This window comes from Gastrolobium bilobum, unplaced genomic scaffold (assembly GCF_033153095.1).
Source record: "Gastrolobium bilobum isolate Gb01-03AN ecotype WA unplaced genomic scaffold, APGP_CSIRO_Gbil_v1 utg20910, whole genome shotgun sequence".
Classification (NCBI taxonomy): Eukaryota; Viridiplantae; Streptophyta; class Magnoliopsida; order Fabales; family Fabaceae; genus Gastrolobium; species Gastrolobium bilobum.
This window is the reverse complement of record NW_026895854.1, coordinates 857-72,011: the sequence shown is the minus strand read 5'-3', so window position 1 is coordinate 72,011 and position 71,155 is coordinate 857. Positions and strand designations below refer to the sequence as shown.

Below are 71,155 nucleotides of genomic sequence, written 5' to 3'. Positions count from 1 at the left end.
TTTTCTGCTGCTTCTTTTTTTTCTTCGTCATTTCCTTTATAAATCTTCGAGAACATGAAACAAAATGAAAACAAGCTGTCATTTTTGTAAGTATTAGTTAAAACAGAAAATGGAAACAGAAAACATGTCCACAAACCAAATGCACTCTAATATTTTAATAACTTTGAGCTTATGCCTCCCAAGCTATGTTGCATGATACAGATACAAGCTTTTGATATGATATGATACCATATCTAAATATGATAAGAAAATAAATTAAATTAAGATGCGGGGTATGTCATTACACATAAATAAAATATTTATATTTATATATGTAAAAATAAAATAAAATTCATCCACCTAAGACCACTCCAACTTAAGTCCCTGGTTGTCTGTCCTCTCCCGCTCTAACCCCAGCACCTTCCTCACTCTGCTATGTTTCAGAATGAGATATGTATATGATACTGATAATCAACTACGTCACCAAGTTTGACATATACTTGCATCATAGCTCCCAAGGGTAAAGGAATGAAGGCTCTATTTTCACACCATTTATTTTTACATAAAGTATTCAACAGTGATGTAAATGGGCCAGGCTAGGCCGGGCTTTGGCTTTCATGGGTTAAACCTATGTAAAAAAATATTCAGCTTATCTGACTTATTGGCCTACTAAAAATTTTATTTATAGCCTGACTTATTTTTAAAAATTAAAAAGCTTGATATGGCTTATAGGCCTTGTAGACCTCCCAGCAAAGAAAATAATTAGCTTTAACAGCCAATACAGGTTCTCATTTTCTATAGTCTCTTATTAAAAAAACATAATGGAGATGCCATTTAGCCAAATAACTAAACTTTAATTCATCGAAATGCTCTTATTAAAAAAAATTGGAGTCCCATTTAGCCAAATAAATGGTGATGCATAATGGAGAAATTCAATTATTCAATTTAAAAAACAAAACTACAAGGCAGTGCACAAAAGAAGACACTTAGAAGCAAAATATGACCATATTTGTGAAGAAACAGCTCAAAATATTGAGGCACAAGAGCAATGGTTGCTGCAGATTCAGGTATCTATTTATGGACACCTGTCTAAGAAGAGAAACATGTCCCAACTATCTAGTAGATTTGTTTTTCATTTTTTAGACTACGATTTCTCATACTGTGGTTATTCATTCACATGGAACTATTCTCTTGAGAATCTTGATTGATGTGATTTTGGTAATTGTTTGACATTGTTTGCAGGCTCAAAATGATGGTTTCTATGTTATCTTCGACCTTGAAGAATACAAAGATAGTTCTTGTTTGTTTAGTAGTTCTCATGATTGAATCTGATTTTTATACTTTATCATCATGTTGACAAGGTTAAGTTTGTTGTCAGATTATGTTTAATAATGTACATAAAATTTCAAGATTAACCAGCAAAAGAAAGTTTTCTCAATTATTACATTGATTAAGATAAATTTTCAATTCTTAATTTTCATTGGCAGTTATTGGTATAACTTATTCATTTTATACAGAATACTCGAAAAATATCAAAATGATAAATAATCAAAATTATACAAATTATCAAAATATTTTCGTATATCAAATACTCCATTTTATTCATTTTATATATTAAATTATCAAAATATTTTCATAATTATATAAATCTATTAGGAAAAAAATTTATTTAAATTTTTTAAAGTAATAGGATTGATATTATTTAAACAAATAATAAATATTTATTTAAAATTTAAAATATAATATAAAATTAAATTAGTAAAGAAAGTGCAAATTATATGTATATATATATATATATATATATACATATATATATATATATATATATATATATGTGAAATTTTCATGTGATTTTTATGAACATTTTCATATGATCTATATGTACATTATTTCATGTGATGTTAATGAAAATTTATTTCATGTGATGTTAATAAAAATTTATTTCATGTGATCTTTGTGAATAATTTTTTATCTTTTATATTTATATTTGGTTTGAGCCTATAAACTTTAGTTTCCAACGCCTTACAGATTGTATTAGGTTTTTTTATAATAAGTCAGGGCAGACCAATAAATCAAGTATTTAATAGTCTAATAAGCCAGTGTAGGCTCTAAATATTTTACATAGACTTAAGCTATCAAAGCCGAAGTCAGACCTAACTTGGCCCATTTATACCCCTAGTCGTAACATGTGAAGAACATCAACGTAGAGGGACAATAAACTTCACAATTAGAAAGAAACATGGAACAATAACCTACAAAAAAAAAAAGAAACATGGAACAATCAGCGACAAATGTCTAAAATTATTTAAATGACATTGGATCCACATAAATTATTTCATCAGTGTTTAGATATTTTAAAAATACAAAAAAAACAAAGAAGTTGTTAATGAATATGTACAAGAAATTTTCATACATCATATATTTATGGGTTCACTTTTTCTGAAGTCATTGTAGATAAGTTATCTGCAGTAAGCCCAATACGACGTCGTTTTGGAACGGAAATCATAGTGTTTTTATAATTTTAATTTATTTCAGGGTTATTATAGTCTTTATAATTATAATTTTTTAATTTTTCAATCCCAAAAGACATCGTTTTGGAAGTAAATGCCGTTATGCAGATAACTTATTTGCAATAACTACAGAAATATTTTCCTGTATATTTATATTTATATATATATATATATATCTTCATTGGTTTTTCTCTTTAGCAATTTTCACTGATTAATCGCCAAAATTCTCATTCCTATTGTGAAATCAAATACAAATAACACCAAGAAACGATTCAATTCCATTACCAATAGCAACGGTAGCTCTGCATTAAAATATATTTTTTAAAAGGTAAATGTAAAACAGCATTCCATTTTAAAAAATAAAATAAAAAAACAAACCAAAATGGCATAATTTTATTAAAATGACACAAAGTTATATCGTTTAAAATGACAAATACTTTTTTAAAGGTTAAGATTTGGTGTCAAATTTTAAAATTTGACACCAATGTCAAAAGATCCTATATATATAGGACCACTCTCACCACCCTCCGCCATGATGATTAACTACCGTAGTTTATCATCACAATTGCCATTAACCACCACCACCCGCTGCTACTAGCTCCAAAACTATCACCACCACCACCACTCTAACCTACCATTATTGCACCAATCAGTATCATTAGTCACGTCCCATCAATATTGACTACTAAAAAAAACTTAAATTTTTAAAAATTTACGTAGTAAAGATATAATTTTTTTATTTTGAAATATTTTATAAATTATTTATATATTTTGGCATGGGAAGATTATTTTGACTTTGGTGCAAGAATAAAAAAAATCTTATTTTTCATCTTAATCATTTATTTTTTTATGTATTTGACATATATATATTATGTTATTGAATTGCTTTTGCAGTGAAAAAAATAAAAGAAGAAAAGACCTCAACTGGATATGTATTGACAAAAATGATTTCATAACTAAATATTATGCTATTATTCTGACAGTATTTATATATCATTATTATTAATAGAGGTGGCAAAGCGGGCTGCCCACCCCGCCCCGCTCCTGCCCGCCAAAAAGCGGGCTGGCCCGCCCCGCTCCGCCATTGAAGGTGGGCTAGATATCTCTGCCCGCCCCGCCAAGCCCGTCACATTTTATACTAAAATTTAAAAAAAAAAAAATCAGCCCGGGCGGGCTGGCGGGCAACGGGTTTAGAAAACTCAGCCCGCCCCGCCCCGTTTGATGGGCTGGGTGGGCTCGGCCCATTTTGCCAGCTCTAATTATTAACTACATTTGTGAAAAAGCCCTTCAACCCTGGGCCAGCCCATTAGACCCCACAAAAAAACCTTATTAAATTTAGTCCTCTATGTTATAGGGCCATTTTTGTCCCAACCCATTGAAACCCTCTCATTTTGAGGGCTATGTTGGGGTTGGGCCGAGGCCACAAATTTTTTCCATCAATTTACACTTTTTTGTTTTCGTTCTCATCTAATCTTACACACACCTTCGACTCCACCTGGCTCCGCCGTCCACGGAAGTTCCGGCCACCACCTTTCGCTCCCTCACTCTCTCCCTTTCTCTTTCTTAACAGGTCCCTTCTCAATCTCTCGCTCTCTCTCTCTCTTTCTCATGCATAATGCCCACTCAATCTGTTCTGTTGGTGAATTTTTTTTTTTTAATGCAAAATTTGGTGAATTTTTTTGCAATTTCAATTTTTCATCAGCTTGTGAAAATATATATTTATTATTACATTTTGGGTATCGATCCTTTATCTTTGATGCATTGAATTGCACCTTGATGCCCGCCATATGTTTGAGGAAAATAAAAAATACGAGGCAGTAATTTAGGGAAGAATGTGAACCAATTTTCTGCTGCATCATTGTGTGTGAAAGGTCAAGTCAAGAAGTGTGATTTAATGTGCCTTATTGTCCAATTTATGTTTTTTTTCCTTGTGTTTTGCAGACTACAGTTAATCACAAGCCTTTCTTGAACAATTTGATTGGGAAACCTGTTATTGTGAAACTAAAGTGGGGAATGGAGTACAACTGTACAAGGGTATGGTCCCATATTATGGCGTAATTTTTCTACCGTTAAATATCACAGTAATATGTTTCATTTCGGTGTTTATATATTAGGTAATCAAATACTGCATGAATTTTTTATTCATCTGTTAATTGTGTTTTTTTTTTTTCCAGGTTATCTTGTCTCAGTTGATTCCTATATGAACTTGCAGGTGAATTTCTGAATTAAATCTTAGGTTTTTCCCCCCGAATAATAATTATTTTTTGGGGATCTTTGCTTAGTAGCTAAAAATATTTTTTATATTTGTGAATCTCTGTGTAGCTGGCCAACACTGAGGAGTATATCGAGGGACAATTTACTGGAAATTTAGGAGAAATTTTAATCAAGTAACTTCCATCTCAACTATTTTATTTGCTAGTGGTTTTCTTGTTTTGCTAAGCACATGTATATGATGTAGATATTTTTGTTGATTGTATTGAATCTTATCTCTATGATTTTGTTGACCCTTCATTGTATTGATATGGACATCAAGAAGGGTAACATCAGAAGCCAATGTGCATCAGGAAGTTCAACCAAAGGGGATTTGAGGTCACTGTTGCATCTCTCAGTATTGGGCACATTTGATAAATATCTCGGTTCATTAAGTAGTAATGAAAGGGGATTTGAGATGTGAAAGAGTATAAACAGTTTTCTGTTTTCTGTTATTCAGTTGTAACTAATTCCATATTTAGTGGGTTGTTATAGCACAGCTATATATACTGTAATTTACCATTTATCTGTAACTGAGTTTTCATATTTTCTGATAATAAAATCAGATACCAATTTCTTATTCCTTCTTCTCCTTCATTTCTCTTTCTTGCACTCTGGTCTGATACCTTTCATGGTATCAGAGCTAGATCTTGATCCATGGAGAATCACGACCTTCCGCACGCTTCAACAGTCTTTGCTGCACACTGCAGCACAACCTTCCCTGCACACATTTTCAAACCCGGTATCAATTAAGCTTGATGAAGAAAATTTTCTTCCCTGCAAACAACAAGCTTCAGCCACGATCAGAGGTTTCAAACTACAGAAATTCATATCAGCAGATGCAGAATCTGCAAGAACCGAATATGGAGCTGATCTTTGGGAGCAACAAGATCAATTGCTGGTTTCTTGGTTATTAGCTTCGATGTCTGACTCTCTTCATACAAGAGCAGTTGGATGTAACACTTCGCGTGAAATTTGGCAGAAACTTGAAGAGTTCTTTGCTTCTCAAACTCGAGCAAGGATTAAACAATTAAAGGTACAACTTAAAAGCACAAAGAAAGATGGTTCGATTTCAAAGTATCTTCTTCAACTAAAGAAGATTGTAGATTCACTAGCAGCAACTGGAGCTCCTGTGTCTACTGAAGACCACATTGATGCCATACTCGACGGTCTAGGTGAGGATTATGATCCTTTTATAATTTCAGTTTCTTCAAGAACTGATGCCTATACTGTTAGCGAAATAGAATCTTTACTCATGGCACAAGAAGAACGCATTGAGAAACACAGAAAAACAGAAATCTGTTCTGTTCAAGCAAACATGGCACAAATGCAGATCAAGAAACCACAACAATACAATTCTATAAGAGGAACTTTCTTTAATAGAGGACGTGGTCAATACTACAGAGGAGGCAGAAACTTCAAGCAAACATGGCACAAATGCAGATCAAGAAACCACAACAATACAATTCTATAAGAGGAACTTTCTTTAATAGAGGACGTGGTCAATACTACAGAGGAGGCAGAAACTTCAGAGGTGGAAGATTTAATCACAGTTATCAAGGTTCCAACAATTTCCACAGCTCAAACAGACCCCAATGCCAGGTTTGTGGAAAGTTTGGACATATAGCGTGGGAATGCCACCATCGCTTTACTGAGAGCCTTCCAAATCCATACACTCAGAATCAAACGAATACTTCTTTTCAAAAACCTCAAGCTCATGTGGCTGTAGCTGATTCCAATGAACCCTCTCATCGTGATGATGCTTCTGACTATTGCTCACTGTTCGATCCAACTTGGTATCCTGACTCAGGAGCAACCAACCACTTCACACCAGATTCATCTAATCTGATTACAAGGACAGCATACAGGGGCAATGAATCTGTCAAGATAGGTAATGGCACAGGTATGAAAATACAGCTTGTTGGTCACTCAATTCTTAAATCTCCTTCTCACTCCTTTACCTTATCAAATCTTTTACATGTCCCTGGCTTATCCAAAAATTTGTTAAGTGTCTCTCAATTTGCTAGAGAACACAATGTCTTCTTTGAGTTTCATTCTAACAACTGCTTTGTTAAATCTCAGGTCACCAAGGAGATACTTCTCCAAGGGACACTTAAAAATGGCCTATATGCCTTTGAAGGTGCCAAAGTGATCAAAAAACCTCTTCTTGCTGCACTTAATACAGAAACTTCTTGTAATTCTGTCAATACTAGTCATAATTCTCTTTGTAATTCATTCATAGGCCTATGACACAATCGACTAGGACATGCTTCACTTAAAACTGTAAAAGTTGTCCTCTCTCATTGTAAAATTCCCTTTCAAAATAAAGTTGACATCGCACCTTGTTGTGCCTGTTGTATGGGTAAGATGCATCAATTGCCCTTTACTATGTCATCTACAATCTATTCACAGCCTCTTGAATTGGTTTTTTCTGATATATGGGGTCCAGCACCTATGGATAGCACATATGGTTCAAGATATTATATATGCTTTGTTGATGCTTTCAGTCGTTTCACTTGGATTTATCCCTTAAAATCCAGGTCTCAAACCTTTTCTGTCTTCCTACAATTCAAAAACATGGTCGAATTACAGTTAAATGCAAAAATTAAAGCTGTACAAACCGACAATGGGAAGGAATATCTAAAACTCACCTCCCTTTTACAGAATCATGGCATATTACATAGACTGACTTGTCCCTATGTCCACCAGCAGAATGGTACTCCTGAGAGGAAACATAGACATATTGTGGATACTGGCCTTACACTATTGGCAGCATCTGGTATTCCTCTCAAACATTGGGAAGATGCCTTCCTTTCTGCTACTTTTGTCATAAACATGCTGCCTTCACCCACATTAGGAAATAAATCTCCTTTTCAAATTCTTTTCAACAAATTTCCTAATTATTCTTCCTTGACAGCTTTTGGATGTGCTTGTTATCCTTACCTTCGACCATACAACAAAAATAAGTTCCAGTATAGGTCCGAACCTTGTACCTTTCTTGGTTACAGTGTGAATCACAAAGGCTATAAGTGCCTCACTGCATCTGGTCGAATCATTTTATATGTACATGTCATATTTGATGAAAAACTCTTTCCATTTAAGACTCCTAAACTTTCTCCACTCCCATCAGCATCTAAGCCTTCTTGTGTTCCCCTTACACCTTATATACCTACTGTATCTCAACCATTGAGTGATAATAATCCTGTAATTTCTACTTGTCCCATTAACACTACTACTGCTTCTTTGCCTGTTATTACTACTGATGTTTGCAGGTCTCCTGTTACTGATTTGCACTTCTCACCACTGAATGATGGTAATTCTGGCAGTCCTCATACTGATTCTCCACCTGTTTGCTCTCCTACTTCCCAAGTACTTCCTCATAATGATCATCCCATGGTCACTCGAGCCAAGGCTGGGGTTTTCAAACCAAAGGCCTTTTCTGTTTCTTTGGAACCTACTACTGCAAATCAGGCTATGTCTCAACCACATTGGTTACAAGCCATGAAGGATGAATATCAAGCCCTTCTTCGTAACAACACTTGGCGTCTAGTCTCTCTTCCACCAGGCAGGTCACCCATCGGATGCAAATGGGTTTTTAAAACCAAGTACAATCCTGATGGTAGTGTTTCCAAATACAAAGCTCGCCTTGTTGCTAAAGGCTTCCATCAACAGGAAGGATTCGATTATGCAGAGACGTTTAGCCCAGTTGTTAAACCCACTACCATAAGAGTTGTCCTCTCATTAGCTCTTTCACGCAGCTGGCCCATCCATCAACTTGATGTGAACAACGCGTTCCTCAATGGTGATTTAACCGAGGAAGTATACATGCAACAACCACCTGGATTTAGTGTTGGTGATAAAAATATGGTGTGTCATCTGACCAAAGCTCTCTACGGTCTCAAACAAGTACCTCGTGCTTGGTTTGACAAACTAAGTTCCACTCTCCTTCGACTTTGCTTTGCTTCTGCTAAATGTGACAATTCACTGTTTGTATCATTCACACCTTCTGCCACAACTTATATACTGGTATATGCCGATGATATCTTAATCACAGGTTCAAATTCTGCTGCTATCTCTTCTCTTATTACAACCTTGAACTCAGCCTTTGCACTTAAAGACTTAGGCAAGCTCCATTACTTCTTGGGAATTGAAGCTCACACCTCACCTACTGGTGTTTTACACTTGACACAGTCCAAATATATTTCTGACCTTCTAAAGAAAGCAAATATGTCAGATGCTAAGCCTATGCCCTCTCCTATGATCTTTGGTCAAAAACTTTCCTCTACAGTTGGTTCCACTTTTCATGATCCAGTCCTCTATAGATCAGTTGTTGGGGCACTCCAGTATGCTACCATTACTCGTCCTGACATTACCTTCTCAGTTAACAAGGTATGCCAATTTATGCACAATCCTCTTGATACACATTGGAAGACTGTCAAACGGATACTTAGATACCTGAGTGGTACTCCATCCTTTGGTCTCTCCATCAAACCATCTTCCAACTGTCATCTCTCTGCATTCTGTGATTCTGATTGGGGTTCAGACCCAGATGATCGTTGTTCCACCTCTGGCTTTTGTGTCTATCTTGGAGGAAATCTAGTCTCTTGGTCATCCAAAAAGCAACCCGTGGTTAGCCGCTCCAGTACAGAGGCAGAATACAGATGCCTTGCCTCTACCATCACTGAAGTTATGTGGCTTCGCTCTTTATTGTCTGAACTTCGTGTACCCTTGCCTAAGGTTCCTACCATCTATTGTGACAATTTAAGTGTTGTTCTTCTCACAGCCAATCCATTATTTCACTCTCGAACAAAGCATTTTGAACTTGATCTTCACTTTGTTCGTGAGAAAGTGCTTCACAAGATTGTCTCTGTTTCTCATGTTCCTGCCACCCACCAGATAGCAGATGGCCTTACCAAAGCCATATCTAACAGCTCATTCTCAGAATTCAGGACCAAGCTTCGTGTCTCTGACTCATCGACCACTGTGCTTGAGGGGGGATGAAAGAGTATAAACAGTTTTCTGTTTTCTGTTATTCAGTTGTAACTAATTCCATATTTAGTGGGTTGTTATAGCACAACTATATATACTGTAATGTACCATTTATCTGTAACTGAGTTTTCATATTTTCTGATAATAAAATCAGATACCAATTTCTTATTCCTTCTTCTCCTTCATTTCTCTTTCTTGCACTCTGGTTTGATACCTTTCAAGATGCATTATATAGAATCTTGGTTGGTAAACCAAAGGACCTTAGGGTAAATTCAACCGATCTGTAGTTTTTTTTTATTATTATTATTACTTTGAATATATGATTTGATTTGGATACTATCTCTATTTGGATACCATCTCTGTCTCAGGACCAAAGTGGTATAGCTCATTTATTGGTTCTGAGTGACTTATCGACTGATCTGTGTGGGAATGGTTTTGCAGACCTTAGACAACTTTATGTACCAAGTGCCTTTTTGGATTCTAGTTTGATTAATGTTAATCTTGTGAGTACTCTGCGTCTATGATTTAAGTAAATTCCTATAAACTTGCATTATTTAAATTAACATTAAGAATCTATCCTAAATTGAATCTAGTTGTATAATTGAATTAAAATAGAATCTGTAACTTGTTACTGCTTCTGGTTTGATTTTGAAACCTAGTCTATTAGTGTTATATTGATATAATATTTTACGTGACATTATATTTTACAAATATTTGATTTGGACTGATCAGTGTAAAAGAAAAAAATGGTTTTTTATCATTTTTCTAGCCTAATTCTGATAGTGTCTCAAGTAAACCTTGAGTTGACCTGTTCTTGATCCATGTTTCTGTGTAAGAAAAGCAAAATTAGTTTCTCTGAGAGCTTTGGTCCAACAATAATACCTTGGATCTTCCCATTGATTTTATGTTTACAATTTTGAATTTTGCTTCCAAAGTTTGATGCTTTTTGCATTATTATGGAACCCCATCATGCATTTGTAGGGGAGTTTTATATCTGATTGTTGGACAATTTAGGTGCTATGCTTATTTAGGTGCTGTATGAGTTGGAGAATTCTAGAAGTTGGGTTGCGCTACATGTTGCTGATAATTGTTGTTTTCATTATCGTAGAGTAAGTTTTGATTTACTTGTTTAAACCCAATTTTGAATCATTGTACTTTCCACGAATTATAAACCTTTTTGAGTTGGAAGACATTGTTTCGTATGTCTTTTGATGAGCTTTGGATTCTGCACCCTTTACAATCATAATTTCTATCATATTGCAGCGGCTATTGCTGAAGATTATGGAGGACTAAAATTGTGTGGAAGAGATTTTATATTGTCTAAAAGATTACAAAAGAAGAAATAGACAAAAGGATCAACTTAGATGGGGAAAACGAGATCTATATTGACTAATGGACTTAACATTATTGTACCATCTTGATCATTTTTGTCACCTTGAATAACAATTACTACTTACTATCAGTACACATAAGTTTTGTTCTTTTCACTTTGTGACACTTGTGGTTTGACAGGATGAACTTGAGAGTATCATTTTCTTGTCTTATGATATCAGATTTTGTCACCTTTAGGGTTTGCATATACTAATCTCTTGATGTATTTGATATTGAAAAATTACAAAAAGCTTAATAAAAATCAAGTATAGGTTTTTTTTTAACAAAAAAAAATACACATTAAATTTTTAGAAGGTCCATGGGCTGGTCCTAACCCATAGGACTATTGGCCCATGCGAGCCAATATCATTGTGGGTTTTTTGACTCTAACTCACACGAGCTAGGGTTAAATAGACTGAGCTGATCTATTTTGACAGCTCTAATTATATATCTATAAAGTCGTCCCCCCCAAAAAAAACAAAGTTCAAAACCATTGCATTCATTTTGAATGAATAAATAAGTGGTGGGTTTTTGCATCAAATTATATTTTTTTAATCATTATCTATTTTTGTTTCTTTCAAGACTTAATGAAGTGATATATAAATTGATTGGTGATGTGTTTTAAGATGGAATGGAAAAAAAATTATTACTTGTGGAAAGCTAGACCCATTGTCCCTCATAGGTTCCAGATGATCCATTTTTATCCTTTCCCCCTATATCTCAATGTATTTATTTTGTTATCTCTCTCTGTTTTTATCTTACTTATTTTCCCTTTTATTTTTCTTCTCTTATTTCTTTTTTTTTAATCTCTCTATTTTTTTAAAAAAATTTAATGTATTTTTATTTTTACTTTCTTATTATTTTTCTTTTACGTTATTTTCTCCTTTATGTATTTTTATTTTCATTTTTTATTTTATTCTTCTTAATTATTTATTGTTACATTTTCATTTTAGTGTTATTTATATTTTTTTAATTTTAATTTTATCCTTTTTTTTCCTTATTCTTTTTTATTTCAATTATCTATCACCAACCAAAAATAGTTTAGGATAAAAGTGATGTTGATATTGTTGATATTATTGATATATCCAATTTAGTGGTAAACTTGACTAATAGTAAGTATAATTATCCCCTTAAATATAACTTACATGTAGCACGATCAACTTACATTTGTATAACAATAATAAGTCTTACACAAATTTTAATCTTTAACTTTTGTGTATCTAACCACCGTTATAATATTTTTAGAATTAATAATTAATCAATAAATATTACCTAATAAATTATAATCTCAAATTCACAAAAATCAACATTTAAGATATGATGTAAAACTTATACCAGTATAAGTTGATTCTGCCTCAATTTACTTATAACATAAAACATAAATATTATTTTTGAATATGTTTGTATAAGTTTTTATTTTAAGTAACACATAACTTTATGTGATTTAAATACAATATGCAGATTTTTCATTTACAATAAATATTTATACATCTTATATCGGTAATTATGTGTTTACGTATAATTTTTTCTTTATAACTTAAATATTAATATGTCTTAATGTAAAATTTTCGTTCCAAGTAAATGCAAATTTTATTTTTGTGATTTATATATTAATATAATTTAATAGAAATATTTACCTTTACAATTTACATATTGAAATGATTTTATATAAAAAATTCATATATATATATATATATATATATATATATATATATATATATATATATATATATATATATATGTAAATATTTACTTCAATATTTAATCAAAGAATTTGCAACTTTTAAATTTTTTAAATGTGGCTATCTTTAATTCCTTAATAGAAATTAAAAGAGTACATGATAATATTAAGTATGGTTTTTTTTTTTTTAACATTTAATGGAAGATAAATTTTCATATTTGAACGATTACAAAATTATATATAAATTTTTCGTCAAAAATTTACGAAAACTGTATTAAAAATTATTTTATTTAAAAAAAATATCAATAGGTTATTCTATTGTAATTATTCCACAGGTTATCCTACCCATAACAATACAGCATTACTCGGGCAATGGTTTTTTTTTCATTAACACTACGAGAAAAGCATCTTATATTTATTCAGGCTAACTTTCTGCCCCGATTAAAATCAGAAGTATTGTTAATTGTCCAAATACAATTATTATTACTATTATTATTTTAATGTTACTATTATTAGTGTAAAATTGTTGTCTAGTAAATATATAATTACTAGTATTAATTGTTACTTGTAACAATATTGTAATACTGTATTTTTCATTTTAACCTCTAATCGTTTATTTTTCAAAATCATTAACAGTAATTACTCATTTAAAAATATAAAAGTAAATAAAAAAATTAAGTATAACTAAGTTAAATATAAATATACTCATTAATTTCTTCCACACAAGGCACAGACCTATCTAAAGAGGAAAAATGAAAAAACAAATCAAACGTAGGACGGTACTGAACCATGCGTCTGAAAAAATCAATTAACATGGAACAATTATAAGTTTTAGCATTGATGCATCCAGCATTCTCAACCATGAAAGTAAAAATGTACATCCTCTTGCCTCTTCCCCTTATTAAATAACACAACCGAAGAAAAGGGGGCAGTTGGCCACAGACCTTGGTTCCATCTCACAGTCGGCAACAACATGAAATTGAAAGGAATAATAACCTTACACATTTTCATACCCAAAAAAATGGAAAATTTTGTCGTTTGGCATAGCCAAGAAGAGTTCCTAAATTATTAAATTTAGCAATTATAAAAGAAGGATTAAGATGAGAACAAGACTGTATGTGATTAAGATGCAGCTGATTCCTTAGCAATCTTCTCCGCCTTTGCAATGACCTCTTCAATACCGCCAACCATGTAAAATGACTGCTCTGAGAGGTCATCGTATTTGCCATCCAACACACCCTGTCAGTTACATAATAACAGGAATCATCAGTCATGCATTAGTTCAAAAAAAGAATCAAGTTAAAAATGTTATGGATTGGAGTATGACAGAAACAGATGCAGCCATCCTAAAAAATTGAAACAAAACTTAAGACGGCCAAAATAACTACTTTTAATTTCAATAATGACGTGCAAGCAAAGTGAAAATTAACCCTAAGAATAAGCCAAAATTATTGAAAACAAAGTTCTAAGTAAATAAGAAAAATATGGAATCCAGACAGCTTAAATCAATTGGCACAGATTAGATAGTAAAGTGCATGAAGTCGCCCCCTATTAGCAGCCTTTTATTTTATATGAAATTAAACATTTCAGAAAATCTCGGGGGAGGGGGGAGACACAATTTCACTTTCCAGGTGCAGCTTATTGGAAATTAATTTTGATATCTTAATGTAATAAATTGAATATTAATTTCACTTTAGTACATACCTGGTGCAGCTTATCGGAAATTAATATTCAATTTAAATTAACATATCAAAATTGATTCTAATAGGCCAAATGAGATTAAAACAACCAAAGTCTTTGCCCACTAGACGAGGCAAAAAGAGATTATATGACCCAAAAATAGTACATACCTGGAAGCTGTTAATGTTCTCCTTCAACTCAACATATTTTCCTGGGGCACCAGTGAAGACTTCAGCCACATGGAAAGGCTGGCTTAAGAATCGTTGAATTTTACGGGCACGGGCAACAGTCAATTTGTCGTCTTCACTGAGCTCATCCATTCCCAAAATAGCAATGATATCTTGAAGATTCTTGTAATTTTGAAGAACTTTCTGTACACCACGAGCAGTTTCATAGTGGTCCTCACCCAAAATAAGTGGGGAAAGCATACGAGATGTGGAATCCAAGGGGTCAACAGCAGGGTAGATACCAAGCTCGGAGATCTATTCAATATCATCAAAATCAAATTCTCTAGCTAATGATAACAAAAAAATCAGTGCAATAACAACTTTAAATAACACAATCAAACCTGTCGTGATAACACAGTTGTAGCATCCAAGTGAGCAAAGGTGGTAGCAGGAGCAGGATCTGTCAAGTCATCAGCAGGCACATAGATAGCTTGGACAGAGGTAATGGAACCCTTCCTGGTTGTTGTAATACGCTCTTGAAGACCTCCAAGATCAGTAGACAAGGTTGGTTGGTAACCAACAGCAGATGGAATACGACCAAGCAAAGCAGACACCTCTGAGTTAGCCTGCATGATACATCATAATGTAAAATGAACAATAATAACAGGAACAACGTCCTGAACAGAAGAAAAGTTATCCAGGATAATTTTTCCAAAGGGCCCATACTTGGGTAAAGCGGAAAATGTTGTCCACAAAAAGAAGCACATCTTGCCCTTCAGCATCACGGAAGTGTTCAGCAACAGTAAGTCCAGTAAGACCAACACGAGCACGAGCACCAGGGGGCTCATTCATTTGACCATATACAAGAGCACATTTGCTGTCACTCTGATTCCATGAAACAAACATAGTTGACAAATTTGTAAAATTAAAATATTATGAAGAATATTGAAAATGTATCCCAAACAGCATTCTGTTCACCTGCTTATCACCAAGCTTAATGACACCACTTTCAATCATTTCTCTGTACAAGTCATTACCCTCTCGGGTTCGTTCTCCAACACCAGCAAACACGGAGAAACCACCTAATCAATGGAAACAGTCAGTATAGAGTATAGAAAGGTAAAAGAACATCTAACCAAGAATAAATTAAGTGCATCAAGCACATACCGTGAGCCTTTGCAACATTGTTAATAAGTTCCATAATAAGTACAGTTTTTCCTACACCTGCACCACCAAACAACCCAATCTTTCCTCCTCTTTGGTATGGTGCAAGAAGGTCAACAACCTGCACTTATGCAAAAATGGTACCCAGTCATAACACAGACATCAACAATGAGGAATTGAGATAAAATGCATACAAAAAGAAAGAAAGAAACAAAAGAAGAAAAATACCTTGATCCCAGTAACAAGAATCTGTTGTTCAGTTGCTTGATCAACAAAAGCAGGAGCTTCTCTATGAATGGGCAAGTAATGCTCGGTTTCTAGGGCAATTGACAAAAATTACAATCAGTTAAAACACCCCGCCAAAATGATAAAAAAAAGATCTTATCTACTGATCGGATATAAAAAGGCTTTATGGATTTCTTACTGAGGTCACCCTTCTCATCGATGGGCTCTCCAATAACATTCATTATACGACCAAGGGTAGCCCTACCAACAGGAACCTAAATGGAACGCATACAGTGTATTAGGAAAAAGAAAATAAAAGCTGATCAAAACTAAAAAATAAAAAACAGATCAGAAAAATCCATGGTTGCAAAATACGAGTCCGCAAAAAAAAAAAAAAAAGAGATTGGACCACTTGAACTAGATCACAGGAACAACGTCCATATACTGATTTAGACACTGACAAAAGCAATTTGTAAACAATAAGACCATAAAGTGAGTCTAATTTAAATTCAGCTTAAAAAATACAAAGAATGCTGCAAGACATATTATGTAATTGAAAGTTACCCACATCAAACAATGAACCATGAATAGAAACAATACGTTAGTTTCAAAGTACAAAATTACATAACAGTGTAATGATCAAAAGACGACCATTTTCGGCACACTAATTTCATATCTAAACTGTAGTAGGAAGCAGATGACCAATCAATTAATAGACAAAATGGGGTTCTTTCAACCATCAAACAGTGACAAACTCGCATACATCTTCACACTAAATAAACCAAAAATAAAACATCAAATCAATTCATTTTTTAAAATAAATCTTTACAACCCATTTGTTGATTTCAAAAGAGGGAATAAAACTCAGATCCACAAGACAAAACCTAACGCTTCAAACAGCAATGGTCTAAAAATCAGATATTCCAATCCAAACAGGTACCAACCAAGTCAAGATTTTTCAGAAACCCCAACTCGGCTACCAAATCAAATTAAACTACTAGCTAAAACATGTAAATTTATACGAATAAGTGGAAAGTGATTAAATATTTACGGTAATAGGGGAGCCAGTGTTGAGCACGCGCCACCCTCTAACAACTCCTTCAGTGGCATCCATAGCAATAGTTCGAACAACTCCCTCACCCAAATGCTGCGCCACCTCCAACACCAGCCGGGAAGAATGATCAATAACCTCAAGCGCGGTCAGGATCGGAGGCAAACCCTCTTCGAATCTGACATCGACGACGGCACCAATGACCTGGCACACTTGGCCGATCGCACCCTTGCCGGTGAACTCATCGGTGATCTTGCCGCCGCCGGCGGGTTCCTTCTTTGCCGGAGGTGGAGAAGGAGGGGCAGCAGCCGCCGCGGCCGAAGTGGCATACTCGGCGACGCGGTTGAGGAGGTAACCGTACGGTGAAGCACGGCCAGAGGAAGAGATCCTCGATGTCGAGGAAGAAATCGAGGGTTTCGATGTAGATCGACGAAGGGAAGATCGAATCAGAGACGATACGAGTCTGCGTGAAGCCATCTTCAGAGAGAGGAGAGAGAGAGAGTGTGTGTGAAGAGGGCTAGGGTTAGAAGAGTGAGAGAGTGTCACTATATTATGCAAAACCAAAACCTACAATTGCTCCAAAAATGGGGATGTTTGCATTTTCGCCTCGATTCTTTTTTTATTTTATATTTTGGTCCTCTCAGGTTTTGGTTTTACTGCTTTAGGGTGGGACACGTGGACCTCTTGGTCCAGGTTTTATGGGATGTTATTTGTTTTCTGCATGCGAGTCTGTCGATTAAGGCTTTTTGACTTTGACAAGGTTTTGAGTTACATGAGTGACATGCCACCGCTTCTACTTTCACTCTCAACTCTCAACTCCCAAGATCTACTCTAAACTCTCTGCCTAATTTTCTCCACACAAATGGGTGAAATTTTTTGCAACTTAGGGGCAAAAATTTGTAATTCTTTTTTAAATAGTTTTTTTTAATAACATATAAATAATGCGAATTAGCTAATTTTATTTTTATCAAGAATTAGGTCTGATTCTTTTATGTATAGAGAAGTATGTGTATATGATATACCCACAATTGATATACTAATTTAATAAAATCCAAATTTATTATTCAATATTTTTATCATGAAGACAATCAGTGCCAGAATTTGGCTATTTGATCCTTTTGTCCTTTTTTAATTTAAAAATTATCACTTTGTCCAATCTTAAAAATATACATCAATCTGTCTTTATTTGACTGTTGACCAAACTTTATACTCAAGTAAATCAAATATCATGAGTTTATACTCGAGTATATGACCCAGATACTTGAATATTTGTTGTTCCACACAATATACTCGAGTATATGAGCATGTATTCGAGTAGATTGCATGAAAACTTTTTACAAGAATTTTTCAACATGTAGCTCTCAAAAAGTTATGTGAAATAAAGAAGCACCTGATTCGGACCCCCGAGTCAAAAGTTATGACATTCTGAAGTTTTATTATAAAATTTTCAAAAAATTTGTAATGCCAATAGATTTTGTAATACCTACAAAGCTCATCTTCAAGTTACTCGAGTTAAGTCTAATATTATGAATATATAATTATAAAAACTTGTTTGATCTAAAAAATCTTGTGGAAAAAATGTAACCGTAAATTTTTACTTTCCACCAACTATCAAATGAGTTAAAAAAATTTCCACGAGACTTTTTTGATCAAACAAGTTTCTATATTCATATACTCATAATATTGGATTTGACTTGGGTAACCTGAGAAGGAGCTTTGTGAGTATCACAGAACCTATTTTGCATTACAAAATTTTAGAGCAAGGCTTCGAAAAGCCATAACTTTTGACTTTGTATTCGAATCAGGTGCTTTTTGTTTTGATTCCACATAACTTTTCGAGAACTACGACTTAAAAAATTTGCATAGAAAATTTTCGCGCAATATACTCGAGTACATGTTCATATACTCAAGTATATTGCATGGAACAGTAAATACTCGAGTATCTGGGTTATATACTCGAGTAAATATTCAAAAAAACCCAGATATTAAATATTTACTCGAGTATAGACCCATATACTATAGTACTTGCTGTTATACTCGAGTATATGGGTATGTACTCGAGCATATTTCGCGGTCAATGGTCAAACAAGGCAAATAGGTGAAGTATTTTGAAATGGGGGCAAAGTGGTGCTTATTTTGGTTAAAAGGGGCACAATGGTAAAATAGTCGTCGGAGCTATACCATATGTAAATTATTATTGAAAAATTCATGTGTATCATTTTTGGCTTTAATATTTCTACAATTAATACAAATAACTTATCTACACTCACTTCCGAAATGACGTCATTTTATGTTGAAAGATTAAAAAATTATAATGAGAAAGATTATTATAGCCCTAAAATAAATTATAATTACAAAAATATCTTAATTTCTGCTCCAAAATCATATCATTTTGGGCTCAATATAGGTAATTTATATATATTGACGGGCAGAAAAAAAAACCAACTCATAATTTATTCCACAAAAGATAGAAAATCATTATAAAAAATTGGAATTTTCATAAATTGGTTACATATTTCTTTCTGCGGTGATTGATAGTGAAAGTTGTTGAAGCTTAAAATGATTTAAGCATATCAAACCTCTTCTCTTAAAGCCGTTCATAGTAACGAATTGTATAGTAGAACGAGAAGTAAACTTAGCTCAATGGATTAGTAATTCTATCTGTGTTTAAAATGTATAGTAGTGCAACTTCCTTTCTTTGAGTTTTACATGTACATATACACATCCCTTGTATAAAAATTACTAAAAGGCTTACAGAAACATGGCCATCGCTTATTCGCTGGCTGTCTGATGTTTGTGACATTGTCAATCTACGGTTCTGCAACTATTTTAGTTTTCTAAGTTACTTGAACTGCTTTCCTTGCCTGCATGAAATTAATAATAAACGAATCAATTACAGCAATGGATTGGCATTACCTCAATAATGATCATTTTGGCTTTTACTTGTTTCCTCCTCGTCTTTGTTACTTCCCTAAAACCTTTTCAATAGGTTGGGTTCTTGTTTACCTTATTCCTTTAACCTACTGAAATGGTTGAAAGCATAAAAAAATGCTTACCTCTCTATCCCAATCCGTACATGCATTTACTGTAACCAGAGCTATCCCTTGAACAGAAAGTCCACATATGATTCCCATCCAAAGACCCTGGCAATACCAATTTACATTTAAGCGAGCAGGAACACACCAAAACACAAAACACATAAGCAAACACAGCCCCTAACAAATAGAAATTTGTGAAGAGGAGACCTACCATCCCTCCAATATGGAAGACAAAGGCAAATAGGATAGCAGAAGGAATTCCCACAACATAGTAAGCACCAAGGTTTATAAATGCACATAGATTTTGCCAACCACACCCTCTGGCAGCTCCTATAGAAGCCAAACCATATATTGAAAGGAAACCATTAGTTAATTGGTAACATAGGCATTTATGAGCAACTTAATAATCATATGATCACAAGATTTCATTGTTGTGAAGAATTAGAACCTGAAAGCACACACTGAAAACCATCCAAGAAGTCAGACAGCGCCAGCAGAAGCATCATCTTTCCAACATATTTGATAACTTCATCTTCATTGCTATAGAGCTTTCCCCAAACATTCCTCACCAAAATCGTAACCAATCCTACTGTTGTACCCTCTAATATGGCAATTACAATCATGACACGGAGAGCCAAAAGTGCACCTTGTGCGTTCCCAGCACCCAGTTCATTTGACACACGAGTGCTTCAGTGACACCGATTAGTCAATAACAAGAACATTAACAGAAGAAAAATCCATGGTAAAAGTAACAACCTTGCAGCACAACTATGCCATTATTATTAAGAAAACAATTATTGTTACTGACCTTATGGCACCGCCAAGACCAACAGAGATCATATAGACCATCCAACATGTATTAAGGCTGCAAAAAAAGGGTACATATGATGGAACCTTGGTCAATTGATTCTTCTTTTCTTTTCTTTTTCCTTCACCAGGATGAGTCTTGAAATAATGTATCAATGTGTTAGCGGTTTACCTTATTGATAATACAGATGTCTCTAGTTGTGGGTCTGGCAGAAGACCTGAGAGAAGAACAACCATCTCAAAGGACCAATATTCGAAACTGTCATTCAAGAAAAAAAAATAGGACATTAAGAAGCAAAAACTGGGAGGCTAAAATCATATAATCTTCAGATTGGGATGTTAGTAAGCAGCCTAAAGATTTGCAGGAGTGTCATATAGAGCCTAGTTTAGCCTTGGAGTGTTGTCTTTCACTACACTAGTTGTGTCTTTCTACCAATCTCTTACCCTCTATAATTATTCTGTATAGCATTGAAACGAGATTTCTGCAACTAAAAGGACTTGAAAATTTTCTCCCAATTAGTGTATTACAGTTTGCAGCAAAATGGATATTCTACACCATAAAATGCTTTTTCTTCTCGGTTCCATTAGGAGAAGGATGGATGAAAATTACCATATCATAACTGCTGAAGCAACTGCAAGCTTTATAAAGCTGAGAATATCATTCAAGGCCTCTTTGGAAACCCCATTCCAAGTTGATGCACAAGCTGTAGCTAAATTTATGTAAATGAGCAACAGGAACACATTAATCCAATAGGACATGCTGATTGCCAAGGCCGCTCCTTTGCTTCCTAATTCGTATTCAAAGACAAAAACCCAACAAAAGACAATATGCACTGAAGTTGTGATTCCAGAGCTTATCAGCATTGGAAAAACATTGTTTTGAGTCTGTAGAAATCTGTTGAGGCATTGAAGGAGGCCATAAGCAAAAAGGCCAGGGATCATCCACCTATTAAATATTCCTGCTTCGGTTGATATCTCATGGTCTTGGCCCATTGCTATGAGAAGGTTGCTTGTGTAAAACCAAATTAAAGATAAGGGAATGGTCAAAACTAGAAGGACAAACATTGCCCTTTGTGTGTGAACTCCTAGCATGTGATACTGCCTGGCTCCATAGGCTTGACCACATAGCGTCTCCAATGCACTCCCCATTCCTAACTTCAAAGTCAAATTTGAAAACAGAGAAAGTTCAGAGAAGCTTGCAATCATTGTAATACAAATTCAAGAGGTGAAAGTTACATTAAAATGTTAAAGGATGTAAACATGTGTATACTAGGATTGTAAGTGGCATAATCGATTAGCTTTAAAAGCTCTAAGGAGTTCTCATCAACAAAGTGTTAAGACTCTAGAATTGGCAAGCAATTGGGATTAGTTTAACTTGCATGGAACTTTGTGCAGTGAAGGATTAGAAGATATTAAAAATTGAACAAAATGCAATCAAGAACAAGAATAACATTAACATATCATGAACTGAAGGACAATTACCCTACCCCAAGTTTTGAACCAGTTTCTTTTGCACTTGGGAATTATCCAATACAGCTAAGGAAAATCCAAGTTATTTACAGAAATTGAACAAAACCCACTTACCAAAACACTATAACCAGTGACTGAGGCGAAGGAGTTACCCAAGGAAGCACCTGAAAGTGGTAGTTTCCCAAGATGGCCAACAAACATAATAGATATCATTTGTAAGCTATATTGAAGCAAACTAACTGCAATAAGGGGCCCAGCTAGCCATAGTTGCTTTTTAGCTTCCTCAACAATATCTTCTCTGCCCCAACAACATTGTTCAGATGTTGGGGAATCGAATTCATGGTTTTTATGTTGGTCTGGACACAGCGGAGTCTTAAGAATCGACTTGCCAGCTCTTTCCATTGTCAAGCAGAGGACAAGGTGCATTCTAAAATTCTAAAGATATCTGCCTTTTGTATTCACGTCTTTTCGATCAATCAATAGCGTAATAGCAAGGAATTTTGTTGCATAGTATATGATAAAATATGATAGTATATGAACTAATAGTAAGCTATCATTGAATTTTAATACTATATAGCATTTGGCATGATATTGTATAAAATAATATATTGTATAAGATAATATCATCTAGTATTTAGTAATGTACTGTATAATATTATATATGATAAAAATAAATATTTTTAATAAAAATATCCTTTAATAAAGAATTTATATAATTCTTCAAAAAAATGTCACATGATATTAATTTTTATAAAAATTTATTGATGAGTGTGTCTAAAATATAAATTTAATTTTTATAAAAATAAAAATATTCAATATTTTAAAAATAATATATTGAAAAATTAATTTTTATTTTAATGGATTATTATCAAAATAATATATTAATTTATGAAAATCACATTGGTCAACGACGTTAATGCATCAATCTCTTTTCAGGCTTTATCCCTCATCCTTAGGCCAGATTAAGTTATATATCGTTTTGATGTATTAAGGGATTATGCTGTATAAGCTTATACTATACGATGGTCACACCAAACAACTAAAAATATCATAACATATAATATAAACTTATACTATCCTGCTCTTATGCCAATCATTCAAAATATTAAAATCGAAATATTAGAACCATTTACAAGAGGACAAAATTCTGTCTTGTAGCATAGCATAAAATAAAACTAATGATGATTTTTTAAATGTGCTCGAGGCTCGAGGTAAGATGTCCATGGCTTAAGATTAGATAATAATCAATCTATAGTAATTTAGGATTTTATATGAAACCCTTGTTTTTAATTTATGGATTTAGTGTTTTGTCCTTATTATTTTCTAATTTGAAAAATGTTGTACCTGTACATGAAACGACCCCTTCTCCTCCATAGTTGGTCATCGCAGTATCTTCCCTGTCATCACCTTCAGCATCTGTGCAAAGAACGTGGTGCAGTACAAGGTTTTCTCCTTTGTTTTGACAAAGGGCAGTAATGTGAGTTCTGGTTCTGGATTTAGTTTTTTTTTGTTTATTTGTTTCCCCTTTTTCTTCATTGTTTATCTATTTCATTTCAAGGTGCCTCTCAGAAAAAAACTTCGTTTTTTGAAGGGGTGTTACTGTTTGGGAAGGGGTTATAGGTAGTTGGGTTTTCCTATCCTCGAAATTTGTTAGTTCTTCTTTATGTTGTGTTGGTCTTGTGGGTTTGTCTCAATCTTGTCTACCATAATGTTCACTACTTGTGTATCTCACTTAAATGTAATTGCAATCTCCTCTGCTTCTTGTTTGGTTTGCTTGCATCTGCTCTTGTTCCTTTTTTACATAGCTCTTTGCAGAAAAATGTAATTTTGATTTTAGATTAAGGTACCCTATTGAATTCCATTTAATGCCCAAATCCTCAAAAGTGTTCTGAACCAGTCCATTCATGGTTTCAGTCATGGAATCTTGTTAATCTTGGCCAGATATCCATCTGAGTCTAGTTGCCTCATCCTCACCATTCTGTTCTGTTGATGAACATTATTATCAGTGCTTCTAAATTGTAGCAAATGCAGGTTGTGATGATGGGTTTTCGTTAATTTTGTAGGATTGCCCTCCATAGTTATCAATTGTAGGCAATACTGTTGTATTGGGATAACCAATCCAAGTCACCTGCATGTCAAGCAAATTAAGTTACAATTTTGCAGAGATCAAATTAAATACATTCAGCATATATGGTAGCATAATACATGTAGTCATGAATGATACATGCCACTTCATATCATAAGATTGATGACTAAATTTACCGCTGCATATATACATGTAGAAAGCTATATGTAACATCAAAACAAAAGCATAGGTGAATGGTGGCTGTGATTTCATCTCAATATTTACCGCTGCATATAAATGTGTATGGTTCCACATCTTTATCATGTTTGTCTCGTAGTGAATATAACATACAAAATACCATGCAAAGCCCAAAGCCCTGTTATATATATCGACTCATCTCTCTATCTCGACTCAGTACGTCTCTTCTTGATCGATGGAAGAGAAAAGCATGGAAGAAAGTCTATTAGCGAAAGAGATAGAGCACAACACAGTGACTAATGTACATCAGAGAGTTACATGGGATGCTTTCAGTCTAGAAATGAGGAGGATTTGCCACATAGCAGGGCCTATGGTGGCTGTGATTTCATCTCAATATTTGTTGCAAGTTGTCTCAATCATGATAGTTGGTCATCTCGGTGAGCTCTATCTCTCTGGCGCTGCCTTAGCCATCTCCATTACTGCGGCCACAGGTTTCAGTTTTCTTGTAAGCACCACTCTATCAGATCTACAACTTTTTTCTATATCACTAAGAAACCCTCACAACTAATGACCAACTGAGAGATGATATAACAGTATTTTAATGATTCTACATTTGTGACACTCTGACCTATGCTTTTTAATGGGAGGAAAAAAGAAAATTGACATTACGCTGGAATGATGGGCGACTGTATATGTAGTAGCCCAGGAAAATTGACATTAATTTGTATTGCATTCTAGTTATCTTAATTTAATGAATTTTCATATTAAAATGATAACAGAATAGTCTATTAATTATGTAAAAATTACTCAACCTTCGGTGCATATATTAATTATAAGTTCATCCCTGCATTGTTTTCCTTTTTCCTCAGAATCATCATTATTTTCTCGTCTTAGTAACTTGGTGCATTGATGATTTGCACATGATAACAGATGGGGATGGCTTGTGGACTTGAAACTATTTGTGGACAGGCTTACGGAGCTCAGCAATATCAAAAAATTGGCATGCAAACATACGCTGCTATATTCTCTCTCATTTTGATTTGTCTTCCCTTGTCTTTACTCTGGATAAACATGGAAAATATACTAGTTTTCATAGGCCAGGACCCTCTAATTGCACATGAAGCAGGGAAATTCACGATTTGGCTTCTTCCAGCACTTTTTGCACATGCAATTCTGCAGCCATTAGTTCGATATTTTCAAATACAAAGTTTGCTTCTTCCCATGTTTATAAGTTCTTGTGTCACTCTTTGTATCCATATACCTCTTTGTTGGGCTTTGGTATTCAAAACTGGACTGAATTATGTTGGTGGAGCCTTAGCATTTAGCATTTCAATCTGGTCAAATGTGATTTTTCTTGGATTATACATGAGATACTCTTCTGCATGTGCAAAAACCCGTGCACCAATTTCTGTGGAGCTGTTCCAAGGAATTGGGGAGTTCTTTCGCTTTGCTATCCCTTCTACAGTAATGATTTGGTGAATCTTCCTATTCAATGGAAATTTTATATTTTCATTTTATCAATTTATGAAGTTGTATTTTCCCCAAAAATTTTCTATCATGTATTATATTGTTTTTCCAAATAGTTTTAATAATGTAATTTTTTTTTTCATGTTGATGACTCGCTAGCGGTTTTAATTGGGGAGTTTTTTTTTTTTTTTTTTTTTCTAATGACTGTAGCCTTGAATATTGGTCATTTGAGCTGCTTGTTGTGCTGTCTGGGCTGTTACCAAATCCACAACTTGAAACTTCAGTTCTATCCGTTTGGTATGTTAGTTACATTTTTTTTTATCCTACATATAAGACTTTTTAATGTCCCCCTTAAACTGCAACTCATGATTTGCAATTTCATCCTGCTTCAAATCTTCTCCTATATTGTGAATTAATGTGATTGCACTAATGTCATTTTTCTGCAGTCTCAATACCATTGCAACTCTGTATACAATACCCTTTGGAATTGGTGCTTCAGCAAGGTTATATCATAATAAACACAATCATTCTACTTTGTTTACGTGTCAATATATATTCTTACATTTGAGTATATATCTAAACTAATTATCCTTTCTCCATTCTGACTATAGCACAAGGGTTTCAAATGAATTAGGAGCTGGGAATCCATATGCTGCCCGTGTTGCTGTGTTGGCTGCGATATCCCTAGCAGTCTTTGAGTCAAGTATAGTAAACGCAACCCTCTTTGCCTGCCGCAATGTTTATGGTTATATTTTCAGCAATGAGAAGCAAGTTGTTGATTATGTCACTGTCATGGCTCCTCTGGTTTGTCTATCTGTTATGCTGGACAGCATACAAGGTGTTCTCGTAGGTAAATGATGCACTTGAGTCACCATAAGTTCTTATAATTGCAGACGTTTTAGTTTTAAGGCTTTTTATAATTTTAATAATTGCAGATGTTTCAGTTTGCATGACATTATGTTTGGTTTATGGTTATTTCCGTTTTGTATTAGTTTTAAGACCGTTGGTGGTCCTTTATTGTCAGTTACTTTTGTATTGCCTGATTAAAAGGCTTGTTAGAAGGATGTGAAAGGGGGACTTTTGATTGTTAAAGAATAATAGTATAGTAGAAAACTTCTGCATTTTCCTGAAAGCCTATTTTCCCTATAATTTTGCATCATTTGGTATCAAAGCTCAGGTTGCCTTAAAGATGGCTGAGCAGGAAAATCGCGGAGGTCGTGGTCGTGGACGAAGAGGTCGTGGCGGCAAAGGACGCAGTCAACCTACCGATGACGATTATTATACTGATGCGAGAGATGCTGAAATTGGATCGAGTTAATTTTCCTGAAAGCCTATTTTCCCTATAATTTTGCATCATTTGGTATCAAAGCTCAGGTTGCTTTAAAGATGGCTGGGCAGGAAAATCCCGGAGGTCGTGGTCGTGGACGAAGAGGTCATGGCGGCAGAGGACGCAGTCAACCTACCGATGACGATTATTATATTGATGCGAGAGATGCTGAAATTGGATCCAAGAACTCGAACAACCTCTTGCAGAGGCACAGTTGCACGGGTCAGAAGGGAGACAGGAATCTGAACTGTCATCTCTAGAGGAAGAGGAGGACGAAAATCCATTTTGGAACCGCGAAAGACCAAGGAGAGGTCGAACCGGTGATCAACCCTTCACATCCAATTTTGGGATGAAGATCGAGATTCCAGAATTTGAGGGATCAACTCACCCTGATGTATTCATCGACTGGTTACACACCGTCGAAAGGGTTTTTGATTTAAAAAACCTCACAGATGAGCAAAAGGTGAAATTAGTGGCAATCAAATTGAGGAAGCATGCCTCAATCTGGTGGGAACATGTCAAGAAACAAAGAATCAGAGACAGAAAGTCTAAGATTCAAAGATGGGATAAGATGAAGAAATTGTTGCAACACAAATTAATAAAATTGAGGAAGCATGCCTCAATCTTGTGGGAACATGTCAAGAAACAAAGAATCAGAGACGGAAAGTCTAAGATTCAAAGATGGGATAAGATGAAGAAATTGTTGCAACACAAATGTTTGCCTGCTCAATACAGACAAGAGGCATTTATTGAGTATCACAATTTCATTTATTGAACATCACAATTTCAGGCAACGTGACCTTACGGTGGAACAATACACCACTGAATTTGATCATCACAATTTCAGGCAACGTGACTTTACGGTGGAACAATACACCACTGAATTTGATCGTCTTCGAATGCGTTGTGACATGGTCGAAGAAGATGAACAAGTGATTGCTCGATATCTAGGTGGATTGCGGGATGAAATTTCTGATGTTGTGTAGCTACAACAGTATTGGTCTTATGAAGATATGTGGTCTTATGAAGATGTGTGCAAACTGTCTTTGAAGGTGGAAGGACAATGTAAAAGAAAAGGGTGACAGTTCGAAGTTTCAATCAAGATTTCCTAGAAAGGAATTCGGAGCTAAATCAGTGAGTTCATCAGCAACTTCACCTGTTGAAAGGAGTTCTACGCCTCAAAAAAATATTCCCAACAAGGAAGGGTCGAGTAAAGGAAGTAGTGCAGGGAAGAGATGTTTCAAGTGCTAAGGAATTGGACACTTTGTTGCAGATTGTCCAAATAAACAGATTGTGACGTTTGCAGATGCTCCAATTTTTTATGAAGAACCAATCTATGACAATGTAGATGAACAAGAAGAAACATAAGCTGAAGAGGTAGAAATTCTATGCTGATACCGGAGAATCACTAGTCACTCGAAACATCTTGAATGAGGATTTGGTGAATGATGAAACGTGGCTTCGGCACACCATTTTCCACACCAAGTGCACCAGCGGGGGAAAAGCATGCAGTGTGATTATAGACGGAGGGAGTTGTGAAAACGTGGTTTCTGCCACTATAGTAGAAAAATTGGGGCTAAAAGCAGTAGCACACCCACAACCTTATAAGCTGTCTTGGCTAAAAAAAGGGAATGAGGCGAGGGTAACCAAAAGATGCCTCGTGTGTTTTTCAATTGGGAAAAAATATTCAGATGAGGTATGGTGCGTTGGCAAAAAATATGCAGATGAGGTATGGTGCGATGTCGTTCCTATGGATGCTTGTCACATTTTATTAGGTAGGCCATGGCAATTTGATAGGAAGGCAAAACATGATGGTTTCAAAAATACTTACACCTTCAAAAAGGATGGTCACCTTATTACACTAGCACCTTCAGATTGGAGGAAGGAAGCAAAGAATTCTCTGCTGTCTAAGTCAGAAATTTTAGAACTGACAAAATTCACAGATGTAATGCCAGAAGAATTGTCGCCTGGATTACCACCTGAAGAAGTTGACGTCAATAAAGACGACGTAGATTCGAGGGCGCAAATCTTTTCGTAGCGGGGGAGGATGATGCACTTGAGTCACCATAAGTTCTTATAATTGCAGACGTTTTAGTTTTAAGGCCTTTTATAATTTTAATAATTGTAGACGTTTCAGTTTGCATGACTTTCTGTTTGGTTTATGGTTATTTCCGTTTTGTATTAGTTTTAAGACCGTTGACGGTCCTTTATTGTCAGTTACTTTTGTATTGCCTGATTAAAAGGTTTGTTAGAAGGATGTGAAAGGGGGGCTTTTGATTGTTAAAGAATAATAGTATAGTAGAAAACTTCTGCATTTTCTTGAAAGCCTATTTTCCCTATAATTTTGCATCAATAAACCTCTCTCTTGTCTATCCTTAGTAAATTTTATATAGAAGACAAGCTTTCTCTCAACTTGTTTAGTTATGACTTGGTTCAGGGATTGCTAGAGGTTGTGGATGGCAACACATAGGGGTTTATATCAATCTAGGGGCCTTCTACCTCTGTGGGATTCCAGTTGCAGCCTCATTGGCATTTTGGCTAAAACTGGGAGGAAAAGGACTTTGGATTGGGATACAATGTGGTGCTTTTATTCAATGTGTTCTACTTGCTATCATAACAAGTTGCATCAATTGGGAACAGCAGGTATAGCCTCTAACTTTTGATTTGGCTACCATTTTGATTTCGCTTAATAAAACTGAATGCCCATCATGTTGATGTCTTTAGACATTAATTCTAACATGTGGGTATGCCTTTAGGCATTTTGCTTAAGTTTTGTGGTCTAACCAATGCAGGCAATCAAGGCAAAAAAGAGATTATTTGATGGTTCATTTTCAGCAGACAATAGACTAGTCTGAGAAGCCCATGATTAAAGTGCAATTTTCTAATGATGGGGACAATTCTCCATGAATGAGGAGTAGTTTATTCCCCTTATAGGAGGTTTGGAACTAAATATTTATGACTTTTTTTTATTTTGTTTTGTTTTTTTTAGCACTTTCTCGGTTCTACTAGTGCTCAGCTGTTTGTAATGCAAAGTATCATTTACGTGAGTTTATGTGTGTGAACTGATGTTTAATAAGGAGATTATCAAGTATTTAGTGCATTGTACGATATTTTAAATTTAAGTAAATTTTTAAAATATTAATCAAAAGGAAAAAAAATATTTAAGAGAAAAAAATGTTCAAATTTTATTTTTTTGCATTTTTGCATTTTTTTTAAGATTTGTTTTTTTTTAACCAGGCCACTAAAAGATTATTAAGAATAAAAATGACCTCTCTTTTATGTTTTTATTCTTGAGTAAATACATTTTCGGTTCTCAGCAAATTTTACGATGTCCGCTTTAGTTCCTAACAAATAAAAAGGTTATTCGTGGTCTTTAAAAAATTTAAAATGGACTCATTTTAGTCATTTTGAGGACTAACGTGGGTCTTTTTTAAATTTGTAAGGGATCACGATTTCAATTAAATAAGTCTATTTTAAAAATTTTAGTGGTCACGAATACTCTTTTTATTTGCTAAGGACTAAAACGAGCATCATCAAAAAAATATTTACTTTTTATTCTTTAATCCACCCAAGGTGGATTAGGGTGCTCTTTAAGCCCAAATAAACCAAAAATGAAGAAAAAACGAATAGTCTGTGTCAACCGTGAAAGGGGAGATGAGGGTTTGTGTGTGATTCAGAGACTTGATGGCTTGAAGTTATTGGTGATCAATGTTCGATAGATTTTGTTGATTAGAAGGAATCGTGGCACACTTTGGGCTAAGCTTAACTTTCTAGGATTTGAGAATTTCCTCTCACCCTTGCAAACACCAGTGGTTAGACATAATACATTAAAACTTGAGATTGAAAAAAATTAGGGGGTGTTTGGTAGCAAGATTCTTTTAGGATGCATGGGAAAGTAAGAATGGGTATTCCAAAATATTATGTTTGGTAGCATTTTTTAAAAAAATTTGTTGGGATAATTGGATAACTAAGATTCAATTTCATGTATAATCTTAGACCAAAATTTGAAACAAAAATATTACGCAGAAGGTGGTATCGTGACTTCTCCGTGTAAATGAAAAAGGAGATGTGAATATTGTGTCAAAAATAGCCTTGAGTAACACGACAACGCTGCTTCTGGTCTTCTTGCAACACTGCAATCCTAAACCACAAACAATCCCCTCTCATGAGTAAGCTTTATTATATATTATATGAAGAAAATTTTCCTTTTTCAATGTTATATGCAAAGTTTTTCTTACATCTTCGGGTTCTTTGATGGATTGTTTCTTGCTAACAGTAAGATCTTCTGGTTTTGGGATTGTAAGAATTCCCTTCTCTCAATCTATGCTCATTTTGGTTAAGACTGTTGCATAATCCCCTAATATTTTTGTTCCTCATTTCCTTCGATAGAGCATATTAAACTCTTACAAAAGATTAGGTTATATTTGTAATTTAATTCCATTTTCTCAATAATATTTTAACTTTAATCAAATATAAATTACTCGGTAATATTTCGGTCTATTAAACAATTTTTTTTTAATTTTCCTAAAAAACTCACATTTTCAATATTTCCCTAATAATTATATTTTTTTGATAAATTTTTTTTTCCTGTACTAAACATTCTCATAAAAAAATGTAGAATGAATTTAATAACGTTATAAAACTAATAAAATATAATTTATTTTTAAATAGAGTAACTCTAACAATAAGCTGACCCGTGGATGTGACGGGCTGACCCGCTTTACACATCCACAGGATTCGTGTATATTAAATTCCACATCTGTGTCATCTTTGTCTCGTGGTCGAGAACCGCACTCGGACTCGGATGCTCGTACATTTTCGAGTGGAAACAAACATAATAGTACATTGAAATTGACCATAACCATAACAATAAAAGAAAGTAAATATAACATCTAAAATACTATGAAAAGTCCAAAGCCCTGTTATACAGACTCATCTCTCTGTGTTTCGACTCAGTACGTCTCTTGAGTGATGGGAGAGAAAAGCATGGAAGAAACTCTACTAGCGAAAGAGATTGTGACTGAACAACCGAGAGTTACATGGGATGTTTTCAGTCTAGAAATGAGGAGGATTTGCCACATAGCAGGGCCTATGGTGGCTGTGATTTCATCTCAATATTTGTTGCAAGTTGTCTCAATCATGATAGTTGGTCATCTCGGTGAGCTCTATCTCTCTGGCGCTGCCTTAGCCATCTCCCTTGCCTCGGTCACAGGTTTCAGTTTTCTTGTAAGCTACTACTCACCACTTTTTTCTATATCACTGTTCTCCTTCATATACACGCACATGTGATTATTCCCTTACTGTCCCCACTAAGAAACCCTCACAGCTAATTATTCATGTAGTGACCAAACCAACCGATAGATGTTATAACTTATAACAGTATTTTAATGATCCTTTTTTTAATGGGCTCTACACTTTAAAGAAAAAGAAAAAGAAAATTGATATTAGTTTTGTATTGTATTCTAATTATCTTAATTTAATGAATTTTCATATTAAAATGATAACAGAGTAGTCTATTAATTATAAGTTCACTCCTGCAGTGTCTTTTCTTTTTCCTTATAAACCAGACACTTGCACCCAATTTTACCACCCGCAACCCAAAAACATAAATAAAACTAACAACAAAGCTCTAGCTGCCATCTTTTCGTATAGATAATAAAATATCAATTTTACCTGATACCTGGCTTACTTTTATGGTCTAAGTAGCACTATTATTTGAGATTTTTAATGAGGTCCAAATTCACTGATACTTGAAGATATCGGGAAACCACTGAACGACACAAATGACAAAAAATGCTTGTGTTCAGTGTTTAATTTATCTTCTTCATCAACTATTTCTAACATGTTAGCTTGCTCAAAATCATCATTATTTTCTCCCCTTAGTAACTTGGTGCATTGGTCCTTTGCACATGCTAACAGATGGGAATGGCTAGTGGACTGGAAACTATTTGTGGACAGGCTTATGGAGCTCAGCAATATCAAAAAATTGGAGTGCAAACATACACTGCTATATTCTCTCTCATTTTGGTTTGTCTTCCCTTGTCTTTACTCTGGATCAACATGGAAAAGATACTAGTTTTCATAGGCCAGGACCCTCTAATTGCACATGAAGCAGGGAAATTCACAATTTGGCTTCTTCCATCACTTTTTGCATATGCAATTCTACAGCCGTTAGTTCGATATTTTCAAATACAAAGTTTGCTTCTTCCCATGCTTGTTATTTCTTGTGTCACTCTTTGTCTTCATATACCCCTTTGTTGGGCTTTGGTATTCAAGACTGGACTGAATAATGTTGGTGGAGCCTTAGCACTTAGCATTTCATACTGGTCAAATGTGATTTTTCTTGGATTATATATGAGATACTCTTCTACATGTGCAAAAACCCGTGCACCAATTTCTGTGGAGCTGTTCCAAGGAATTGGGGAGTTCTTTCGTTTTGCTATCCCTTCTGCAGTAATGATTTGGTGAATCTTCCTGTTCAAGTGAACTTTCATATATTCATTTAATCAAATTATAAAAGTTTCCTTTTCCCATAAATTTACTATAATCTATTATATTGTTTTTCCAAAATGTTTCTATAATGTAATTTTTTTCATGTTGATGACTGTAGCCTTGAATGGTGGTCATTTGAGCTGCTTGTCTTGCTGTCTGGGCTGTTACCAAATCCACAACTTGAAACTTCAGTTCTATCCGTATGGTATGTTTGTTACATTTTAATTTATCCTACATATAAGACTTTTTCATGTCCCCCTTAAACTGCAACTCATGATCTGCAATTTCATCCTGCTTCAAATCTTCTCCTATATTGTGAATTAATGTGATTGCACTAATTCTTTTGTCATTTTTCTGCAGTCTCAATACCATTGCAACTCTGTATACAATACCCTTTGGAATTGGTGCTTCAGCAAGGTTATATCATGATAAACACAATCATTCTACTTATTTTACGTTTCAATATATATTGCTACATTTGAGTCTATATCTAAACTAATTATCCTTTCTTCTCTCTGACTATAGCACAAGGGTTTCAAATGAATTAGGAGCTGGGAATCCACATGGTGCCCGTGTTGCTGTGTTGGCTGCGATGTGCCTTGCAGTCATTGAGACAAGCATAGTAAGCGGAACCCTCTTTGCCTGCCGCAATGTGTATGGTTATATTTTCAGCAATGACAAGGAAGTTGTTGATTATGTCACTGTCATGGCTCCTTTGGTTTGTCTATCTGTTATACTGGACAGCATACAAGGTGTTCTCGCAGGTAAACCTCCCTCTTGTCTATCCTTAAGGCTTTTGTTTGGGAGTTTGAAGGGCAAGAGAAGGAAATAAATTGCAGGAAGAGGGAGAGGAAGGAAAGGAAGGAAAATGAAGGGTATTTTCTTCCCTTGTTTGGGTGTTAAAATCCCCCAAATTGGAGGAACATTAATTTTAAGAATTAGAATGGGTTTGTGAAAATCTCTAAATCCTTCCCTTTACTTTTTTAAAATCACAAACAAGGGAAGAGATTAATAAAACCCTTCCCTTCCCTTCCCTTCCCTTCCTTTCCTTTCCTTCCTAAAACTAACACCCAACAAGCCCTAAGTAAATTTTATATAGATGACAAGCTTTCTCTTTATTAGTTTTGCTATGATTTGGTTCAGGGATTGCTAGAGGTTGTGGCTGGCAACACATAGGGGTATATATCAATCTAGGGGCCTTCTACCTCTGTGGGATTCCAGTTGCAGCCTCATTGGCATTTTGGCTAAAACTGGGAGGAAAAGGTCTTTGGATTGGGATACAAAGTGGTGCTTTTGTTCAATGTGTTTTGCTTTCTACCGTAACAAGTTGCATCAATTGGGAACAGCAGGTTTGCCCTCTAAACTTTGATTTGGCTACCATTTTGATTTCGCTCAATAAAAGTATAAAACCGAATGTCCTTGTTGAGGTCTTTAGGCAATTTGTTTAAGTTGTGTGATCTAACCAATGCAGGCAATCAAGGCAAAAAAGAGATTATTTGATGGTCAATTTTCAGCAGATAACAGACTGGTATCTGAATCCCATGCTTAAGGGGCAATCTTCTAATGATGGGGACAATTCTCCATGAGTGAGTAGCTTATTCCCTTTATTGGAGGTTTGGAACTAAAGATTAATGACTTTTTTTTTTTTAGTGGTTAGGTATAAGAACTTATACGTTGGTTTATGTGAACTGTTTTTAATGCAAACTATCAATCATGGGTTTTATAAGAGTTATGTTGAAGGAAAAGTAATTCTGTAATGTTATAGAGATTCGTTTTGCGTGCCATAATTTTCTTTTTTTCTTTTTTTAGTTGAGAGAATCTTCAAAGCCCAAAATATCATGATTGAAAGAGGTGGATTAGGGTACTATGTAAGCCCAAAATAAACCAAAAAATGAAGAAAAACCAAATAAAAGGGAGATGAGGGTTTGTGTGTGATTCACAGACTTGAGATATCGTTCGGCGTAATGGCGATTTGGATACGTCTGGGTTGCGATGCTTGATCCAGGGATGATGTTTGAATCACATTCATGATTTCTGTTTGAATCCTTGCTGCTTAAACTCCTTGTAGAACTTTTTTCTTCACATATAACGAATAACTTTAATAATATATACATTCATAAACTAACATAATACCATAATGATAATGATATTATTTAAACTAATAATGTTGAACTTACCGTATACAAACCTTCCCATGCTTTTATTCACTTTACTAGACAGAAAGTTGAAAATTCATGATATTGATTGTTGAAGACATAAGAAATTCAACTTACAAGAGATTAAATTTTCCCTTCAACCTACTTACCCCATAATTTTCTTCAATCAACCTTGCCAATTCATTGTTTAAATCTCTCGAAATTGCCATATTCGATGTTTACCCTTAATTGCCTTTGGGTTGAGCAATCCATGTTCTCTTCCGTAACATCTCATAATTTTTTTTTAATATAACATCTCATAAATTTTAAGTATAACTAAATTATTTCATATTAATTAAGATTTTTGCTGTGAATAAAATTTTGAATAAGTGAAATAAATTAATATTTTATATCTAACATCCTTTAAGTTTTAAATATATTTATTTTAAATAAATTATTTTATTAATTTATACGCCATATGAAACTCAATTTAATTCTCCAATATTTTAAAAAAGTATCTAAACTCCAAATTCTAGGAAAATGAAATTCAAACTTATTTTGATAAATATAGTTTTATCCCTAAAATTAAGAAAATTATATTAAAAGCCCAAAAACTTCAAGTTTTTTTAGAGGATAATTAATACTAAGAAATTATTTAAAACTAATTAGAAATTTTTAGGATTAGAATCATCTTCCTTGAAAATATAATATAGAATATTATTTAATAAAAAAGGAATTTGGATGCGGCCTCCGGCTTCCCCCGGAAGTCAGAGAATTGGTACGAGAATAGGCATAAAATAAATTTTGATAATGTTATTTATTTAAATTATTTAATTTATTTAAGAAACAAGTTAATAAATATATCCTGAAATTGGTTTAATAATTATATTTTTATAGTTTAAATATTTAAAAAGTAGAAATGATTCAAAACTGAAACATACGATGATATCCTGGTACTGTTTTGGGCTTTTATATTTACTTGTAAATCACTTGTAACTAGCTAGTTGTGAAGTTGAATTGAACATAGTGTAGACAATTTGGACGTGTCAATTTTCTCTTCCATTTCTCTATTCATTTTCCGATTCGTGCTCAACACTTTCGAGTTTGGAGCGCTGCCATCGTCTTCACTCGTTCTTCATCTATATCATTCAGATTTCTCTCGTCAAATAGCACCGTTCTCAAAGGTACCCTCTATTTGAGAAAGGAAAAGGGAAATCACATCTTCTACTAGAGCAAAAGCCAAAAGTTATGTCTAATCGTTAGGGAATGTGGGTTGCTATATTGGTTTGATAGATGGAAATGTAGGTAGCTTGTTTTTCTGGTTAAAGCTGTTTGATAGCTGAAGGTTGAAACCTGAAATAATCAAAGAGGAGTAAAAATGTGTTTTTCAGCCATGTGATACAAGTGAGGTTTGTGTATGTAAAAGAAGCTAGAATTAACTGGGGGAAATGTTTCATGTTGTAGAGGCTGTGGAGCATGACCATATGAATGTTGAGAGTATCTTTTTGGTTCTCCTGACTTTTTAAGATGTCTTATTTAATAATTTTAGGACCTTCGGTTGCTGGAAGTTAATAATGAACTGAAAATGCATGATAGATTGGGGAGAGTATCATTTAAAAGCTTTGCAAGTTTGCATAAACTCACTGTGCCTGTTAGCCTAGATTCATTAGCATATTTTACACGTGCTAAACTATAGTTATGGTTGTAGTTGGTACCAACAGCGGAGTTAGAATTTTTTTTTAATATCTGCACATTTAGAATAAAAGAATAAAGGAATTTTTTTTTAAATATATTAAAATGCAAAAGAATATAAACAAAAAAGAAAGAAAACTTTAACTTAATATAAAAAAAGTAATCAAGAGTCAATTAAACTGTTACAATAGAATATTTTGGGTCTTCAACAAAAATTATGGGTCTCAATTTAACCTTTTAGAAAAAATAAATCTACTCGTGATCCTTCAGAATTCAAAAATAGACCCAGATAATCAAAATCATGGTTCTCTGAAATTCAAAAAGACCTGCATTAATCCCTCAAAAAGACTAACATGGGCCTATTTTGGAATTTAAAAGGATCACGAGTCGACTTTTTTTTAAGAGATTAAATTAGGTCCTGTAATTTTTGTTGATAACCCAAAATATATATTTTTTTCTCCAAAAAATTTGTGTGTGCACTTGCACACACTTGCATATACAATGGTCCGCTACTGGTTGGTAGCTGTTAATTAGCTTTGTGAATGGTCCTTGACAATCTCCTATCAACTCTTTGATTTATTGTAATTTTAAATAAGACATCAGTTAAGGTGAGCTTTAACTACCCCATGTGAAGGTTAGCTTCTTACAAGAATTTTTATTAAAAAAAATATTAATTACTAGCCTGTGATCCACCCTTATCAAATCAAGAACACTAGCCTGTTACCTTCTCTTCATAACTTAATCACAGGTCTTACAAGCATGAGTTATAAAAGGAAACCCCTCTTTGAAAAAAAGAGAGATAAGGAAATATGAGACCTGTGAGGTGGTCTAGTTTGTCCTACTCAAAACATCTCAAAGCCATTAAACAAGGTGGCATTGCACTAGAAATGGTCAGAATCATAGCAGAGCAATTTCCATAAACATCTTGGTAGTAAAATATTTTGTTTCCTTGCCCTCCCTTGGAAAAAGAACATAGGATGTGCGTGAATAACACTTCTCTTTCATTTTCACTCACAGACACAGCCTAGCTTGAAAGAAACAAGTGACATGAATTTCGTTTCTCTTTCTGGGTAGCCTGAGTAAAAAACTCAAGAAATAGTAATCAAAATTTATCAAAAAAAAGTACAAGTAATCATACTGCTACAGGCGTGGTTTTTTTTGTCTAGTATAAAATGACAACAGCACCTATCCTTTAATATATTGTTTCTCCTTAATAAATATATTGCAAGCTGGAGCAGTTATTATGAAATTGAAATTTAGAAGTTACATTATACTGGTCAGGCCCTCCTCCTACCACGTTTGGATTTTGTCCTGTTTTGGTTGTTACATTCCAGCCAAACCAGATTCCCCATTTCTGCATTATCATTCTTTAGTGTATCTTAAAATTATTATCTTGTGCTGTTTTCAGTTTATTTTTTACTATACCCTTGTAGATCCTTCTCTGTTAGAGTCAGAGATGGTTGTGCTGCTTACGTTTCATGTTGTCAACAAACACCTGCCCCATGTTTACTGTTTCTCTTTCTCATGGCTTGATTCTGAAGAATTTATATGATTGTGAATTTAACAAGTAAGAAAAACAAAATACAAGTGGCTTAATCGATAAATTTTTTGGAAGAAGCTCACCTTCACATGGGGTAGTTAAAGGTCAGGACAAATTAATTCGAATCAACTCTTAGATTTATTGTCACCAAATGCAAAAACTAGTCTAAGAGGCTTACTATAGACTATAGAGAACTAAATAAAAATAACCATAAATGTTGAATGTATGTGCATAAGAGCTTTTGATGTGCTATATTTAAATATTTTTCTTTTCATCTCAATAATGCATTCCAGTTGTGAAAAACACAATGCAAAGTGGGATCGATGCACTACCAAGATCTTACTTGAAATTTGTGTAAAGGAGATTTATGCTAGTGGAAAACTAGGAATTGCCTTTAGAGCTAAGAGATAGGAAGTTGTAGTTGATGAATTTAATAAACTTGCTAATAAAAACTATAACCAAAAGCAATTGAAAAATAGGTTAGATAGTTTGGGGAACGATTGGAGTACATGGAAACAATTATTGGGCAAAGAAACAGGATTGGGATGGAACCATGAGACATGAACTATTGTAGCTGATGAAACATTGTGGGAAATCAAGATAAAAGTAAGCATTATAATTTTTAAGTTTTTAGTTATTTTATGTTTATTTAAAAATAAGGGTTTGTCTAAAGTTTCTTTCTCATTTATGATTTTGCAGGATAATCTTAAATATACAAATTTTTGACATCAAGGGCTAGAATTTTGTGAGGAATTGAAAATTATCTTTGGGGAAATAGTGGTAACAAGTCAACATGCATGGACCCCAGCAATGGGTGTACCCATTGAAGATGGTACCATAAATACCAATCCAACTATTCTCAAGGAAATTGCTGAATATGATGATTAAGAATATAATCCTAATGAAGATGCTAGCCCTGTGAACCTATGGTAAATAACCAACTCAAGAGGAAAAAATGGCATCTGAAGCAATGAGTAAAAAAATGGCAAAGGGTAAGCAAAAGAATGGGATTGTAGCAAACTTGCTAAAAACATTAGAGCAAATGGCCAAAACAACAGAGAGTCATAATGCAGTTGAAGCGACTTAGATGTCACAAACATATGAAATTAGTGGACACTTTTCCATTCCGGATGGCATTAAAATACTGAAAAATTGAGAGATGAAGGGAAATTGGATGCCAAACAATTTTCTATGCAGTAGCTTTGTTTAGAGTGCAACAAGAAAGAATCATTATTATGTCCTATTCATGATCTCATAGGGTGGATTTTGTACAAATATGAATTAGATAAAAACTCTAGTGATTAGGTTGTAATTTGATTATATTTGCTTTTCTCATGTTAAATGTTGGACTAATTTCATACCTGTTATTCTCAGGTTGAACTGTGTTGTTGATATTTGAATGACATTATATTTATGTTTTTGGATTATTGCATACTTTAAGTCTTTTGTCTCTATCATTTTTTAGGTAAGAAGTTATTAGAAGATACTACTTGGCATATAGACAAATTGAATCATCATCATCAAGAATTGTTAAGAGAAGAAAATGTGCAAAGTTTTATTGAGAAATGAATGGAGCAGCAACAATTGCATATTTACATTACATGAAACATTTAATGAAGCAAGGTAACTGATTTAATTATTCTTATGGATGGAACTGGGTTCGAGAAATCTTAAACACTCCTGGTGAAAGTTACATAATGTTTAGGATGGAATCAAATGTTGTATTAGAACTTAAAAACATATTGGTGAGTAAGGGTTGGAAACATCTTGGAGTGCAAATGGGCCGGGCTAAGCCAGACTTTGGCCTTTATATATGGCCTAAGCCTACGTAAAAATATGTTGAGCCTATTTGGCCTATTAGTCTATTAAAGACTTGATTTATAGGTCAAGCCTGACCTATTATTAAAAAACAAAAATCCTAACATGGCTTATGAGGCCTTTTAGCCTACCAAGTTGCAAATTAAACTAAGAAAAATAAAAATGAAATGTCTCATTCATTAAACAATATTTTTAGCAAGGGTCCAAATTATAAAAATTCTCAAACAGATTTTTTAACAAGAACACAAAGATTTTTAAATAATGTTCATGACAACAAAGATTGTTTTTTTTGGCAGACTTAGGATAGATGAATAATATTTATGATAATTGATAAATATATTATTTTATTTAAAAAATTAAATAGGCTACCTATAGGATTTAAGGCCAGACTATTACTTAGTTAGTCTATAGCCTATTTTTTAAAAAGACTAATCTATAACCCTAAGTCTAATCTAATTCTTCGATAGGCCTGGTCTCAGAGGGAAGGCTATAGGTCCCTGTAGGCTAGCCTGATCCATTTACACCACTAGTTATATCGATCCATCTAGGGAATTGACATCATTGGAGACACTTTCTATGTTTCTTTGACATGTGCACATAGTGAGACAAATAGAAATGTCCAAAATAATTTTGGAAAATTAAGAGTGACGATAAGTAGAAAGTTTACTAAAGTACTAGACAGTTATGTTCACTGACAAAGGAAATTGTGAGGCCTCTAGATTTCTAGATTTTTAGTTTAAAGAATTTCCATCGCAAATTAGAGATGATAGTAGATATTGGCCTTATTTTCAAGGATGCATAGGTGCTATAGATGGATCAAACATTCCTGTCATTCCTCCTACTAATGATCAAATTTGTTTTATAGGTAGAAAAGGATACCAACACATAATCTCATGTTAGTTTGCAACTTTGACTTGATATTCACTTTTGTTGTTGTTGGTTGGCCTGGTACTACACATGACACATGTATTCTTTCATTTGTGCTTGAAGAAATGAAAAGTGTGTTCCCTCATCCTCCTCAAGGTATAATTTATTATATTTCATATGAACTTTTTAAGTTTTATATTTATTTAATTGAAATTTTATACGAACTAATAATAAATCTTTTAATATATTTAGGAAATTATTTGGAGTAGATGCTGGATATCCTAACGTGAAAAGGTATCCATCACCATTTAAAGGAGAAAGGTGTCACATTCCTGATTGTAGAGGTTGCAGTCAACCACATGGATTATAAGAAGTTTTCAATCATGCACATTCCTCGCTAAGAAATGTCATTGAGGGAACGATTGGAGTTTGGAAGAACAAGTGACACATCTTACGTGATATGAAGCCTTTTTTATTAATCAAGCAGAAGAAAATTATTATTGGAACAATAGCCCTTTGTAACTTCATTGGAAAGTGGGGTGTTGATAACGAAGAGTTCGACAATTGTGATCGTAATCCTAATTATATTCCTGGGAGTCAAGAAGAATGTAATATTGATGAAGAAATGAGTATCCATAGTCACAGAAGAATAGCAGATAATGGTCATATGGATAGAGTTCGAAATCAAATAGCATCGGCATTAATGGAAAATAGAAATAAGTGATTTCACGTGAATGGAATACTGGTTGACAATTTGCAAGACTACTGATGATTTCTTAATTGTGCTCCACTATTGGCAAATATATTCTCATAGTATTTTTATTTTGTGAATATATTGATAGTTTAGAGGTTATTTGATAATATACCCTTTATGATAATTTTTATTAGAAAAAGTGCTTATTAAGTTATTTTGCCAAACATCTTATTTTTAATTTGAGTTTTTAAGCTAAATTTTTTATATAATCATCAAGCAGTTTTTAACTTTTTTTAAACTCTTTTTTTAGCTTTATCTTAAAAGTAGCTTTTAATTTAAAAAAAATGTAAAACGAGTTCTTAATAGGTTGTTGGTCCTTTATTTGGTTTTTAATTATGTACAACAGACAAACAAAAAGCATTACTGGACCTGTGAATGCATATAATCTGTTCAGTTTTATAATTTGTGCATGGCCCAACAAATAGTTAATGGATTTTATAAGAATTATGTTGTAGGAAAAATGATTGTGTAATGTTATGGAGATTCGTTTTGCGTGCCGTAATTTTCTTTTTTTCTTTTTTCTTCAAAAAGTGTGGGCCTCACAAAATGTTGTGTGTGTAGGAAAGTTTGTTGTGTCATGTTAAATGACAAATGCAAACCCCATAGTTAATAGTCTATTCCAAAAAAAAATAAGGTAAATTGTATTTTTTAGACTTTCTTTTTTCTTTTTTCTTTTTTCGGTAAACATTTGTTAGACATATTTAAATTACACTTAATTTTATTACTTTAATCCATTTTATTGTCAAGGTACATCTTAAGGATGGTGAGTAACTATGGACGAGCCTTCAAAGAATATGTTTTCCCTTCTAATTTTTTTTGTCTAAAGTAACACAGAGTGAATAGTTTAAATTCAAATATGATATATAGAGACAAAAAATGTCATTACTAGAGTTTGTTCAAAAAAAAAGTATAGCACATATTAATTTCTCACTGAAAAGGATGTAATTTTCAAAATATAAAGAATGACAATGTAATTTAAATATTTTTAAGAGTAAGAGGTTATAATTTACTCAAAGTAAGAGGTTAATAATTGGTTATTATATATTGAATAAAGAGTAAAAGAGAAAGACTAATGTTTCTAGTGATTCCATAATAATAATAATAAATTAAAGAAAATGTATCTTTATATTTTTATGCCTATCCAATATTTGTCTCAAATTTTTTTAATTATAAAAGCATCTTTTAATAGCAATGTTATTAAACCCGGCCTAGATATTGATTCGGTCGAGATACTGGGTCACTGGTTCAACCAGTAGGTCACTGATTCAACCGCATGACCCGGTAAGTATATGTACATTTATAATTTATACTAAAAACTATAAATATACTCAAATACCTGTAAAAAAATGATATAAATTTTAAATATTTTAATATGAAAAATAGTAAATTACACATCATTGTCCAACAAAAGACCAATCAAACTTATAATACTTGTGATACTGGTGCTTCAAGTTCATTAAACGACATCTGTAACTATAAATTAAATCCAAATTCGATGCATATTACATAATCAAGATAACAATTAATGTTATGGGTACATAACCTATGTAACTCAATAAGCAACAGATCACTCAAATATTTAAAAAAAAACAAACAATTTGTGTGTGAGAATAAAAAAAGAAAGGTATTCATTAATGAGAACAAATGAGTTCTTACTTTTTTTTTTTTTATAAATCAGGCCGGGTAATCGATTGAACCGACCTAGTCGCTTCGATTCTATTATATGGCCGGTCCAATTTGAAAATCAGATCAATTATATGACCGGTTTATCGATTTCCGAATCGACCCGTCCGGGTCGATCGGTTCGATTTTTATAACATTGTTTAATAGTATAAGTATAATCTCTTTCAAAATATATGGGTCCATTTCAAGGTAAAAAAATGGAGTGACATATATGTATATTTGCATTGTTGATTGAAAAAGAAAAGCAAGAAAACCTACATGGCCATCGTTTGTGACTATATTTTCTGACATTATTCATTTGATAATTCTCACATGGGACTAATTTTAAGGATTTGTATAAAATAAATAATTATTTATTTGTTTATCTTAAAAAGAAATGAACCCTTAGCAAGTGGCATTACCGCATTAGGCCAAGAAGAAGGGCCTTTGCAACTAATCATGTTTGCATTATCATATCATGCATTTTACCACAAATTTCATGCCACTTGTCACAAAGAATAATTATTATTGTTAATATCAAATTAACCGTTTTTGTTGGGATACCATGTACGATAATAGAAGAAGTATAAGTAGCTACAGGTCCTAATTAAATTTTTTTTTTTTTAAAAAAAAAAAAAAAAAAAAACTTCAGCCATAGTGGCCGAAACTCTCAAATTCCACATCTTTGTCTCGTGGTCGTGAACCGCACTCGGATGCTCGTACATTTTCGAGTGGAAACATAATAGTACATTGAAATTGACCATAACCATAACAATAAAAGAAAGTAAATATAACATAAAATACTATGAAAAGTCCAAAGCCCTGTTATACCGACTCATCTCTCTGTGTTTCGACTCAGTACGTCTCTTGATTGATGGGAGAGAAAAGCATGGAAGAAACTCTACTAGCGAAAGAGATTGTGACTGAACAACAGAGAGTTACATGGGATGTTTTCGGTCTAGAAATGAGGAGGATTTGCCACATAGCAGGGCCTATGGTGGCTGTGATTTCATCTCAGTATTTGTTGCAAGTTGTCTCAATCATGATAGTTGGTCATCTCGGTGAGCTCTATCTCTCTGGCGCTGCCTTAGCCATCTCCATTACTACGGTCACAGGTTTCAGTTTTCTTGTAAGCTACTACTCACCACTCTATCAGATCTACAACTTTTTTTCTGTATCAGTATTCTCTTTCATATAAACTCACATGTGATTATTCCCTTATTTGATGGCCTATTTGTATTGCTACTTTCTTTCTTTCGCCCGGGTATTCCAACTGTCAAAACTGTCCCCACTAAGAAACCCTTCCAACTAATTAATCATGTAGTGATCAACGTTGGAAAATATTTAATATGATCAAGACCCATCTAGATTCAGTGCTTCAAGCGAATGAAAATTAAGTATTTTCTAACTTGTTTGTATAGAGGAGAGAGAAATTTTGTTTTTCTCTCCAAGTGGCAACACCTCAGTGGAAGGACAAACGCTCTCCCAATTGAGAGATGATATAATAGTATTTCAATGATTCTACATTTATTGCATTCTGACTTATGTTCTTTTTTAAGCACGGTGTTGAGATATTAAGGATGTGCATGATAACCATTTTGTTTCTTGACACTGTTTCAAAGAAACAATTTTTTTCTATTTATGTGCCTTGGAACATTTTCTGAGAAAAAAAATGTATTTGATAATATGTTTTATTTTTATTCTAAGAATGAGAATTGCGTTTGATAACACAACAAATAATACAATAAAAAATAATTTCTATTAAGCATAATTTTTTTTTATATCATAACTTTCCTTTCCATACGATGTGATGGTGGTGGCGATGGCGACGTGGTGGTGGCGGCGGCAGTGGTGCTAGTGGTGGCGGCGGCGGCAGTGGTGCTAGTAATGGTGGTGGTGGTAGTGACTGCGGCGACGATGGTGATAATGGTGGCGATGATGGTGGTTGCGACGACGATGGTGGTGGTGGTGGTGTGGCTGTGGTGGTGGTGATGGCAGTGGCTGCGACGATGGTAATGGTGGTTGGTGACTGTAACATCCCCGTCTCGAGCCGGTTCAATTAACATACATATGATATAAACAGATACAGCGGAAGACTTATCTTACGGAAATACGGGCTAACTTTTTCTTTTTCTTCTTAGCTTCATATAAAGCATAACCAAAAATCGGACAGAGTAACCTCTGTAAATCGGACAACTGGGGATTTTTCAATCCCACTCCCAAGAGTTCCTGATAGACAGTTTCAATAATATCCATATTCAGAAGTACCAGTCATGCAATATAATCAGATACCCATCCATGGGCGCATGCAGAATTTGGCTCCGTGCCACTAATCTAACAGCATGCAGTCCAATACAGAAACATAACTGAATACTACATATCCATATCAACATGCCTGAATACAAAAGGTACATGCATCAACTGAATGACATGTACAAGACATATACATGCCATATACAAAATACAGGATCTAACATAATGATCCATCACTACGGAAATACGAAATACATAGGTACACTCCAAAAAGATTAGTAGCCTACAGCTACTCAAAATACTGATCCGTCAAACGTCTCAGCCCCGTGTCGTGTCCCTGCCTAACAAAGGCTCACCGGAAGTCTGTGCACCTGAAAATGTTTCCCCAACGAGGGGTAAGATTTCAAATCTCAGTAAGCTCCAGGTTTATAGAGAATTCTCCATACCCCTAGCTCACTCCTGCATGAAAGTCAGATACAGAGTATACCAGTACAACATATAACAGATATCATAACAGAACAGAACATATAACCATATCATAACAGAGGTATGCGTTGTAATTCCCAAGGGATGACCCCAAGCGGAATTCAACGCACGTGTTCCCAAGGGATGACCCTAAGCGGAACCAGAGTATCTCAGAGGTGTACATAGTCAATCTCAGGAAAGTCCTAAGAAGACATCAGTGTACCAGAAGTCAATACAGAATTTATATCAGAACCAGTCATATCATATCATGTCATATCAGATCATTTCATATCATATCATATCATTTCATATCATATCATCAAATAACTCTATATGAATGCACCTATACAGAGTATCAATACAATCATAGAGTCCAACCATAGTCCACTAACTATGGTGGATCACTCAAGTAGGAAAAGACTCCTTAAACACAGAGCTTACCTCTTGAAGCTTTACCAATACGCTTACTTGTGGAACAAGTTACTTTTATCGCTTCAAGAGATTTCCGATCATTCTCAATCCCTAGGCACACCTAGAGAATAATTTACAATGCATCAATAAAATGGTACTATGCCATGATTATTTCATAAGCATACATTTTATCGCTTATTTTCCTTTCTTTATATTTTTGCCAATTCTATGCCAATACACAAGTCTAGACCTCTATATACCCGTTGACGTTCTTTAATTTAATCAAGCATTTCCTTAAGAATTTTCCACATAAATCACGCTATTTTCTTTAAAGTCGCGGGCATACCCTTAGGGACTCAAGGTATTTTTCAACCATTTTTCCTGTCATTTCACTTCTTAACTCATCCATGGGTACATTAAAATGCAACACATTTTATTAGAATAAAATGTAACCAATATATATATACCCCTAAACATCCTATAGTTCGAAACATAGAGCAAGTATTTGTAGGATTTTTTTCCAACTTTGGCATTTCCACCAATTCATCCATTTACACTACATTCCAACATATTTTACCTCTTCAAACATACAATAAAAATTTGCATGATAACTCTTATTACCCTATCAAAGGCCGACATAAGGAGGGAAAACATATGATTTTTCTCTACTTTTTAACATGCATCAAAATGCTCATTTTCATTACTTACATCCAAGGTACCAAGGATTCATCAACAAATCAATTTTTAACTCATAATACTCTCCCATCAAAACATATCTATCAATTTATAACTTAAATAATCAAGACAACATCATGAGAATAGAGGTTTGTTACCTCCAACAACTACCCCAAAGCCTAGAAGTCCTTTACCAAAAGGATCTCCACCAAAAACTTTATTTTTGCCCTCTTGATGAATAGTGCACGAATTTGGAGGAGAGGATAACTCTTCACACACTCAACAAAACCTCAAATTGATGGTTGGAATGGGTTCATTGGGTGGTTTACAAGCAATTTCATGTGATGGGTCTTTGAATTTGGAGTAGAAATGATGGAGAATCAAGGAGGAGAAATTCAAAACCCTACCCCCCTTCTCCAATGGTGCAGCTCGGGTTTGAGAGGGTGAGAGGAGAGAGAAACTGATTTGGGATAATGAGACTAAGTCACTTATAAGGCTAGCACATGTGGCCTTTTTTTAACAGATATTTTTCTATCGCGTATTTTACTTAAAATGACCCGGAACTTAACTTAAAGCTACAGACTTATTTTTTATTTTTTTGTCCACATTTACATTCATTTTTTATTTCCCAAGAAACAATATTCATAATTCACAGTACCGTTTCTGCACCGTTTTTGACGAAAAGCACTGTGAACCACTAACTGTACTTTATTTATTTTTGAAACTTTACACTTATAAACTTATCCTTTTCTTGGGCCTAGTTTGACTTGTATGGCATATATTGGACTTTCTTACTCTTATTCCATCATTTATTTATTTTCTGGACTCTACCGGTTGCTCAACAGCAGTACAAAATACCCGGTAGAAACACTATTCACGAGATTTTCACGGAAAGTGCCAGACTATACAATTTTTCATTCTGAACTCATATTTGTCGTCGGAATTGTCAGATTATGTCTCTCAAATCATTTTGCTTATTTAAGCTCTACCGGTTAATTCACAAGATTGCGAATTCTCCGACAGAACGCACTGTTCATAACATAGTCATGATTACAGTCAAAATACTCGGAATCACTCACTAAACCTAATTATGGCATTTAAATCCTTAAATTAAATCTCTAATTAAGATTTACCATTTTGGGTCATTATAGTGACAGTGGCGAAAGTGGTGGTGGTGGTGGTAGTGGCGATGGTGGTGGTGGTGACAACAATGGCTGCAATGATGGTGGTGGCGGTTGGTGGCGTGGCAGTGACGGTGGTGGTGGTGTTGGTGATGGCATGGTGGCGATGGTGACGACAGTGGCAACGACAATGGTGGTGGTGGTGGCGTCATGGTGGTGGTGGTGATGGTAGTGGCTGTGACGATGGTAATGATGGTTGGTGACAGTGGCGAAAGTGGTGGTAATGGCGATGGTGGTGGTGGTAGTGACAGCAGTGGCTGCGATGATGATGGTGGCGGTTGGTGACAGTGGTGGTGGTGGTGATGACAATGGCATGGTGGTGGTGATGATGGTGACAACATCGTCGTGGTGGTGGCATCGTCGTGGTGGTGGTGGTTGGTGACGATGGCGATGACGTGGTGGTGGTGATGGTGATGGCAGTGGCTGCGACGATGGTAGTAGTGGTTGGTGACGGTGGTGGAAGTGGTGGCATCGTCGTGGTGGTGATGATGGTGGTAATTGCGATGGTAATGGTGGTGGTGGTGACAACAGTGGCTACGAAGATGGTGGTGGTGGTTGGTGATGGTAGTTGTGGTGGCAGTGGTGGTAGTGGTGGTGGTGATGACAGTGGCATAATGGTGGTGATGGTGGCGATAGCATCGTCGTGGCGGTGGCGGTGATGGTGGTGGTGGTAGTCGTGAGTCGTGACGACGACATTGATGGTGCAATGATAGCCACGACGATGGTGGCAGTGGTCGTGTTGGGATGATGGTAGTGATGATGATGATGATAGTAGTGGAGAGTGATTGAGAGAAATAAGTGTTTCTCATTTTGTGCCCGAAAATAAAAAAGCAGAAATTTTTTAATTTTTTTTTCTGTTCCCCAGCACAAAAATTAAATCGATTCATCTCGAGAACAAAAAAATAAACTGATTTTACCAAACGAGTTTTCTATCCATTTATGTTCCCTGGAACAGAAATTAAAAAAGAATTGATTCCGGAAAGGTTGCCACACCCTAAGTATGATAGAATTTGAATAGTAATAGATTAAGTGAAAATCATATAAATGAGAGGGACCGTAAACCCAATCTCTTAAGTTGTGTTTGAGAGTTTGGAGGGGAAGAATAAAAAGGGGATCCAAAGGAGAGGTAGGGAGAGAAAATGTGAAAAAGTGAAGGATATATTATCTTACCCTTGTTTGAGAGTTAAATATATGATAAGAAAGAAAAATTAAGAGTTAATGAGATGTTTTTACAATTTTCGTTTTCTTAAAAAAATAATATAATTATTATATTTTATAAATTAAATTAAATTTAAAATTTCTAAAATATTATTTATGTAATTTTTAAATTTAAAAAATGATTCTCCCTACAAAAAATAATTTTCTCTCCTAAAAATTAATTTTTTTTCTCTCTAAAATTGTCTATTTTACATTATAATTAAATTAAAAGAAATAAAAGAATTAATAAATCACATATATAAAAGTAAACAATTTATCTCAAAATAATGCAATTGAAAACAAAAAATAAATAGTTTCACCAAATAAATTCAAATAATTTTAAGAAAGACAGAAAATAAAAAAATTTGAGAAAGAGAGTAAATATTTTTCCTCTCGTACCCCCCAAATTGGGGAAACTCTGATTTTAAGGGTAAGAAGAGTATTTGAGGATTTTACAAAAATTCTTTATTCTTTTCTCTTATTTTTTAAAACTCACATGCAAAAGGAAGACATAAGCAAAACCTTCCCTTTCATTTCTCTCTTAATATTAACTCTTAAACATTAGCTTAAGATTTTGAATTATAACATGACGTCAAATTCACCTGATATGATTGGTCTAACTTAATCCTTTAATGACGATTTCCTTGCCAACAGCCTCCGTTTGGGCCTCCCTGCCAAAAATGAAAATTGACATTACGCTGGAAGTACTACACATGATGGGCGACTGTAGTAGCCCAGGAAAATTGACATTAGTTTTGTATTGCATTCTAGTCATCTTAATTTAATGAATTTTCATATTAGAAAGATAAGGAATAGTCTATTAATTATGTAAAAATTACTCAACATTCGATGCATATATTAATTTTAAATTCACTCCTGCAGTATCTTTTCTTTTTCCTTATAAACCAGACACTTGCACCCAATTTCACCAACCGCACCCCAAAAACAAAAATAAAACTAACAACAAAGCTCTATCTGATATCTTTCCGGATAGATCATAAAATCTCAACTTATAGAGTGATTTCTCTGAAATTCCTACCATACTACCTGATACTGGCTTACTTTTCTGGTCTAAGTAGAGCTATTATTTTAGATTTTTTAGGTCCCAAATTCACTGATACTAGGAGATATCAAGAAAAAAGCATGTGTTTATACTAATTATTTGACATTCTTTATCAACTATTTCTAACTTGTTAGCTTTCTCAAAATCATCATTATTTTCTCCTCTTAATAACTTGGTGCATTGGTGATTTGTACATGATAACAGATGGGATTGGCTAGTGGACTTGAAACTATTTGTGGACAGGCTTATGGAGCTCAGCAATATCAAAAAATTGGAATGCAAACATACACCGCTATATTCTCTCTCATTTTGGTTTGTCTTCCCTTGTCTTTACTCTGGATCAACATGGAAAAGATATTAGTTTTTGTTGGCCAGGACCCTCTAATTGCACATGAAGCAGGGAAATTCACAATTTGGCTTCTTCCAGCACTTTTTGCATATGCAATTCTGCAGCCGTTAGTTCGATATTTCCAAATACAAAGTTTGCTTTTTCCCATGCTTATAAGTTCCTGTGTCACTCTTTGTATCCATGTACCTCTTTGTTGGGCCTTAGTATTCAATACGGGACTGAATAATGTTGGTGGAGCCTTAGCAATTAGCATTTCAATCTGGTCAAATGTGATTTTTCTTGGATTATACATGAGATACTCTCATGCATGTGCAAAAACCCGTGCACCAATTTCTGTAGAGCTGTTCCATGGAATTGGGGAGTTCTTTCATTTTGCTATCCCTTCTGCAGCATTGACTTGGTGAATCTTCTTGTTCAACTGAAATTGTATATATTATTTAATCAAATTATAAAAGTTTCCTTTTCCCAAAAAATTACTACAATGTATTATATTGTTTTTCCAAAAAGTTTCTATAATGTAATTTTTTTCATGTTGATGACTGTAGCCTTCAATGGTGGTCATTTGAGCTGCTTATCTTGCTGTCTGGGCTGTTACCAAATCCACAACTTGAAACTTCAGTTCTATCCGTATGGTATGTTAGTTACATTTTTTTTTTCTTCTTCTCCTACGTACGAGACTTTTCATGTCCCTCTTAAACTGCCACTCATGGTCTGCAATTTCATCCTGCTTCAAATCTTCTCCTATATTGTGAATTAATGTGATTGCACTAATTCTTTTGTCATTTTTCTGCAGTCTCAATACCGTTTCAACTCTCTTTACAGTACCCTATGGAATTGGTGTTTCAGCAAGGTAATATCATAATAAACACAATCATTCTACTTATTTTACTTGTCAACATATATTGCTACATTTGAGTATATATCTAAACTAATTATCCTTTCTCCTCTCTGACTATAGCACAAGGGTTTCAAATGAATTAGGAGCTGGGAATCCACATGGTGCCCGTGTTGCTGTGTTGGCTGCGATGTCCCTTGCAGCCATTGAGACAAGTATAGTAAGTGGAACCCTCTTTGCCTGCCGCAATGTTTATGGTTATATTTTCAGCAATGACAAGGAAGTTGTTGATTATGTCACTGTCATGGCTCCTCTGGTTTGTCTGTCTGTTATACTGGACAGCATACAAGGTGTTCTCAATGGTAAACCTCCCTTTTGTCTATCCCTAAGTAAATTTTATATAGAAGACAAGATTTCTCTTAATTTGTTTTGCTTTGATTTGGTTCAGGGATTGGTAGAGGATGTGGATGGCAACACATAGGGGTATATATCAATCTAGGGGCCTTCTACCTCTCTGGGATTCCAGTTGCAGCCTCATTGGCATTTTGGATAAAACTGGGAGGAAAAGGTCTTTGGATTGGGATGCAAAGTGGTGCTTTTGTTCAATGTGTTCTGCTTTCAATCGTAACAAGTTGCATCAATTGGGAACAGCAGGTATATGCCCTCTAACCTTTGATTTGGCTACCATTTTGAATTCGCTTAATAAAAGTATAAAACCAAATGTCCTTGTTGAGGTCTTTAGGCATTAATTCTAACATGTTATGCGTTTTGTTTAAGTTGTGTGGTCTAACCAATGCAGGCAATCATGGCAAACAAGAGATTATTTGATAGTCAATTTTCAGCAGATAATAGATTGGTATCTGAATCCCATGTTTAAGGGGAAATCTTCTAATAATGGAGACAATTCTTCATGAGTGAGAAGTAGTAGCTTATTCCCTTTATTGGAGGTTTAATGACTTCTTTTTTTTAGTGGTTAGGTATATGAACTTATACGTTGGTTTATGTGAACTGTTTGTAATGCAAATTATCATTTAACTGATTGTGTGTGTGAACTGATATTTAGTGAGGATATTATCAAGTATTTAGTGCTTTGTACAATATTTTTAGATTTAAGTAAAATTTTAATAATAGTAATTAAAAGGAAAAAATATTTAAGAGAAAAATGACGAAAATCAATGGATAGGTTTGGTATCAAAGGATCTTGCCTATATATGTATATATATGTATGTGTGTGTAGGAAAAATTATTTCTGCAGCCGTTGCACATACAGGAGGATAAAATATGCATGCGGATCGTGGTTTTTTTTTTTAAAAATAAAATAAAAAAAGCAATGGGGCCCACTTTGTTGTCTCAGCTGCAAACAACAACTCTCTACAGCCGGTGCAAAAAAAATAACCCTGAATATATATATATATATATATATATATATATATATATATATATATATATATATATATATATAGGGGCAGGATATTCTTAAATCGATGTAAGAGTTAGAAGTCTTACACTCAATCTTGATCATTGATCCACTTGTATCAAATTGCTCACATTACTGAAAAATTAGAGCCTTTAGATATAAGTGGAATCAATGGACAAGATTGAGAGTGTAACTTACACCAGTGTAAAATAATCCTGATCATATATATATATATATATATATATATAGGGCAGGTTCCTTTTACACCGGTGTAAGACTAACAAGTCTTACACCACATCTTAACCGTTGATGGACAAAAATTATCTGTTGGTATTTGTAGTATAATTAATTCATATGACTTCCTAAATTATAACCGTTGAATGCACGAAAATCAACGGTTGAGATAGTCTTACACCGTCACCTTGTAAAATGATCATGATCATATATATATATATATATATATATATATATATATATGGCAAAATAATTTCTGCAGATGCTGCACCTACAGCTAGCCAGGATCTGCGTGCGGATCCTTGGTTTTTTTTTTTTTTTTTAAAAACGTCGTGGGGCCCACTTTTCTACGGCGGCTGCAGAAATGATAAGCCCTATATATATATATATGATCTCGATCATTTTACACACCAGTGTAAGTTACACTCTCAATCTTGACCATTGATCTCATTGGTATATAAGGGTTCTAATTTTTTAGTAATGTGAGCCATTGGATACAAGTGTATAAGAATATCTTGTGTGTGTGTATATATATATATATATATATATATATATATATATATATATATATATATATATACGTAATTCATAGGATTTTATAATACCTTTAAAATTAATTTTCAATTGTCTAAAAATTAATATTTAGTTATTCATGTAAAAAAAATCTAAATCTATTTCATCTAAATATAATTTTTATGAAATTATAATAGCTCCATTATAAAATATTTACTAAAACAAATACTTTAATTTATTAACATAAAATATGTATAAGAAAGTAAGAAAAAACGACACGACACTACCATTTTTGCACCATATATATGCACGTCACAATTTACATATTAATAATTGGTTATTATATATTATAAAGAGTAAAAGAGAAAGACTAATGTTAATTTAGTGATTCCATAATAATAATAATAATAAATTAAAGAAAATATATCTTTATATTTTTATGCCTATCCAATATTTGTCTGAATTTTTTTTATTTTTAAAAGCATCTTTTAATAGCAATGTTATTAAACTCGGTCTGGTTATTGATTTTGTCGAAGTACTGGATCACTGGTTCAATCGCATGACCTGGTAAGTATACGTAAATTTATAATTTATATTAAAAAACTATAAATATACTCAAATACCTGTAAAAAAGTGATACCAATTTCAAATATTTTAATATGAAAAATAATAAATTATACATCATTGTCCAACAAAAGATCAATAAAAAATATAATACTTGGGATACTAGTGCTTCAGGTTTAGTAAACGACATTTCTAACTATAAATCAAATTAAAATTCGCTACATATTGCATAACCAAGATAATAATTAATGTTATGGGTACATAAACTATGTAACTCAATAAGCAACAGATTACTCAAATATTTCAAAAGAAAACAAATCATTTGTGTGTGAGAATAAAAAAAGAAAGATATCAATTGATGAGAATAAACTAGTTTTTTTTATAAATCAGGCTGGGTAACCGGTTAAATCGATCGGGTTACCGGTTTTTACAAAAATCGGCCGAGCCACACCGTTTCTATTACATGGCCAGTCCAATATGAAAATCGAATCAGTTATATGATCGGTTCACCAATTTTCGCATCGGTTCGATTTTTATAACTTTGTTTAATAGTATAACTATAGTCTCTTTCAAAATATAGGGGTCCATTTCAAGGTTAAAAAAATGGAGTGACATATATGTATATTTGCATGATTGAAAGAGAAAAGCAAGAAAACCTAATGGCCATTGTTTGTGACTATATTTTCTGACATTATTCATTTGATAATTCTCAGATGGGACTAATTTTAAGGATTTGTATAAAATAAATAATTATTTATTTGTTTATCTTAAAAAGAAACGAACCCTTAGCAATTGGCATTAGGCCAAGAAGAAGGGTGATGCACTTAAGTCACCATAAATTATTATAATTGCAGACGTTTTAGTTTTAAAGCCTTTTATGGATTTTAATAATTGCAGACGTTTCAGTTTGCATGACTTTATGTTTTGTTTACGGATATTTCCGTTTTGTATCAGTTTTTAAGACCATTGATGGTCCTTTGTTGTCAGTTACTTTTTGTATTGCCTTTAAAAGGCTGGTTAGAAGGATGTGAGGGAAGACTTTTTGATTATTGAAGAATGATAATATAGCAGAAAACTTCTGCATTTTCCCGAAAGCCTACTTTCCATATAATTTTGCTCTGATACCAAATGATGCAAAATTATATGGAAAGTAGGCTTTCAGGAAAATGCAGAAGTTTTCTGCTATATTATCATTCTTCAATAATCAAAAAGTCTTCCCTCACATCCTTCTAACCAGCCTTTTAAAGGCAATACAAAAAGTAACTGACAACAAAGGACCATCAATGGTCTTAAAACTGATACAAAACGGAAATAACCATAAACAAAACATAAAGTCATGCAAACTGAAACGTCTGCAATTATTAAAATCCATAAAGGGCTTTAAAACTGAAACGTCTGCAATTATAATAATTTATGGTGACTTAAGTGCATCATCCTCTCCCACTAGGAAAAGATTCGCCCTCGAATCTGCAACGTCTTCAGGTGGTAATCCAGGCGACAACTCTTCTGGTACAATATCAGCAAATTTCCTAATTAAGATTAGGACTTGGAAATGCAATTTTTTGACATGCTTGGTATATTCATTTGTAGTTTGGATCAATGATCGCATCTGTGATCCGTCATAGGAAAACTTTGTCTGATGTACCAGCAAGTCCCATTGCCCTTGACGATCTCCATTGAGCATAAGGTTGTTATGTTCGTTGTCCCCAAATTCATAATACTGCTTGCAAACTAAAGACTTAGACTTCTTGGATGAAGGATCATTCTGCATGATATCTTTGGGTAGAACTTCATCTTTGTCAGAGATATTAGAATTTCTAATAATTGACTTCCCATCGGAATCACTACAAGAGATTTCTTTCACCTCTGGATTCTCGTCGTCTTGCTCCCAATCATACTTATCATAGATAGGGAACTTGTCATAAATTGGAGCATCCATAACAGGATTCTCATCATCTTGCTCTTCATCATATTCATCGTAGATTGGGACCTTCTGGTCTTCTGTCAAGTCTATGATGTCAAAGACCTTTTCGACGGTGTGTGACCCGTCGATAAACTCATCTGGATGAGTAGTGCCTTCGAATTCTGGGATCTCAATCTTCACCTCAATATTAGCAAAAAAGGATTGATTTACAGGTTGACTTCGTCCTCGTCGCTCCTGGTTTCGGTTCCATAATCTCCTTTCCTCCTCATGAGATGATCTTTCAGATTCTCATCCTTCATCTGACTCGTGCAACTGTGCCTCTGCAAGCAGTTGTTCGAGTTCTTGGATCCGTCTGTCCTTTTCCTCAATTTCAGCATCTCTCGCATCAGTATAATAATCACCATCGGTAGGTTGACCGCGTATGCCGCAACGACCTCTTCGTCCACGACCACGACCATGACCTCCGCGATTTTCCTGCTCAGCCATCTTTAAGGCAACCTGAGCTCTGATACCAAATGATGCAAAATTATATGGAAAATAGGCTTTCATGAAAATGCAGAAGTTTTCTGCTATATTATCATTCTTCAATAATCAAAAAGTCCTTTCACGTCCTTCTAACAAGCCTTTTAAAGGCAATACAAAAAGTAACTGACAATAAAAGACTATCAATGGTCTTAAAAACTGATACAAAATGGAAATAACTATAAACAAAACATAAAGTCATGCAAACTGAAACGTCTGCAATTATTAAAATCCATAAAAAGCTTTAAAACTGAAACGTCTGCAATTATAATAATTTATGGTGAGTTAAGTGCACCAAAGGGCCTTTGCAACTAATCATGTTTGCAATATCAAATTAACCTTTTTTGTTAATATCAAATCATTTTACCATAAATTTCATGCCACTTGTCACAAAGAATAATTATTATTGTTAATATCAAACTAACCTTTTTTGTTGGGATACCATGTACGAAAATAGAAGAAGTATAAGTAGCTACAGGTCCTAATTAAAATATATATAAAAAAAAAAACAAACAAACTTCAGTCATAATGCCCGAAACTCTCAAATTAGCTCTTTTCATTAGTGAAAAATCTGTTGTGAGAGGACTTCCCTCCCATGTAAGGACTTCTTCTTTCTTTGACAATATTGTCAGTGGTGGGCGGGTGGCAGTGGTGGGCGGGTGGCAGTGAGAGGCTGGAAAGTGGGCGGCCCGCCCGCCCCGCCCCACTCTGCCATCAACTCATCAAAAAATGATCCAGCCCGTCCCGTCTCGTTTTTGAAAGTGGGTTGAAGAACTCAGCCCGCCCCGTCCTGTTTGGCGGGTTGGCCCGCTAGCCCGAGCCTATTTTACACTGATCCGCCTCGACCTGCCTATGCCCGCCGTCAACCCGCCAAAAAATGAGCCCGTCCCGCCCCGCCCTGCTTTTGAGATGGGTTAAAAAACTCAGCCCGCCCAACGACCCGCCGAGCCGAACCCGTTTTGCCGATACTAGGTGGCACCGCCAACCTTTATTTATGATAAATATTATTTATAGAGAAAAAAATGAGATATTAGAAACTGTGCGATTGAATATTAATATATAGGAAAATATTCTTCTCATTTCGTTGGGAGATAGCTCTCTCATATTATACACTCATCGAATTTCGTGTCAACTTTTTTTTATTTTTTATTTTAAAGTGTGAACCTCATATATTTATCTCACACACGTGAGAGAACTATCTCAAGCAACATAAGATTAATAACTCCCTAATATATATTAAGGTGTGCGGTTGAAAAAAAATTAAATGGAATAAAATTATATTTTTTTAATAATTGACCTGCTAATTTATCATAAAACGAGACTATTTGATATTTTTAAGGAGGTAGGACAAGTCGTCCCCATCTCATTTTTGACGAGTGGGACGCACTGACCCGCCTTAATTACCACATGTAATGGTAAGAGGCGCAAAGGATTCGTGGATATTAAATTCCACATCTTTGTCATTTTTGTCTTGTGGTCGTGAACCGCACTTGGCCGCTCGTACATTATGGAGTGAAAACATAATAGTCCATCATAGACCTTAGCAATAAAAGAGAAAGTAAATATTAACATACAAAATACTATGCAAAGCCCAAAGCCCTTTTATATATCATATATATATATATATATCGATTCATCTCTCTATCTCGACTCAGTAGGTCTCTTCTTGATCGATGGAAGAGAAAAGCATGAAAGAAAGTCTATTAGCGAAAGAGATAGAGCACAACACAGTGACTAATGTACATCAGAGAGTTACATGGGATGTTTTCGGTTTAGAAATGAGGAGGATTTGCCACATAGCAGGGCCTATGGTGGCTGTGATTTCATCTCAATATTTGTTGCAAGTTGTCTCAATCATGATAGTTGGTCATCTCGGTGAGCTCTATCTCTCTGGCGCTGCCTTAGCCATCTCCCTTGCTACGGTCACAGGTTTCAGTTTTCTTGTAAGCTACTACTCACCACTCTATCAGATCTACAACTTTTTTTCTATATCAGTATTCTCTTTCATATAAACTCACATGTGATTATTCCCTTATTTGATGGCCTATTTGTATTTGCTACTTTCTTTCTTTCTTTCTTTCTCCCGGGTATTCTAACTGTCAAAACTGTGCCCACTAAGAAACCCTTCCAACTAATTAATCATGTAGTGCACTACCCACTGAGAGATGATATAACAGTATTTTAATGATTCTACATTTATTGCACTATGACTTATGTTTGTTTTTAAGGAACGTGTTAGGATATTCAAATGTAATAAAATTTGATTAGTAATGAATTAAGTGAAGATCGTATATAAATGAGAGGGACATTAAACACAATCTCTTAGGGTGTGTTTGAGAGTTTCAAAGAAAAGAAAAGGAAGGGGATTCAAATGAGAGGGAGGGAAAGAAAGGGAGAAAAAATGAAGGATATATTATCTTACCCTTATGTACAAGTTAAAAATATGATAATGAAGAAAAATTAAGAGTTACTAAGATGTTTTTACAATTTTATTTTTTCTTAAAAAAATAATATAATTATTATATTTTATACATAAAATTAAATTTAAAATTTCTAAAAAATTATTTATGTAGTTTTTACATTTAAAAATGATTCTCCATCTAAAAAATTATTTTCTCTCTAAAATTGTCTACTTCACATTATAATTAAATTAAAATTATTAAAAAAATCAATAAATCACATATATAAAAGTAAACAACTTATCTCAAAACAATACAATCGAAAACAAAACATAAATAGTTTCATCAAATAATTTAAAGAAATAGAGAAAATAAAAAAATTGAGAAAGAGAGTAAATATTTTTTCTCTCGAACCCCCCAAATTGAGGAAGTTCTGATTTTAAGGATAAGAAAAATATCTGAGGGTTTTACAAAAATTCTTAATTCTTTTCTCCTATTTTTAAAAATTCAAGCAAAATCTTCCTTTTCATTTCTCTCTTAATATTGACTCTTAAACATTAGCTTAAGATTTTGGATCATAAGATGACGTCGAATTTATCTGATATGGTTAGACTAACTTAATCCAATCCATTGATGGCTGTTCCATTGCCAACAGCCTCCATTGGGGTCTCCCTGCCATGGAGGAAAAATGAAAATTGACAATACGCTGGAAGTCCTACATGGGCGACTGTAGTAGCCCAGGAAAATTGACATTAGTTTTGTATTGCATTCTAGTCATCTTAATTTAATGAATTTTCATATTAAAAAGATAAGGAATAGTCTATTAATTATGTAAAAGTTACTCAACCTTCGACGCATATATTAATTTTAAATTCACTCCTGCAGTGTCTTTTCTTTTTCCTTATAAACCAGACACTTGCACCCAATTTTACCAACCGCACCCCAAAAACAAAAATAAAACAAATTAACAACAAAGCTCTATCTGATATCTTTCCGGATAGATCATAAAATCTCAACTTATAGAGTGATTTCTCTGAAATTCCTACCAGACTACCTGATACTGGTCTAAGTAGAGCTATTATTTTAGATTTTTTAGGTCCAAAATTCACTGATACTAGGAGATATCAAGAAAAAAGCTTGTGTTTATACTACTTATTTTACATTCTTTATCAACTATTTCTAACATGTTAGCTTGCTGATTTGTACATGATAACAGATGGGAATGGCTAGTGGACTTGAAACTATTTGTGGACAGGCTTATGGAGCTCAGCAATATCAAAAAATTGGAATGCAAACATACACTGCTATATTCTCTCTCATTTTGGTTTGTCTTCCTTTGTCTTTACTCTGGATCAACATGGAAAATATATTAGTTTTTGTCGGCCAGGACCCTCTAATCGCACATGAAGCAGGAGAATTCACGATTTGGCTTCTTCCGGCACTTTTTGCATATGCAATTCTGCAGCCGTTAGTTCGATATTTCCAAATACAAAGTTTGCTTCTTCCCATGCTTATAAGTTCTTGTGTCACTCTTTGTATCCATGTACCTCTTTGTTGGGCCTTAGTATTCAAGACGGGACTGAATAATGTTGGTGGAGCCTTAGCAATTAGCATTTCAATCTGGTCAAATGTGATTTTTCTTGGATTATACATGAGATACTCTCATGCATGTGCAAAAACCCGTGCACCAATTTCTGTAGAGCTGTTCCATGGAATTGGAGAGTTCTTTCATTTTGCTATCCCTTCTGCAGTAATGACTTGGTGAATCTTCTTTTTCAACTGAAATTGTATATATTCATTTAATCAAATTATAAAAGTTTCCTTTTCCCAAAAATTTACTATAATGTATTATATTGTTTTTCCAAGAAGTTTCTATAATGTAATTTTTTTCATGTTGATGACTGTAGCCTTGAATGGTGGTCATTTGAGCTGCTTATCTTGCTGTCTGGGCTGTTACCAAATCCACAACTTGAAACTTCAGTTCTATCCGTATGGTATGTTAGTTACATTTTTTTTTTCTTCTTCTCCTACGTACGAGGCTTTTCATGTCCCTCTTAAACTGCCACTCATGGTCTGCAATTTCATCCTGCTTCAAATCTTCTCCTATATTGTGAATTAATGTGATTGCACTAATTCTTTTGTCATTTTTCTGCAGTCTCAATACCATTTCAACTCTCTTTACAATACCCTTTGGAATTGGTGCTTCAGCAAGGTTATATCATAATAAACACAATCATTCTACTCATTTTACATGTCAACATATATTGCTACATTTGAGTATATATCTAAACTAATTATCCTTTCTTCTCTCTGACTATAGCACAAGGGTTTCAAATGAATTAGGAGCTGGGAATCCACATGGTGCCCGTGTTGCTGTGTTGGCTGCGATGTCCCTTGCAGCCATTGAGACAAGTATAGTAAGTGGAACCCTCTTTGCCTGCCGCAATGTTTATGGTTATATTTTCAGCAATGACAAGGAAGTTGTTGATTATGTCACTGTCATGGCTCCTCTGGTTTGTCTATCTGTTATACTGGACAACATACAAGGTGTTCTCAATGGTAAACCTCCATCTTGTCTAAAGTAAATTTTATATAGAAGACAAGCTTTCTCCCAATTTGTTTTGCTATGATTTGGTTCAGGGATTGGTAGAGGTTGTGGATGGCAACACATAGGGGTTTATGTCAATCTAGGGGCCTTCTACCTCTGTGGAATTCCAGTTGCTGCTTCATTGGCATTTTGGCTAAAACTGGGAGGAAAAGGTCTTTGGATTGGGATACAAAGTGGTGCTTTTGTTCAATGTGTTCTGCTTTCTATCATAACAAGTTGCATCAATTGGGAACAACAGGTATGCCCTCTAAACTTTGATTTGGCTACCATTTTGATTTCTCTTAATAAAAGTATAAAACCGAATGTCCTTGTTAAGGTCTTTAGGCATTAATACTAACATGGGGGTGTGCCTTAATGCATTTTGTTAAAGTTGTGTGGTCTAACCAACGCAGGCAATCATGGCAAAAAAGAGATTATTTGATGGTCAATTTTCAGCAGATAATAGACTGGTATCTGAATCCCATGTTTAAGGGGAAATCTTCTAATGATGGGGACAATTCTCCATGAGTGAGGAGTAGTAGCTTATTCCCTTTATTGGAGGTTTGGAACTAAAGATTAATGACTTCTTTTTTTTTTTTTAGTGGTTAGGTATAAGAACTTATACGTTGGTTTATGTGAACTGTTTTTAATGCAAATTATCAATAATGGGTTTTATAAGAGTTACGTTGTAGGAAAAGTAATTGTGTAATGTTATAGAGATTCGTTTGGCGTGCCGTAATTTTTTTTTTTTCTTTTTTCCTCAAAAAGTATGGGCTCCACAAAATATTGTATGTGTAAGAAAGTTTGTTGTGTCATGTTAAATGACAAATGCAAACCCCAATTATCATTTACCTGATTATGTGTGTGAACTGATATTTAGCGAGGATATTATCAAGTATTTAGTGCTTTGTACAATATTTTTAAATTTAAGAAAAATTTTAAATTAGTAATTAAAAGGAAAAAATATTTAAGAGAAAAAATGTTGAATTTTCCCCTCATGTTTGTATTTTTTAAAAGAAAAATATAGTTCTGTTGCTTTTGCAACAACACATAAAAAGGCAGGATACACCCACAAATCCCTTTTTTAAAAAATAAAATTTAAGAAAACCCATTTTTTCTGTATCTGCTGCAAAAATTTCATGTGTAGTGACAAAAAAAACCCTTTTTTTTAAACGTAGATTGTTTTTGAAACCAGCTCAAGAAAAGATTTCTAGCTTATAAGTACTCTAACATGCACAATCATTATATGCTTTAATTATATATTAGCCTTCTGTACTGAACACATATGAACATAAATCCCGTTCTGTTCACAAAGTAAAAGAAATAAATTTTGACAATTTATTACCAGTCAATCCCATGTAGCTACGTAATCCTCAATATCATCACAAAAACAATCCACAAAGAAAATAATGCTTCTGCCTAGAAAGAACTAAACTCCACAAAAATGTAAAGTTGGGTTAATAATAAGTACTCATGCTCTCCACATTCATTTACCGTCCGAAATTTTCTATTCCATTTGTTTTTACTTCAAAATTAAATACTTTTTGCAGCTTTAATCCAAGAATAACGAGGTTATACTGCATGTGTTCACCAAGGAATGAACAAAATATATTGATAAAAGTGAAAGCACAGTGACAAATATACCTAACGGCTGCAAGTTTTAGAATTTGAAATATAGGTTACAACTAACCATAATGAAAGTAACAAGGCATCCATCAACAATAATAACTCTCGTCAGCCTCACATAGCACAGGTTTCAGATGTAAGAGTGGAGCAATGCATGACGTTATGATAAAAATGGAAGAAAATATAAACATACTGGACTAAAATCCCCAGAGGAATCAGTGGATAGAATTAGAATAGTTAGTCATCTTCTGGGTGTTGCACATGTGTAATCCCTATTTACTCTAAAGAAAACACATACTCGATTAAAAACCATGCTTTACCCCGTGTACCTTTCTTTTCATCTCTTTAAGAATGTCTTCAAGACCAGCCCTTTGAGCTTCTAGAGTCTCTAGTTGCCTCTGCATTAGTAAGCACAAAAAATCAATAACAATCATAAATAAGGAAAATGAAAAATTGTAGTCAGTTTTAACATTACAGCCCTATCAAACAGTTAAAAGATGTATCCATTCAATTTCACATCTCAATTTTGACCTTGAATTTCATAGCTTTGATAAGATCTTTCAATTAAGAGTGTAGTGAAGAAGAAAACCATAAGCCCGCCCAAATATGTCTTTTGCATAATATATCAACAAAATACATCTAATAAATTTATCGATGCAAAAACCACCTAATTCCACCCATATCATGTTTCAAATGCTTGCGTTGAAAGTATGATGATTCTAACCACAAAAACAAATTTTGACAACTTAATCAGATCTTCGCCGCAACTAGTTTCGAAACACTATACTTCAAGACATACCAAAATAGAATTATCTTTCACCCCCCCCACACACACACATATATATCTGGTTAAATTAAAATGCATATTATATCAATAGACAACAGCTACATAAATTATGGACTCAAGAAAATGTTAAAGATTTCATTCCTCGGAAATCTTAATATAACAATAACAAGACCAAAAGCAAAAACATACCAAGCTCTGTTTGAGAGACCCCAGTCCCCACAATAGCATATTCATTTTGATCAAGAGACATAATTGGTCTTGCCAAGGTTGGAAGTGCAGATTCAATCTTATAAAAGACAAAGGAGATTCAATGACTTAGCCATGTATTCTGACCACACCAAACCACACCAAGAACCAATTAAGTCATAACAAATACAACAACAATTTATCGGACAAGTATTTCGTTGTGTTTTTTTTTTTACATCATTGTAAGTTCGTTCTCTTTAATTAATTTCTGTTCTGCTTTTTTATTTTACATCAGTATGGATTCGTTCTTTTCAGTTAATTTCTATTGTGTTTTTTTTACCCAAATTTTCTCAGAATGAGTAATAACAATGATTTAATAATTGCATTAGTCTATTACTATGAGAGAGAAAAATTTGGTTCTAATGGGCAAATTTTTGAAAGAGATACAAAAGTATTTCGTATGAGCCCGCAATGTAGCTTTAATGAATTGAAAAAGACAATATACAAGAAATTGAGATTACAACAATGTCAATCTCTGTCTCGCTTAACTGCTCGATGTGTCTCGGGTAAAGAAAGTTGGGTTCCAGTGGAGATTGTTGAAGTTGAAGATATCGCCTTAGTAGTAGATGCATTTCGACTACATCCAGATTCCAATATGTTAGCCAAAATCCCTACTCAAGAGGAGATAAAAACTGTCTTATTTGATATGGCTCCTTTCAAAGCTCCAGGTATTGATGGTTTTTCTGCTCGTTTTTTTCAAGCTAACTAGAATAGACACTACTAAAAAAGTCCATTTTTTCGACGGAAAAATTCCGTCGAAAATGTTATAAATTCCGTCGAAAATGAGGTTTTCGACGGAATTTTTGACGGAATTCAAGTCGTCGAATTTTCCTCCGTAGATAACCCATTTTTCGATGGAATTAAAGATTCCGTCGAAAATTTGTGACGGAAATTTCGACGGAATTTATTTCAGTAGAAAAATTTCGACGGAATTTATTTCCGTGGAAAATTTTCGACAGAATTTATATCCGTGGAAAGTTTTCGACGGAATTTATTTTTGTGGAAAACTTTCGACGAAAAATCAATGGAATTCCGTCGAAAATTGTTGTGGTGGTTTTCGACGGAAAATGAATTCCGTTGAAAATTTTCGACGGAAAATCAATGAAATTCCGTCGAAAACTGATGTGGTGGTTTTCGACGGAAAACAGATTCTGTTGAAAATTTTCGACGGAGAATCAATGAAATTCCGTCGAAAACTGATTTAAAAATTTTTGACGAAAATAAATTCCGTCGAAAAATTTTAGAGATTTTTTTGTAAAATTTTTCTTCAATAAAATTAATATCAATTTTTTGTACTACACCTGATAAAAAAATATAATCAAAGTAAACAATATATCAAAATCTAATCTCCTCAATTAATACATTAAATGCATAAAAGTCAATATTATATATTAAGCTAAGTATTACAAAAGGCTTATACAACAATTAGCAAGTGGTGTACAATAAATATATATTGTACTCAAACCTAAGAGTAATAAATTTATAGACTTAGAACCAAAAGTCTCTTCTTCATACACATAGATATTGATTTTAAATGGATGAACTTTAAACATTCCTCTCTGATCAAGGCTCGCATTAACTTGAACCCTTGGTCCTTTTCTCTGTCTCTGACCATTTTCTTCATCAGGAGCATCATCTTCCAATTTGAAACTATCCACGGTTGGGGAAGTGCCTGATTAAAAAAATCACATCATAGTGAATCCCTAAGATCATATATATTTTAAGATCATGTTTTAAAATAAATTTAAGAAAAAAACACAATAACAATATTTAAATGGCTTAACGTGCTTGTCAGCCATCTTTCTATCAATTGTACAAACACAAGGATTAAAACTTATTTAAAATATTAAAAATATCCACTTTAAAAATAAATTTTAATATTAAAAACAAAAGTATATTTTAATAATATATAACTACATAGAATTTTAAAAATAATACAATTTAATAAAAAAAATATTAAAAATGTAAAAAAAAGATATGGGGCACTTGGTGCGCGACGTTGCACAATCTCATTACCCGATCAGAATGAATGTACCACTCACAATAAATAATTAAAAAAACAAAGTACAAAAAGTTATTTAATGAATGTACCAATCACAATTAATATATCAATCATTAATCACGATTAATGAATCAATCACCAATCATAACTAATTTTGATCACAATTAATATATCAATCACTAATCACAATTAATGTACCAATCATAATTATTTTTGAACGGTACAATAATTATCGTTGGTGATCAGTACATTAATTGTGATTTGTAGATCTCGAAAAGTAATGTGAAATAAAATAAAATAATCATATGATTTGGTGATCAATATTTTTGAATTATTTTTCTATAATGATTTTCGACAGAAATAGAATTCCGTCGAAAAATTCATAAATTTAATTTATTTTTTCTTTATTTTATATAAAAGTTTTCGACGGAAATCGAATTCCGTCGAAAATTGATAAATATAAATTTTTTTTGATTTATTTTTATATAATGGTTTTCGACGGAAATAGAATTCCGTCGAAAAATTCATGAATTTAATTTCTTTTCTTTATTTTTATATAAAAGTTTTCGACGGAAATCGAATTCCATCGAAAATTGCTAAACATAATTTCTTTTTGATTTATTTTTATATAATGGTTTTCGATGGAAATAAAATTCCGTCGAAAAATTCATAAATTTAATTTCTTTTTGATTTATTTTTATATAAAAATTTTCGACGGAAATAGAATTTCGTCGAAAAATTCATAAAAATAATTTCTTTTTTCTTTATTTTTATATAATGGTTTTCGACGAAAATAGCATTGCGTCGAAAAATTCATAAATATAATTTATTTTTGATTTATTTTTATGTAAAAGTTTTCGACGAAAATAGAATTCCGTCGAAAATTGATATATATATTTTCTTTTTGATTTATTTTTATATAATGATTTTCGACGGAAATAGAATTTCGTCGAAAAATTCATAAATATAATTTCTTTTTTCTTTATTTTATATAATGGTTTTCGACGAAAATAGAATTGCGTCGAAAAATTCATAAATATAATTTTTTTTTGATTTATTTTATATAAAAGTTTTCGACGAAAATAGAATTCCGTCGAAAATTGATATATATATTATCTTTTTGATTTATTTTTATATAATGATTTTCGACGGAAATAGAATTTCGTCGAAAAATTCATAAATATAATTTCTTTTTTCTTTATTTTTATATAATGGTTTTCGACGGTAATAGAATTCCGTCGAAAAATTCATAAATTTAATTTCTTTTTTCTTTATTTTTATATAAAAGGTTTCCACAGAAATTGAATTCCGTCGAAAATTGATAAATATAATTTCTTTTTTATTTAATTTTACATAAAAGCTTTCGACAGAAATCGAATTCCATCGAAAATTGGTAAATATAATTTCTTTTTGATTTATTTTTATATAATGGGACGAAAATTGAATTACGTCGAAAAATTCATAAATTTAATTTCTTTTTTCTTTATTTTTATATAAAAATTTTCGACGGAAATTGAATTCCATCGAAAATTGATAAATATAATTTCTTTTTGATTTATTTTTATATAAAAGTTTTCGACGAAAATAGAATTTCGTCGAAAATTGATATATATATTTTCTTTTTGATTTATTTTTATATAATGGTTTTCGACGAAAATAGAATTTCGTCGAAAAATTCATAAATATAATTTCTTTTTTCTTTATTTTTATATAATGGTTTTCGACGGAAATAGAATTCCGTCGAAAAATTCATGAATTTAATTTCTTTTCTTTATTTTTATATAAAAGTTTTCGACGGAAATCGAATTCCATCGAAAATTGCTATAAATATAATTTCTTTTTGATTTATTTTTATATAATGGTTTTAGATAAAAATTCATAAATTTAATTTCTTTTTGATTATATAAAAATTTTCGACGGAAATAGAATTTCGTCGAAAAATTCATAAATATAATTTCTTTTTTCTTTATTTTTATATAATGGTTTTCGACGAAAATAGAATTGCGTCGAAAAATTCATAAATATAATTTTTTTTTGATTTATTTTATATAAAAGTTTTCGACGAAAATAGAATTCCGTCGAAAATTGATATATATATTATCTTTTTGATTTAATTTTATATATAATTTCTTTTAAATATAATTTCTTTTTTCTTTATTTTTATATAACGGTTTTCGACGAAAATAGAATTCCGTCGAAAAATTCATAAATTTAATTTCTTTTTTCTTTATTTTTATATAAAAGGTTTCCACAGAAATTGAATTCCGTCGAAAATTGATAAATATAATTTCTTTTTTATTTAATTTTACATAAAAGCTTTCGACAGAAATCGAATTCCATCGAAAATTGGTAAATATAATTTCTTTTTGATTTATTTTTATATAATGGGACGAAAATTGAATTACGTCGAAAAATTCATAAATTTAATTTCTTTTTTCTTTATTTTTATATAAAAATTTTCGACGGAAATTGAATTCCATCGAAAATTGATAAATATAATTTCTTTTTGATTTATTTTTATATAAAAGTTTTCGACGAAAATAGAATTTCGTCGAAAATTGATATATATATTTTCTTTTTGATTTATTTTTATATAATGGTTTTCGACGGAAATAGAATTTCGTCGAAAAATTCATAAATATAATTTCTTTTTTCTTTATTTTTATATAATGGTTTTCGACGGAAATAGAATTCCGTCGAAAATTGATATATATATTTTCTTTTTGATTTATTTTTATATACTGATTTTCGACGGAAATAGAATTGCGTCGAAAAATTCATAAATATAATTTCTTTTTTCTTTATTTTTATATAACGGTTTTCGACGAAAATAGAATTTCGTCGAAAAATTCATAAATATAATTTCTTTTTTCTTTATTTTTATATAATGGTTTTCGACGGTAATAGAATTCCGTCTAAAGATTCATAAATTTAATTTCTTTTTTCTTTATTTTTATATATCGGTTTTCGACGAAAATAGAATTCCGTCGAAAAATTCATAAATTTAATTTCTTTTTTCTTTATTTTTATATAAAAGGTTTCCACAGAAATTGAATTCCGTCGAAAATTGATAAATATAATTTCTTTTTTATTTAATTTTACATAAAAGCTTTCGACAGAAATCGAATTCCATCGAAAATTGGTAAATATAATTTCTTTTTGATTTATTTTTATATAATGGGACGAAAATTGAATTACGTCGAAAAATTCATAAATTTAATTTCTTTTTTCTTTAATTTTATATAAAAATTTTCGACGGAAATTGAATTCCATCGAAAATTGATAAATATAATTTCTTTTTGATTTATTTTTATATAAAAGTTTTCGACGAAAATAGAATTTCGTCGAAAATTGATATATATATTTTCTTTTTGATTTATTTTTATATAATGGTTTTCGACGGAAATAGAATTTCGTCGAAAAATTCATAAATATAATTTCTTTTTTCTTTATTTTTATATAATGGTTTTCGACGACGAATACGGAATATTTTCTTTTTGATTTAT

The 71,155-nt window shown here is 33.3% G+C and overlaps 7 protein-coding genes across 12 annotated transcripts; 5 read left to right on the top strand and 2 right to left on the bottom strand.

Moving 5' to 3' along the window:
* Positions 1-4,418: 4,418 nt before the first annotated feature.
* LOC133296438 (probable small nuclear ribonucleoprotein F) lies at positions 4,419-5,316 on the top strand (the record flags this gene model as incomplete). The annotated part of the gene is made up of 4 exons (XM_061495426.1): positions 4,419-4,515; positions 4,664-4,701; positions 4,812-4,876; positions 5,023-5,316. Coding segments are annotated over 4 exons (255 nt in total), but the record flags the coding sequence as incomplete, so codon positions are not given.
* An 8,238-nt stretch (positions 5,317-13,554) lies between these two features.
* LOC133296435 (ATP synthase subunit beta, mitochondrial) lies at positions 13,555-17,597 on the bottom strand. Its single transcript, XM_061495418.1, has 9 exons — positions 17,068-17,597; positions 16,216-16,291; positions 16,020-16,108; positions 15,795-15,912; positions 15,606-15,709; positions 15,354-15,512; positions 15,029-15,253; positions 14,631-14,942; positions 13,555-14,019 (listed from the first exon to the last, which is right to left on the bottom strand). The coding sequence occupies exons 1-9, from the start codon at positions 17,542-17,544 to the stop codon at positions 13,903-13,905; spliced, it is 1,677 nt and encodes a 558-aa protein (XP_061351402.1). The 5' UTR covers positions 17,545-17,597; the 3' UTR covers positions 13,555-13,902.
* A 2,133-nt stretch (positions 17,598-19,730) lies between these two features.
* LOC133296452 (protein DETOXIFICATION 16-like) lies at positions 19,731-22,784 on the bottom strand. Its single transcript, XM_061495441.1, has 8 exons — positions 22,497-22,784; positions 21,523-22,067; positions 21,085-21,171; positions 20,914-20,970; positions 20,554-20,792; positions 20,317-20,435; positions 20,124-20,210; positions 19,731-19,931 (listed from the first exon to the last, which is right to left on the bottom strand). The coding sequence occupies exons 1-8, from the start codon at positions 22,782-22,784 to the stop codon at positions 19,905-19,907; spliced, it is 1,449 nt and encodes a 482-aa protein (XP_061351425.1). The 3' UTR covers positions 19,731-19,904.
* A 990-nt stretch (positions 22,785-23,774) lies between these two features.
* On the top strand, positions 23,775-30,532 carry LOC133296448 (protein DETOXIFICATION 12-like). 2 transcript variants are annotated; one of them, XM_061495437.1, is made up of 8 exons: positions 23,775-23,859; positions 24,863-25,150; positions 25,576-26,120; positions 26,323-26,409; positions 26,559-26,615; positions 26,724-26,962; positions 29,877-30,082; positions 30,232-30,532. In XM_061495437.1, exons 2-8 carry the CDS (start codon positions 24,881-24,883, stop codon positions 30,292-30,294), a joined length of 1,467 nt encoding a protein of 488 aa, XP_061351421.1. In that variant the 5' UTR covers positions 23,775-23,859; positions 24,863-24,880; the 3' UTR covers positions 30,295-30,532. The 2 variants fall into 2 exon arrangements, with proteins under 2 accessions (XP_061351421.1, XP_061351422.1); XM_061495438.1 differs by lacking the exon at positions 23,775-23,859 and having other exon boundaries at positions 24,836-25,150.
* A 1,786-nt stretch (positions 30,533-32,318) lies between these two features.
* LOC133296436 (protein DETOXIFICATION 12-like) lies at positions 32,319-42,078 on the top strand. 5 transcript variants are annotated; one of them, XM_061495423.1, is made up of 8 exons: positions 32,319-32,665; positions 33,359-33,903; positions 34,050-34,136; positions 34,292-34,348; positions 34,457-34,695; positions 35,075-35,280; positions 35,403-35,517; positions 41,982-42,078. In XM_061495423.1, the coding sequence occupies exons 1-7, from the start codon at positions 32,411-32,413 to the stop codon at positions 35,478-35,480; spliced, it is 1,467 nt and encodes a 488-aa protein (XP_061351407.1). In that variant the 5' UTR covers positions 32,319-32,410; the 3' UTR covers positions 35,481-35,517; positions 41,982-42,078. The 5 variants fall into 5 exon arrangements, with proteins under 5 accessions (XP_061351407.1, XP_061351408.1, XP_061351406.1 ...); XM_061495424.1 differs by lacking the exon at positions 41,982-42,078 and adding an exon at positions 40,764-40,824; XM_061495422.1 differs by lacking the exon at positions 41,982-42,078 and adding an exon at positions 39,998-40,654.
* Positions 42,079-45,200: 3,122 nt separating this feature from the next.
* LOC133296450 (protein DETOXIFICATION 12-like) lies at positions 45,201-53,890 on the top strand. The gene is made up of 7 exons (XM_061495439.1): positions 45,201-45,528; positions 51,849-52,393; positions 52,539-52,625; positions 52,787-52,843; positions 52,952-53,190; positions 53,277-53,482; positions 53,628-53,890. The coding sequence occupies exons 1-7, from the start codon at positions 45,274-45,276 to the stop codon at positions 53,703-53,705; spliced, it is 1,467 nt and encodes a 488-aa protein (XP_061351423.1). The 5' UTR covers positions 45,201-45,273; the 3' UTR covers positions 53,706-53,890.
* A 5,700-nt stretch (positions 53,891-59,590) lies between these two features.
* On the top strand, positions 59,591-63,717 carry LOC133296447 (protein DETOXIFICATION 12-like). The gene is made up of 7 exons (XM_061495436.1): positions 59,591-59,945; positions 61,618-62,162; positions 62,309-62,395; positions 62,557-62,613; positions 62,722-62,960; positions 63,042-63,247; positions 63,402-63,717. The coding sequence occupies exons 1-7, from the start codon at positions 59,676-59,678 to the stop codon at positions 63,477-63,479; spliced, it is 1,482 nt and encodes a 493-aa protein (XP_061351420.1). The 5' UTR covers positions 59,591-59,675; the 3' UTR covers positions 63,480-63,717.
* Positions 63,718-71,155: the final 7,438 nt, after the last annotated feature.

Excerpts from the sequence above, each read along its gene's own strand:
- LOC133296436 (XM_061495423.1), top strand. The coding sequence starts at position 32,411 with ATGGGAGAGAAAAGCATGGAAGAAACTCTACTAGCGAAAGAGATTGTG. Across the intron at positions 34,137-34,291 it reads ACTTCAGTTCTATCCGTATG|TCTCAATACCATTGCAACTC; the intron begins GTATGTTTGTTA and ends ATTTTTCTGCAG. Across the intron at positions 35,281-35,402 it reads GCATCAATTGGGAACAGCAG|GCAATCAAGGCAAAAAAGAG; the intron begins GTTTGCCCTCTA and ends TAACCAATGCAG.
- LOC133296447 (XM_061495436.1), top strand. The coding sequence starts at position 59,676 with ATGGAAGAGAAAAGCATGAAAGAAAGTCTATTAGCGAAAGAGATAGAG. Across the intron at positions 62,163-62,308 it reads CCTTCTGCAGTAATGACTTG|CCTTGAATGGTGGTCATTTG; the intron begins GTGAATCTTCTT and ends TGATGACTGTAG. Across the intron at positions 63,248-63,401 it reads GCATCAATTGGGAACAACAG|GCAATCATGGCAAAAAAGAG; the intron begins GTATGCCCTCTA and ends TAACCAACGCAG.
- LOC133296452 (XM_061495441.1), bottom strand. The coding sequence starts at position 22,784 with ATGGAAAGAGCTGGCAAGTCGATTCTTAAGACTCCGCTGTGTCCAGAC. Across the intron at positions 22,068-22,496 it reads TCACTGGTTATAGTGTTTTG|TTAGGAATGGGGAGTGCATT; the intron begins GTAAGTGGGTTT and ends TTGACTTTGAAG. Across the intron at positions 19,932-20,123 it reads GTACGGATTGGGATAGAGAG|GCAAGGAAAGCAGTTCAAGT; the intron begins GTAAGCATTTTT and ends AATTTCATGCAG.
- LOC133296435 (XM_061495418.1), bottom strand. The coding sequence starts at position 17,544 with ATGGCTTCACGCAGACTCGTATCGTCTCTGATTCGATCTTCCCTTCGT. Across the intron at positions 15,913-16,019 it reads TTCTTGTTACTGGGATCAAG|GTTGTTGACCTTCTTGCACC; the intron begins GTATTTTTCTTC and ends GCATAAGTGCAG. Across the intron at positions 14,020-14,630 it reads AGAACATTAACAGCTTCCAG|GGTGTGTTGGATGGCAAATA; the intron begins GTATGTACTATT and ends TGTAACTGACAG.
- LOC133296450 (XM_061495439.1), top strand. The coding sequence starts at position 45,274 with ATGGGAGAGAAAAGCATGGAAGAAACTCTACTAGCGAAAGAGATTGTG. Across the intron at positions 52,394-52,538 it reads CCTTCTGCAGCATTGACTTG|CCTTCAATGGTGGTCATTTG; the intron begins GTGAATCTTCTT and ends TGATGACTGTAG. Across the intron at positions 53,191-53,276 it reads CATACAAGGTGTTCTCAATG|GGATTGGTAGAGGATGTGGA; the intron begins GTAAACCTCCCT and ends GATTTGGTTCAG.
- LOC133296448 (XM_061495437.1), top strand. The coding sequence starts at position 24,881 with ATGGAAGAGAAAAGCATGGAAGAAAGTCTATTAGCGAAAGAGATAGAG. Across the intron at positions 26,121-26,322 it reads CCTTCTACAGTAATGATTTG|CCTTGAATATTGGTCATTTG; the intron begins GTGAATCTTCCT and ends TAATGACTGTAG. Across the intron at positions 26,410-26,558 it reads ACTTCAGTTCTATCCGTTTG|TCTCAATACCATTGCAACTC; the intron begins GTATGTTAGTTA and ends ATTTTTCTGCAG.